The 72,089-nt window shown below is 39.0% G+C and overlaps 1 protein-coding gene across 6 annotated transcripts; it reads right to left on the reverse strand.

Annotated features, from left to right (window-relative positions):
- Window positions 1-46,447: 46,447 nt before the first annotated feature.
- Window positions 46,448-57,922, reverse strand: LOC147611013 (uncharacterized). 6 transcript variants are annotated; one of them, XM_086785661.1, is made up of 9 exons: window positions 57,247-57,922; window positions 56,940-57,139; window positions 56,753-56,851; window positions 56,392-56,550; window positions 56,189-56,254; window positions 55,564-55,629; window positions 55,398-55,463; window positions 55,042-55,306; window positions 46,448-46,871 (listed from the first exon to the last, which is right to left on the reverse strand). In XM_086785661.1, exons 1-9 carry the CDS (start codon window positions 57,653-57,655, stop codon window positions 46,858-46,860), a joined length of 1,344 nt encoding a protein of 447 aa, XP_086641787.1. In that variant the 5' UTR covers window positions 57,656-57,922; the 3' UTR covers window positions 46,448-46,857. The 6 variants fall into 6 exon arrangements, with proteins under 6 accessions (XP_086641787.1, XP_086641785.1, XP_086641784.1 ...); XM_086785659.1 differs by lacking the exon at window positions 46,448-46,871 and adding an exon at window positions 50,372-50,602 and having other exon boundaries at window positions 56,392-56,541; window positions 56,753-56,794; window positions 57,247-57,916; XM_086785658.1 differs by lacking the exon at window positions 46,448-46,871 and adding an exon at window positions 50,373-50,602 and having other exon boundaries at window positions 56,753-56,794; window positions 57,247-57,916.
- Between the last annotated feature and the right edge of the window lie 14,167 nt (window positions 57,923-72,089).

Genomic DNA, 72,089 nt, shown 5'->3' on the forward strand with positions numbered 1-72,089 from the left:
TTTCCATGTGTAAAATCATCTCTCATCAGGGTAATCTACCCATCATTTGACTGAATTTCCAACTAGATTCTTGGTGATTTCAGTTAAGGGAAAACTATGCTAATTCAACGGTAGTCTATTCTTTATGTCAAGAATTGGAATTGGTCACAAGGTTTTTGCTTGATTCAGATAGAGGTTTTATGCAAATAGAATTCTCGGTTTGAGATTGGTTCCACAAAACCCTTTTCCCTTATTAATGAGAATCAATGATCTCTCATCAGGGTAATGTACCCATCATGTGACTGAATTTCCAACTAGATTCTTGGTGATTTCGGTTAAGGGAAAACTTGCTAATTCAACGGTAGTCTATTCTTTATGTCAAGAATTGGAATTGGTCACGAGGTTTTTGCTTGATTCAGATTCGAGAGATGGGCAAGTAGTTTTCTAGCCGCCTGTGCAGTCATGGTCTAACCAAAGTTATTCGGTTTACTTTTAGGAATTACACTTTTCTTATTTAATTATTTGAATTCCAATATGGTGGAAAGTCCTCTTTCATCATATAAATTTATCTATGCAAAAAAGATAAATTTAACTAAAATCTTTCTTTAATTTTTACATAAAATATACATTATATTAGTATTCCAATTTTTTCTCTTGATTCTTTAGAATACATGGATTTCCATTATCATGGGGATTAATCTTTTAACATAAAAATAAATTACTAGAATTTCTCTTTTTTCTAATTTATTAATTAAGCATAAACATAAAAATCAATTTCTCCATGATTTCAATGAGAATCATTCAATTAATCTAGGATGATAATTCCTAGTTATGGTCCTCTTTTCATATTATGAATGAAAATATTTTATGTGTTTATTTTACAGAAATTTTACCATAGCTCCGCTGTGCTATCACTGATAATTCTCAATTTAATTAAAAGAATTAAGTTTAATATTATTGATATGATTAGAATGACCACTAATTGGATCATTATCCAATTATGGATTTATCAGAGTTTAAAGTGGATATTCACTTAGAAGGACCTCAACATGTGCCAAAGAAGGTGGATGCAGACCCTACAGTATAAAACAATCCATTGACAAACAATTACTGGTTACAGATGTCATAACTCAAAATTTCCATTCAATCCTTGTTTCTCACAAAACAGTATCACTCTAGACTCTCCGTTGAGACCAGCGGGTCAACAACGAGATCCAGTTAACAGATTACAATAATTTTCTCGTCATTATTCATATATACATCTTCCACGACATACGCATGGGTGTCCTAGGAACCGCGAGCCCATGCATCGCCTGCTGCTGGTCAGAACCCTCCAGGATCCTCCTTAGGTGTCTTGGCACTTCACTCAGGGACCACTTCGTCGGCCCTCGCCCATCGTACCGGAAGCACACCATTTTACACCATACCCAGGCTGGTCAAGACCTGGGCAGGTTTTTGCCGCGTGAGCCGTCCTTTGAACACTCCTTGCTAGCTGTTGCAACCAAACTTCCCTTAGAAAAACACATATACCAAATGCTCCCTCTAGCATTCTGGTGTAACACAGTCCTTTAAGAAAACAAGGTTTCTATGCAAGTTTTCAGTTTTTCTGAGATCCCTCTGCCCCCTCCGCGCACCGAACTCCCGATAGGCTGATAGACAACGGAAGCAGCCCCCTCATGCACGGGGCAGGGTTTCTCACTCGGGGCCTTGCCCACGAATGTCCGGGCACGAGACTAGGCTGGTGGTCACTCCGAAAACCGAAACCGGGAAAATTTTCCATGCCCGAAAAGCGGGGACAATTCCACCTTTTTGAATTTTTCTTAATGATTTTTTTTTCTAACGAGATCAATTCTAAACTATCCTTCACTTGAATAAACCAGATAGAAGGAAACTATCACTGATATAATTTGATCATCTGAGTAAATTTAACGCTTTTTTTCTAATCAAGATCAGGCACAGCCGTTGATTCGCTCAATTGAGAAGTTTATCAAGGAAATTAACTAACTACTCGAATCCTAACGTAAACCTAAGATTTTTCAGTTTGATTATTAAAACTCCACTGATTCCAGCCTAACCCCATCCGGCCCATGGGTTAGCCCACCACCCTGCCACACTGGAATCGGTAGATCTAAACAAGTACTCACCCACCCATAATTGAAATGCCTTTCTTAACTTTAGCTTTAGAAAACAGGTACGCACACACTCCTCTTTAAAACTTTAATATAGAAATAATCCATTGATAAAACAGATATGATCACAGATTTCATAACTCAAAATTTCCATTCAATCCCTTGTTTCACAAAAACAGTACCACTCTGGGCTCTCCGTTTTGGGATGAGCTGGTCAGTAACGAGATCCAGATTACAATAATCACTTCGTCAACATACATATATATATCTTCCTCGACATACGAATGGGTGTCCTAAGCATCGCGAGCCCGTGCATCGCCTGGTCAGAACCCTCCAGGATCCTCCTTAGGTGTCCTGGTACTTCACTTAGGGACCGCTTCGTCGGCCCTCGCCCATCGTACCGGAAGCACACCATTTTTCACCATACCCAGGCTGGTCAAGACCTGGGCAGGTTTTTGCCGCATAAGCTGTCCCTCGAACACTCCCCGCCAACTATTGCAACCGAACTTCCCTTAGATAAACATATATGCTAAATACTCCCTCGCATAAGATAGTCCTTTAAGAAAACATGGTTTCTATGCAAGTTTACAGTTTTGATTTTGTTTGAATATCATGAATAAATCTTAAATCCGTATCCCGATACTTCTAGATCCAGGTCTAAATTCCAAACAGAATTCCTCAAATTCTGTTAACTTGATCCTCATATCAAAATCAAAAGTCTTAACTTAGTTTCAGATTCGGTGGGGGGGATTTGAGTACATTTTTCTAGAACTAGGCACATCGTCATTGATTGAAATTGACGAAGGAATTAGGTCTTGGTGGTCAATAGTCTGAATCAGAGTTTGGGTTTGGAAAGGTTCTTGCTAAACTATCTTTCTCGAAAGGTACTATTTCAATTTTTGTTTTTCTAAATATCGTTCGACGAATATTTGCTTACAAATTTCTAAAACATGAATTTCTTAGGAGGAATAAAATAATCATTTATCTCGATCTCCGACTTTGATAGTTTAATTGAATTTTCTCATTACCATCTTAGTGAATATGAAACGGTAGCATTTCTTCTCATAGATTATCTACTTATTCATTTTTCTAATTTTTATGGAAATTAAACAGAGGATTAAGGAGAACCCTTATTTAATTATAAAGATTCTATATGCATCTTATTATGCATAAAATCCAATTCTGATGAAAGTCACACTTATCATCATAAAAATCATTTATGTTGAAAATCACTCTTTTCATGAAAGAATTTCATTTATGCATATGTTTATAAAAATCATTTATGATGAAAATCACACTTTTAATATATAAAAAATATCTTTTATGCATAGGTTTATGCATAAAAATCATTTATGATGAAAATCACACTTTTAATATAAAAAATATCTTTTATGCATATGTTTATGCATAAAAATCATTTATGATGAAAATCACACTTTTAATATAAAAAAATATCTTTTATGCATAGGTTTATGTATAAAAATCATTTATGATGAAAATCACACTTTTTAATATAAAAAAAATATCTTTTATGCATACTTTTATGCATAGAATCAATAATGATAAAAGTAACACTTTTATAATAAAAAATTATTCTTTTATGCATACTTATGCATAGAAATCAATAATGATAAAAGTAACACTTTTATAATAAAAAAATATTCTTTTATGCATACTTTTATGCATAGAAATCAATAATGATAAAAGTAACACTTTTATAATAAAAAAATTATTCTTTTATGCATACTATTATGCATAGAAATCAATAATGATAAAAGTAACACTTTTATAATAAAAAAATTCTTTTATGCATACTTTTATGCATAGAAATCAATAATGATAAAAGTAACACTTTTATAATTAAAAAAATATTCTTTTATGCATACTTTTATGCATGGAAATCAATAATGATAAAAGTAACACTTTTATAATAAAAATATATTCTTTTATGCATACTTTTATGCATAGAAATCAATAATAATAAAAGTAACACTTTTATAATAGAAAAATATTCTTTTATGCATACTTTTATGCATAAAAGCCAATATGATGAAAGTAACTCTTTTGTAATAAAAAAATATAGTTTTATGCATTATTTTAAGCATAAAAATCCATAATGAAGAAAGTAACACTTTCATAATAAAAAAAATTATCAATAAGTATCTTTCATAGAGTTTAATTCTATTGAAAATCATTCTTTTATAAAAATTAATCAATATGCATCTTTTTATGCATGAATGAAAATGGCACTTTTAGAATACTCTAACGATGGGGATTACTCTTTTTGATTAATAAAAGATAAAATTTATTTCATAATTTTTGAGAAAATTTTGCCATAACCTCCTTTGTATGGCTGACCATTTTTCAATTTTTAACTTACTAAAATTAATTAGAAGTTTACCAAGAGTATTTAAATCATTCTAATGTAAACAATCAAAGAGAAACATTATGAAAAACTTGATTTTATTCATTAATCATTCATCTAGGATAAGAATGGTTGGATTTACTAAAGAAGAGAGGGGAATGCCTTTTTTCAATGAGGCATTACATCATTTACAATTTAGAGAAGACAAAAATCTTAAAAAACCATAAAATGAATGGAAAAGAGAAGAATCTCCAACTTACTAAGGAAGTTGAGAGCTTTCCTTTGGCTTGATTGTTTGAGGGTTCTACTCTTGTTTGGAAACAAGAGTGGCCACCAATCTTTTGGAAGAGGGAAGGTCAAAAACTAATGAATTATGAGTAAAATTCATTGTTTTTGGCACTTGGGAGAGGCAGGGTAACACTGCAAAACACTATTGAGTTTCAACAAAGGGGAAGGCTTCTATTTATAGGAAAAAGTGAGTTTCTAACCAAGCCAACTGATTCTAGAATTTTTCAGATCAGTTTGGTCAAATTTTGACCATTTTTGGGTCAGTTTTGCTCACTTTTTGGATCTAGTTGAAACAGGAGAGAGGAGAGATAAAAATATCTCATTATTTGGGAGTTTAAAACCCATTCAATCATGTGAAATAGGCACCTCCTTCATGAGGGAAATTCCCCCCTACTGAGGTGTCAAAAATGCATCATTTCACCTAAATATCTCTCTTTTTTAACTATTAACCTTGTCCTTAGTCAACTCTTCATCTTATGTGAGTATTTACTCATTTTTGGGGGATTTTCCTTTTATTCTTCTATTTATCTCCTTCCTACATTTGGATGAATCTTATTGGTCCATAGGAACCTTAATTTAAAATTTTGAAAAAATCTTGACCCTCAGGATAATGCCTCTTGAACAGATTATACTTAATTTCTAATGCACCTTCTGAAAATCTTTTTGAACTTCTGTTTCAGGGGAACTTATTTTAATAAGACGAGATATTTTTCTATCCAAAAATATTTAAAAACTGAATTACCGCTCTCTAGAAGATTTTCTCTCTCTAGGAACAAGATCTTTTATATTTCTGAAGAGGGATTTGATTAGAGGGGAAGATGCTGGACATCTTGAGAGGTTGGGGAAGAATCTTACATTCTCTCCCACTTGAGAAACGCAAAATGCCCTCATCTCGCAAACTGGGGGTAATCCTGCAACAATTCGGCTTCATTCTCCCAGGTGGCATCTTTAAAAGGATAGAACTTCCATTTTACCAATAATTCTTTGAGAATTCTGTTCCTGAGAATCTTTTCTCGAACATCAAGAATTTCTTCAGGTTGGAGTTCCATCTGCCCTTGGGTTGAAGAGGTTAGGATTTCATCATCAAGTACATGATTTGGGCTTGGCACATGATTTCTTTAGAAGGCTTACATGAAATACATTATGAACTTTGAGATGAGGAGGCAGAAGAAGCTCGTAGGCTAAGTCACCTACTTTCTTTATAACCAGATATGGCCCACAATATCTGGGGGATAACTTCTTGTACTTCCCAAGAGATAGAGAATTTCTTTTGGGTCGTACTCTAATGAAGACCATATCTGCTTCTTCAAACTTTCTGTCTGTCCTCTTCTTATTAGCATACTGCTTCTATCGATCCTGGGCAGCTTTAATATCTTTATGAATTGACTGCATCTGCTGCTGCTCCATGTCATCAAGCATCTGTCTAGACATCTCGACCCTAATCAATGGGTCGGACCAAGTTAATGGAGTTAAGCAACCTTGCCCATACAGAGCTTTAAAAGGGCTTATCCCGATACTTTGGTGATAAGAAGCATTGTAGGCAAACTTGACTAGGTGCAGAAAGCTTAGCCACTTCTTGGGTTCCCTGCCACAGCATGACCGAAGTATATCTTCAATTACTTGGTTTACCCTTTCAGTTTGACCATCCGTCTCAGGGTGATAAGCTGTGCTGAGATCCAAGAAAGTTCCCACTACTTCGAAAAATGCAGTCTAGAACCTTGAAGTAAACTTGGGATCTCGATCACTTACTATTCTCCTGGGTAGGCCATGCAATCTGAAGATTTCTTTAAGGAACACTCTGGCCACATCCACTGCAGTGTAGGTTTCTTTTACTGGGATCAGATGGGCAACTTTGGTTAGTCTGTCAACTACCACGAAAATGGAGTTGTAACCTGATTGCACTGAAGGTAATCCAGTAATAAAGTCCATACTGATACATTCCCACTTCATCTGGGGGATGTCCCAATGGGTGTAACTTCCCAGGCATTTTTACTCTTTCAGCTTTGACTTTCTGGCATGTCAGACATTGATGTACATGATTCAGTACATCCTTTTTCAGACCAGGCCAAAAGAAGCTTTTCTTTACAGACATGTAGGTCTTGATGAAACCTGGATGTCCTGCTATAAGGCTGTCATGGGCTTCATTCAGAATTTGGTCCTTGGTTCCCTCATCATTGGGAATGCATAGCCTGCGATTATAATACATAATGCCATCATCTAGGCTGTACCCTTGAACTCTGTTCAACTCCTAAGGAGTTTTGCTTTCCTGCATAAGTAGGGTAGCAATAGGGCCAAAGAATCTATCCTGCATGATCTTCTCACTTGCTTCAATAATCAAAGGATTTGATATTACAGTAATTGCAAGGAGGCTTTTCTGCTGAGGACATCCACTACCACATTTTCTTTGCCTGGGTGATACTTGATTTCAAAATCAAATTCCTAAAGTTTAAAGAGGAGTGTGTGAGTATCTGTATTCTAAAGTAAAAGTTAAGAAAGGCTTTCAATTATGGGTGGGTGAGTACTTGTCTGGTTCTACTATTCCAGTGGTGGTTGGGCGGTGGCTAACCCATGGGCCGGATGATTAGTAGGGTGGAATTGTTGGAATTAGGGTTGCAGGAAAGCACACAAAGCTTGGAGAAGAAGCAGCAAGAATGCACACAACACAAAGTGTATTAGATTGTGTCAATGTACAAAAGATGAGTTAGCCCTAGAGTGATGGGCGTATATACAAGCCGGGGGGAAAAACCCTCCTAAAGAGGGAAAAAGTGCCCCGACAGTCCTAAGTGTGTTCACACACATCACTGCCTATATATATGGCAAGTGTATTAGATTGTGTCAATGTACAAAAGATGAGTTAGCCCTAGAGTGATGGGCGTATATACAAGCCGGGGGAAAAAACCTCCTAAAGAGGGAAAAAGTGCCCCGGCGGTCCTAAGTGTGTTCACACACATCACTGCCTATATATATGGCAACAAATCCCCCTTGGGAGTGATGGTGTGAACGAGAGCTGGCACTCATGTATAGGGGAGTGCCATGCCCGAAGTAGATCAATCCATAAAGGGGAGCAAGCCCAAAGCTTTGCGGAAAGCTTCGAACTTCACGAGGAAGCGCCTTTGTGATTGAAAAGATCGGCGAGGTTGTCCTGTGTTGGCACATAGGCCAAGCTGATCTCTCCTGCTGAGAGTCTCTCCTGCTGAGAGTCTCTCCCTGACATAGTGATAATGCACCTCAATGTGCTTTGTGCGAGCATGAAAAACTGGGTTTCTCGCAACTGCCAATGCGCTCTGACTCTCAGTGAAGATAGAGGTGGCACACTCCTGTCCAACACCCAAGTCAGCCACCATAAGCCGTCTGAGCCACACACACTCAACTATAGCTGTGAAAGCTGCCCTGTACTCAGCTTCACAACTAGAAGTGGCCACAGTAGGTTGCTTCTTGCTCAACCAAGATATGCATGAGCTACCGAGCATGAAACAAAAACCACTTGTGGACACTCTTGTGTCATAGCAACCAGCCCAATCTGAGTCCGAAAAAGCATGTAAATCTGGCGGCAACGATCCCCCCTTGGGATAAAACAACCCAAGATGTATGGTGCCACTCAAGTAGCGAAAGATGCATTTAACTGCCTTCCAATGCTGAGACCCTGGGCTATGCATAAACCTGCTCACCTGTGAGACTGCAAACTGAATGTTCGGCCTTGTAATGCATACATAAATGAGGCAACCAACAGCTGTCTGATAGAATGTGACATCAAAGTGATCTCCAGCATCATGAAGACTCAACTTCAAACCTGTCTCCATTGGAGTAGCAATAGGCTTGCAGTCTTCAAGGCCAAATCTCCGCAACAATGTTTCAATATACTTTGTCTGACACAAAGCAATACCTCCATCACACTGCTTAAATTGTATCCCCAAATAATGATGCAAATGTCCCAAATCTGACATCTCAAAAGAGACATTCAAATCAGCCTTAAAATCAGCAATATGACTCTCATTTGGTCCTGTGAGCAGCATGTCATCGACATAGAGAGCAATGATTAGATGTACACCATCCACACGTTTAACATACAAAGTGCTTTCTGTTGGACTATTCTGAAACCCATGTGCAGTCAAATATGCATGTATCTTTTCATACCAAGCTCGTGGAGCTTGCTTTAAACCATATAAAGCCTTTTTCAACCTACACACTTTGTTTTCCTGCCCTCTTTGAACAAAACCACGAGGCTGCGATACATACACCTCCTCATACAAATCTCCATTTAAGAACGCAGTCTTTATGTCCAGCTGATGTACATTCCAACCATTATGAGTTGCCAATGCACAAATGCTACGAATGGTAGTCATACGACAAGTGGGAGCAAAGGTCTCATCAAAATCAATGCCCTTTTCTTGAGCATAACCCTTTGCAACAAGTCTAGCCTTATAGCGATCAACACTGCCATCTGGCTTTCGTTTCAACTTAAAAACCCACTTACATCCAATGTCCTTTTTACCAATAGGCAAATCAGACCATGTACCATTCTTCATTATAGCATCATATTCACTTTGCATTGCAGCCAACCAATTTTCTGATTTTTGTGCCTCATCAAATGAAAGAGGTTCTTCCTCTTCACACATACTAGACACAGCCAAAGCATAACAATCTGATGCATAAGAGGCATGCTGAAAACCTAAACGAGTACGACTAGATATAGGTGCATCAATTTTACTATCACGCAAGGTTTGCACCAGCCATTTAGGCATACCTCTAGCCTGCTCATTTTCAGCCCTATCCTCAGAAATTACATCCTATAAATCTGCATCAGAAATAGGCTGATCTATGATATCGTTTGAAATCTGCATAGGCTGAATATTTGCCTCATTAGGACTTACATTTGAATTCCCACTTGTAAATAGAGGCAACAATGTATCAAATACATCCCGTGAGCTCACACCTGTCTCTTTGGTACATGATAACAAAGGCTGCACAGCATCTTCCACAAAAACAACATCTCGACTAATCAAGATACGCTTTGACTGTGGATGATACAATCTGTAACCTTTGCTCTCAGCACTATAACCAACAAAAATGTATTTGACAGCCTTATCATCCAATTTCCTGCGTTGTTGCACAGGCACTAAAGCATAGGCCAAGCAACCAAATACACGCAAGTGACCAATAGAAGGCTTCCGGCCATGCCAAGCTTCGTGTGGAGTAATAGACTGCAAGGCCTTAGTGGGACACCTATTGAGTACATATGCAGCACACATGACAGCGTCAAGCCAAAACGCATGCGGCAAAGCTTGGCTCTTGACCATACATCGTGCCATCTCCATAAGTGACCTATTTTTCCTCTCAGCAACACCATTTTGCTGAGGGGTATACGGCACTGTACATTGGTGTTTTATCCTACGACTAGCCAGAAATGCATCAAACTCTTTAGACAAGTACTCCCCCCCTCGATCAGAACGGAGGGTGCCCACAGTACAATTGGATACATTTTCAACCATAAGAAAAAACTATTTGAAGCACAAAAACACTTCGGACTTTGCCTTCAGTGGATATACCCATGCATGCCTTGAGTAATCATCAATGAAAGTCACGAAGTACAAGTGTTTACCAAATGACGGAGTTTGCATAGGCCCACATACATCACTATGTACAAGTTGTAATTTGCGAGTGGCCCGCACAGAACCATCCTTTGGAAACGCAGAACGCTGCATTTTGCCCAAAATACAGCCTTCACAAACATGTTTCAATGGTGCCTCAAGAGGGGGCAATGAAGCAACCATATCAAATTTCTACAAACGCAGCAAACTAGCAAAGTTCAGATGACCAAAACGAGCATGCCATAGTTTTGCATCTGAAACTGCCTTTTCATCAGAAACTGCATTTGCTGAATCTTCCACACACTTGTCATAAGAATTGAGCCTATACAGCCCACGAAACAAGGTGCCAGATGCAATAATCGTATCACCAGAAGTCAAATCATGAACAGTACATCTGTCATCCACAAATTTGACTACAAATCCAAGTCTAGCAAGCGCAGAGACAGACAATAGATTCTTCTTTATCCCTGGCACATACAAAGCATCTGAAAGTGTGAAAGCGCTGCCATTTACAGCAGTAAGCATAATTTTACCAATGCCCTTCACTGGGTAAGAAGCATTATTGGCACATGTGACAGTATTCCCATTAGAGACAGCCTCAAGACAAGTGAACATATCACGATGTGAGGTAATGTGCTTTGTAGCACCACTGTCAAAATACCATACATTAGAGTCAACAGAAACTGCCAAACATACATCATGTACAGATGGGTCATACTGGCAATACACGCTAAACGCCCATTCTGTATCCTGCACAACATTTGCAGAATCTGCATTTGTAGAAGCATCCGCTATTGTGGCTGCATTTGACTCTTTCTTCTTTGCCTCTTTAGCCTTTAGCTTAGGACAATTCTTAATGACATGATCATTTGCCTTACAATAGTTGCACCTGGTCTTTTTCTTGCCTTTATCAAGAGCCTTCTCAGACTTATTGTTGCTACCTGTGGAAGGAGAAGAAGTTGCAGACCTACTAATAGGAGAAGAAACAGTGGAAGGGGCTGCCTTACCACTTCTTCTCTGCTGCTGGGCAGCAATAAATGCTTGATCAACTGCACGCTGCTGCCTGGCCTTGTTTTGCCTGGACTGTGCTTCTTGCAAGAGCTTGTTGACTAAAGTATCATACTTGACAGCATCAGGTCTGTCCTCAGTAAGAAGTCTCCACATGGAAGCAAAAGTCTGATATGTCTCAAGTAAAGCATCAAGAACAGTCTGCACAAGAGAATGATCTGGAATAATCTCACCTGCAGAAATGGAGCCGATGCCTACTCTGATACCAATTGTTGGAATTAGGGTTGCAGGAAAGCACACAAAGCTTGGAGAAGAAGCAGCAAGAATGCACACAACACAAAGTGTATTAGATTGTGTCAATGTACAAAAGATGAGTTAGCCCTAGAGTGATGGGCGTATATACAAGCCGGGGGAAAAAACCTCCTAAAGAGGAAAAAAGTGCCCCGGCGGTCCTAAGTGTGTTCACACACATCACTGCCTATATATATGGTAACAGGAATGAGTAGAGTTTTAATAATATAATTGATTAATAAGATTACGCTTAGAACTCGAATAGTTAAATAATAACCTGAAGACTTCTCAAATGAATAGACCAACGGCTGTGCCTAATTCAATTAGGAAAAAAGCGTTGATTCCTTCAAGATAAGTCTGTTATAGTTTCCCTTCTATCTGGTTTATTCAGATGAAGGTTAGATCAGTCTTGACTTCGTTAGAAAAATTCGTTAAGAAATTCAAAATGGTGGAATCGTCCCCACTTTTCGGGCATGGAAAATTTTCTCGATTTTGGTTTTCGGAATGACCACCAGCTTATTCTCGTGCCCGGACATTCGAGGGCGAGGCCCCGAGTGAGAAACCCTGCCCCGCGCAAGAGGAAGCTACTTCCGTTGCTACCATCCGGGAATCTGGCGCACGGAGGGGGCAGTGGGATCCCACAGTTGGTATCAGAGCGTTGTTGTAAATTTACGTAACAGCAGCAGAAATTGCTTAAAAATTTTAAAGTAAATCTGGGAAATAATGTTTCCATTGTTAATATTATGTTGAAGGAACTTCAACATAATATTATGTTGAAGGAACTTCAAAAATTGAAAACTCATAAATTGAATTGGAATTTATAGATGGATACCTCGAATCTATCAGGCATTCCTGAACTCTCCTAGAGTCAAGACATGATAGCCTTTGCATTTGAGCACCTCATCAACTCTGCTAATCAACTCTGCTATACGACCCGAGTGAGCAGAGTGAGACTCGCGTGTCATTTTGAGAGTCTTTACTTTCCTGATCCTCTTGAGCGACATTGGTATATGTAAAGAATTTTTTTATTATAAAAGTGTTACTTTCATAAAAAATGGATTTTTATGCATAAATAGATGCATATAGAATTTTTATATCAAAATAAGAGTTCTCTTTAATCCTTGTTTAAATCCCATGAATATGGGTAGATGAATTAAGTAAATACTCTGTGAAAGAAAATTATACCGTTTCATATTCTCTAGGATGGTAATGAGAAAATTTAGAAAAACTATCGAAGTCAAAATTTTAGATAAATGACTAATTTATTCCTCATAGGAATTCGTGTTTAGTTTTGAATTCAATAAAGTAGTAATTGAAATATTACCTTCGAGAAAGATAGTTCAGGGAGAACCTTCCATACTCAAACCCTGAATCAGACTGTGACCAAGACGTAACTCCTTCGTCAGTTTCAAGAATAGAAGATGTGACCAGTTCAGTAATCTACACTCAAATCACCCACCGAATCTGAAACTAAGTTGAGACCTTTGATTTTGATCTGAGGATCAAGAATTCAGAATTCGAGGAATTCTACTTGGGAATCCAGACCTGTGATCTAGAAGTCTTGGGATACGGAATTAAGATATACTCATTGTATTCAAAAGAAAATCAAAACTGAAAACTTGCATAGAAACCCTGTTTTCTTAAAGGACTGTCTTACGCCAAAATGCTCGAGGGAGCATTTGGTATATGTGTTTTTCTAAGGGAAGTTCGGTTGCAACAGCTAGCGGGGAGTGTTCAAAGGATGGCTCACGCGGCAAAAACCTGCCCAGGTCTTGACCAGCCTGGGTATGGTGTAAAATGGTGTGCTTCCAGTACGATGGGCGAGGGCCGACGAAGCTGTCCCTGAGTGAAGTGCCAGGACACCTAAGGAGGATCCTGGAGGGTTCTGACCAGGCAATGCACGGCTCGCGGTGCTTAGGACACCCATGCGTATGTCGTGGAAGATGTATATATGAATGATGATGACGAGAAAATTATTGTAATCTGTTACTGGATCTCGTTGTTGCTGACCCACTGGTCTCAACGGAGAGTCTAGAGTGATACTATTTTGTGAGAAACAAGGATTGAATGGAAATTTTGAGTTATGACATCTGTAACCAGTAATTGTTTGTCAATGGATTGTTTTATAAATTAAAGTTAAAAGAGGAATGTGTGAGTATCGGTATTCTAAAGCAAAAGTTAAGAAAGGCTTTCAATTATGGGTGGGTGAGTACTTGTCTAGTTCTACTATTCTAGTGGTTGGGCGGTGGTTGCTAACCCATGGGCCAGATGGGGTTAGGCTAGAATCAGTAGAGTTTTAATAATAAAATTGATTAATAAGATTATGCTTAGAACTCGAATAGTTAAATAATAACCTGAAGACTTCTCAAATGAATAGATCAACGGCTGTGCCTAATTCAATTAGGAAAAAAGCATTGAAGATAAGTTTGTTATAGTTTCCCTTCTATATCTGGTTTATTCAGATGAAGGTTAGATCAGTCTTGACTTCGTTAGAAAAATTTGTTAAGAAATTCAAAATGGTGGAATCGTCCCTGCTTTTCGGGCATGGAAAATTTTTCCGATTCGGTTTTCGGAATGACCACCAGCTTAGTCTCGTGCCCGGACATTCGAGGGCGAGGCCCGGAGTGAGAAGCCCTGCCCCGCGCAAGAGGAAGCTACTTCCGTTGCTACCATCCGGGAATCCGGTGCGCGGAGGGGGCAGTGGGATCCCATAGGACGTCTCGCGTAGCAAGGTCGGCCGAGGTCTTGGCCAGCCTCGGTTCAATTAAAATGGTGAGCTTCTAGTACGGTGGATACGGAACCAAGGAAGCGGCCTATGATTGAAGCGCTAGGTGACCTGCGAGACGAAGGATCCTAGAGGGTGCTGACCATACGGTGCTCGGGCTCTGGGTCGCCAAAGATACCCACATGTGCGTCGGGGAAGATATTGGAACAAGGAGTAAGAGTTATTTTCTGAAACCGGGCATGGATCTTGTTGATTGACCTTGCTGGTCCTGAACAGATGAGTCCACGGCTCTCTTATATGGATCTGTTGGTTGATCTTATTGATCTTCAACGAAGATTCCATCTTGATTTTTATAAGTGAATATATTATCGGATACTATGAGCTAGGAACTATTGAAAAGGCCCCTGAGGGTGAGCGTTCTGGTTGCCAATGATGCCATAGGTACACCGATTAAGGAATGATTAGAAATTATGATTCAACCGAAGATTTTGAGGATTATGATCAGTGACACAATGGTTTCATTAAATGATTGTATTTAAAGATAGCTAATTTTGTGAAAAAGGCAATTTCATATTGGGTGTGTAAGTGGTGTGACTAGTTTTAAGTTTGCATGAATATCCAGCTAGGGGGCCTGGGAACTCTTTTCCCTGGTACCCGGGACAAAACCTAACCAAATTCTTAATTGGATCCCATCACTACAATGGTTGGGCAGTTGGCTAACCCATAGGACTGCAGATTGGACTGATGGATCCGTAAAATGAGACTCAATTCTGTTATAGTACGATAGATAAAGTAAATCCCGGATAGTAATAGTTCCATGGAAAAAGAATCAACGGCTCTGCCTCTCGACGGGGAAAAAAAAAGTTGGTTTCTAAGATCCAAGTGCAAGTTTCTTCCTTGATCTAACCAAGTGACTCACAGGTTCGGTCGGATCAGTTTGGTCAGTAAAATGACCCTAACTACGTTAGAGTACAAATATCCTGGAGAAATTGCTCGTGCTTTCCGATAGGAGGAAGTTTTTTCGGGTTCGATTTTTGAAGAACCAAGGGATTGGTCTCTTGTCCGGATATCCGTGGACAAGGCCCCGAGAGAGGGATCCTGCCTGTGCAAGAAGTGCTACTTCCGCTGCTACCACCCCCAAATCCGGGGCAGGGATCTTTCACCCTAGCTACTGTCCACACACTATGACTAGCTGGACATGGTCATTTATGTCTCACACATGTTACTACCTAACATGCCAGCACATAGTGCAACTGGCACAAGCTGACATTAAGCTTGAATCTCAACATCCCCCTCTCAAGCTCATGATGTACTGCCATAGATGAAGATGTAGATGAGCTTAGGCTATCAAAACTCAAAAACAATGTCCCTTCTCACACAATGCATAAAGCCATAATCCATAAGCTACAACACACTACATGTATTGTGTCCACACACAGCTAACCCTAGTTATACTGTCCACACACTATGACCAGCTGGATGCGGTCATTTATGTCTCACATGTAAGATTCCTCCCCAGCCTCTCAAGATGTCCAGCATCTTCCCCTGTAAATCAAATCCCTCTTCAGAAATACAAAAGATCTTGTTTCTACCAGTTTTGGCCTAGAGAGAGAAAATCTTCTAGAGAGTGATAATTCAATTTTTAAATATTTTTGGATAGAAAAATATCTCATCTTATTAAAATAAGTTCCCCTGAAACAGAAGTTCAAAAAGATTTTCAGAAGGTGCATTAAAAATTAAGTATAATCTGTTCAAGAGGCATTATCCTGGGGGTCAAGAATTTTTTCGAAATTTTAAATTAAGGTTCCTATGGACCAATAAGATTCATCCAAATGTAGGGAGGAGATAAATAGAAGAATAAAAGAAAAATCTCCCAAAAATGAGTAAATACTCACAAAAGATGAAGAGCTGACTAAGGACAAGGTTAATAGTTAAAAAAGAGAGATATTTAGGTGAAATGATGCATTTTTGATACCTCAATATGGGGGAATTCCCCTCATAAAGGAGGCGCCTATTTCACATGCTTGAATGAGTTTTAAACTCCCAAATAATGAGATATTTTTATCTCTCCTCTCTCCTGTTTCAACTAGATCCAAAAAGTGGACTAAACTGACCCAAAATGGTCAAAATTTGACCAAACTGATCTAAAAAATTCTAGAATCAGTTGGCTTGGTTAGAAGCTCACTTTTTCCTATAAATAGAAGCCTTCCTCTTTGTTGAAACTGAATAGTGTTTTGCAATGTTACCCTGCTTCTCCCAAGTGCCAAAAACTGTGAATTTTACTCATAATTCATTAGTTTTTGACCTTCCCTCTTCTAAAAGATTGGTGGCCACTCTTGTTTCAAACAAGAGTAGAACCCTCAAACCATCAAGCCAAAGGAAAGCTCTCAAATTATCTATGTAAGTTGGAGATTCTTCTCTTTTCTATTTCTTTTATGGTTTTTTATGATTTTTGCCTTCTCTAAAATGAAATGATGTTATGCCTCATTGAAAAAAGGCATTCCCCTCTCTTCTTTAGTAAATCCAACCATTCTTTATCCTAGATGATTGATTATTGGATAAAATTAAGTTTTTCATAATGTTTCTCTTAAATAAGTAGAAAATTTTACACTAGAATGATTTAAATACTCTTGGTAAACTTCTAATTAATTTTAGTGAGTTAAAAATTGAAAAATGGTCAGCCATACAAAGGAGGTTATGGCAAAATTTTTTGAAAATTTGTGAAATAAATTTTATCTTTTATTAATCAAAAAGAGTAATCCCCATCGTTAGAGTATTCTAAAAGTGTCATTTTCATTCATACATAGAAAGACGCATATTGATTAATTTTTATAGAAGAATGATTTTCAATAGAATTAAATTCTATGAAAGATACTTATTGAATATTTTTTTATTATAAAAGTGTTACTTTTATCATTATTGATTTCTATGCATAAAAGTATGCATAAAAATATATTTTTTTATTACAAAAGAGTTACTTTCATCATATTGATTTTTATGCATAAAAGAATATTTTTTATTATAAAAGTGTTACTTTTATCATTATTGATTTCTATGCATAAAAGTATATTTTTTAATTACAAAAGAGTTACTTTCATCATATTGATTTTTATGCATAAAAGAATTTTTTTTATTATAAAAGTGTTACTTTTATCATTATTTATTTCTATGCATAAAAGAATATTTTTTTATTATAAAAGTGTTACTTTTATCATTATTGATTTCTATGCATAAAAGAAAAGTGTTACTTTTATCATTATTGATTTCTATGCATAAAAGTATGCATAAAAGAATATATTTTTTATTATAAAAGTGTTACTTTTATTGTTATTGATTTCTATGCATAAAAGAATAATTTTTTTATTATAAAAGTGTTACTTTTATCATTATTGATTTCTATGCATAAAAGTATATTTTTTATTATTTTATAGAAGAGTTACTTTCATCATATTGATTTTTATGCATAAAAGTATATTTTTTTATTATAAAAGTGTTACTTTTATCATTATTGATTTCTATGCATAAAAGAATATTTTTTATTATAAAAGTGTTACTTTTATCATTATTAATTTCTATGCATAAATGGGTGCATAAAGATATTTTTTCTATATTAAAAGTGTGATTTTTATCATAAATGATTTTTATGCATAAACATATGCATAAAAAAAATTCTTTATATTAAAAGTGTGATTTTCATCATAAATGATTTTTATGCATAAATGGGTGCATAAAATATATTTTTTTAATATCAAAAGTGTGATTTTCATCATAAATGATTTTTATGCATAAAAGATATTTTTTTATATTAAAAGTGTGATTTTCATCATAAATGATTTTTATGCATAAAAGATATTTTTTTAATATTAAAAGAGTGATTTTCATCATAAATGATTTTTATGATGATAAAAGTGTCACTTTCATCAGAATTAGATTTTATGCATAAATAGATGTATATAGAATGATTATATTTAAATAAGGGTTCTCATAATCCTCTGTTTAATTTCTGGAAAATTTGAAAAAATGAATAAGTAGATAATCTGTGAGAAGAAATGCTACCGTTTCATATTCACTAAGATGGTAATGAGAAAATTCAATTAAACTATCGAAGTTTGAGATCGAGATTATACTCCGGATTGATGAGTTGGCCACCAATTTTAATGCTTCTTTTGGCATGATTAATGTCCATTAGATGCATTGATTTTATGATCAACTATGGTCTTTATGAATTCGAGGAGCTTCTATGCTTTTATCCATGGTTTTATCCATGGTTTTATAAGGATCTTTTGATCTTTTGAATAATTACATGTGCTTTGAAGGTAGCATTTGCCTTCGTTTTTTACACGTAATTTTGGATTATGTTTCTTGTACTCTACATATTCCAACTCGGATACCTAGTTGCTTATATATCTAGGTGAGTTATTTTTCTACCCTAACTTTATTGTGTTTTGGGTAGTTATCATTAGAAAGGCGCCAATAATTCAATTTCTTTTCTAATGATGTACTCAGAAAAGGAGTTATTCCTTGATGTAGTCTCAAGTATTTATTCATAAGAAATTCATGTTTTAGAAATTTGTAAGCAAATATTTGTCGAACGAAATTTAGAAAAAGAGAAATTGAAATAGTACCTTTCGAGAAAGATAGTTTAGCAAGAACCTTTCCAGACCCAAACTCTGATTCAGACTATTGACCAAGACTTAATTCTTTCGTCAATGACGATGTGCTCAGTTCAAGAAAAATGCACTCAAAACACCCACCGAATCCGAAACTAAGTTAAGACCTTTGATTTTGATCTGAGAATCAAGTTAACAGAATTTGAGGAATTCTATCTGGAATTCAGACCTGGACCTAGAAGTACTGGGATACAGATTTAAGATTATTCATGGTTTTCAAACAAAATCAAAACTGAAAACTTTCATAGAAACCATGTTTTCTTAAAGGATTGTCTTACGCCAGAATGGAAGGAACATTTGGCATATATGTTTATCTAAGGGAAGCTCGGTTTGCAACAGCTGGCGGGGAGTGTTCGAGGGACAGCTCATGCAACAAAAACCTGCCCAGGTCTTGACCAGCCTGGGTATGGTGAAAAATAGTGTTCTTCCGGTACGATGGGCGAGAGCTGACGAAGCGGTCCCTTGAGTGAAGTACCACGACACCTAAGGAGGATCCTGGATGGTTCTGACCAGGCGATGCATGGGCTCCCGTTACTTAGGACACCCATTCGTATGTCGAGGAAAATATATATATGTATGATGATGAGTAATCTGTTACTGGATCTCATTGTTGACCGGCTGGTCTCAATGGAGAGTCTAGAGTGATACTGTGTTGTGAGAAACAAGGATTGAATGGAAATTTTGAGTTGTGACATCTGTACCCAGTAATTGTTTGTCAATAGATTATTTTATAAATTAAACTTTTAAAGAGGAGTGTGTAAGGTTCCCCCTCTTCCAAAATAGAGGAAACGCTTAAGATAGTCCACTAAGTCTTATCTTGGAGAAAATTTCCTATTTATCGACACCTTAACCATGTAGAGATTCAAGGATACGATTCATAGGTAAGACCTAGTCCTATCCCACAGGGGAAGCGTGATCTTCTAAAAGTCAAATCACCCATAGGGTAATTTATCATAAATTGGGCAACTACTAGACTTGATTTCTAGAGGCAATGCTTTTTTCCTCATCCATGCAAGGCACAGCCGCCCGCGCTGACCTAGTCTTCTAGAATAGAGTTACCCAAGAACTTAATTATATAGAGTAGGGCTTTTACTTAATCTGTTGGAAAGCTACCCAACTAATCGGGTCCACCCGTCCGTAGGATGGTGCCGTCGGGGTACTCCATCCTCCCACTTTCCACCCTACTCACGCGTCAATTTGTTTTCTAATTAATCCTACCACACTGTTTTTGACATAAATAAACATGTTCCTTAATTAAGACCCTTTTCACAAGGTTTGTTAAAACATCCTTTTTTCACAATACAATAATGCCAAAGACAAGATTTATAAAAACAAAGTTTAAACATGGATCAATTTCATACAAGCCAAACCGGCTCTCTTATTCTTTTCCTTTATACCGCCAATGATCTAGAATTCGGCCTTCCAGCCTCTACATGCTAGGCAAAACCCTACGGGACCATACACCTCATCATCGTCTGCTGGCGAGGACTCAAGCCGACCTGTCGCCCTCTCACGCTCCATCGCTCGATCCTCCCGCCCCTCAGAGGGATGTCTGCGCACTAGGGTGGGCTAATTCACCGCACTAGCCTGGGCCCTCAGAACTAGGCAGCATCACAATCCCTCGCCTCAATCGGCGAACCTCATTCTCCCAATGGTATGAGAGATACCATGGGCCAACTTCGGGCCTTACTAACATCTCCGTCGTCCGGCTATATAAGCACAAGAACAGGGCAGCGTCAAGGCAGGGAGAAGTTGTACATGTATCTTAATTTAATCAAGATAACAATCCATTTACTCAACTAAACCATAGGACTAGAATCCATGTTATCTTCTTAAGAAAACAATCCTTTTCAAAAAGATTTTTGTATTTCAACTTCAAATTGCAATAAAACATTCTTTATTAAGGCATATGCTATTGTTTAAAAGAATACAAACTTTAAATAGTAAATCAATCAAATAGATCACTAATTAACAATTAATAGAGAAGCCGGGGCCATACCTCAACCCCTAAGAATGATATATAATTGAAAAATAAAATATGTATATACCTTATAGAAATTTATCGTTTATATTTGCCTTTGCTCGTTTAACAAGAGCTTTAGAACTTGACATATGAGAATAGAGTCTTCTAATATCTTCTCTTACGATTGAGATCATCCAATCATCCCCAAGCTTTGTCTCGTCTTACTTGTACTGTGACTCTTCTCTCTTTCTAAGGTCTATGGCAAAATAGCCTTCTCTTACAGGGCTTCGGCATACTATTCTTTCTCTAAAAGAAAAGCTATGGATTTTTGGTCTCTTCCCTCGAAAGATCATAGCAATCTTAGCTTCTTTTCTAAGATATCAGATAAGAATGAAGAGATATATACATCTCAAGCTCTAGGATTACCTTAACGCTACTTGCTGCCTTCTTACAATTTTCCCTGTGTAGAGACCACCCTGACAGAAACAGCAAATTGTTTCGGCCATAACTCTCTGATAAAAACTCAAAATATGGTCGTATAACCAGTCAAAAGAACGAGAAGGCATCTAGTCTACAAGCCTACGCAAGTAGAATAGGCAAAAACGTCTGTTTATAGCCACAAACGCGCCATCTTTAGAAACGCGTTGTTTTTTCATATTTTTAGTATGCATGGACTCTAAATATGTAAAAGTACTCTAAATATGACCTCTTATCACCTAAATTCGAATTTCTATTTTGGGAGATACTTATCTCTTAATAGAACTATTCTTGTCTTCTTAATTCTTTTAGGATTTTTGGAGCTAATATTTTTATACACTTTCCTAATGTTTCTAGCCTTATTGTCTCACTCTTCTCTAAGTGCACTCTCTTTCCTTCTTGAAATCTATATTAAAAGAGACACATACATACGTGGCTTGGGAGGGACCTTACAATCTCCCTCACTTAAAAGATTCGAGATGTCTTCATCTCGCGAGCTGGGGTAGTATCTAAGTAAATCCTCCTATCTCTTTCAAAGTGGTGTCCCCACTAGGTAGAAATCTTCTTTTATCTAAACATTGTTCTGAGTCCCTTATTTCATGTGTTTGGCTTGTTTTGTTGTGCCTCCAAAAGGTCTATTATTCTAAAGTTAATTTGCCTTATTATCCTAAGTTCATGCATCCATATACCTCTCAAATGCTATGGACCTTCGAATTCCCTATTCTATAACCCCATGTAATATGGTACTTAACAAATTGTCATGGAAAAATGTAAGGGAATTAATCCTTTATGCAATCTAACCTATGATAGCAATTTCATAATCTTAGTATCGTCTTGTAGAATAGCTCTATTCATCATGCACATTACTTCACATGACTCTTGCACCAATCCTCTTCTATTTACTCATAGAAATACTTGTTGAATTCGATTATCTTTAACCCTGCTATCCCTATTTCTTGATCTAATTTTTGCTCTAGCTCATGATTCCTTGTAGCCAGGGGTGGGCTTGACGTTCCTCTTGAATTAGGAGACCTCTTCTTGAATTAGGAGACCTCTTCTTGAATAACATGGAGAGACTCATGTCCTTCTCGACACTTTCTATAAAAAAAACTTTATCATAGTCTCTGGCTATAATTATGGCTTCTGAAATAGAGAATGGTTTTGCATTCTTGACAAGGTTATTCAATGGTAGATTATGCTTCCAAATGAATCGATGGAGAAGAGTTACCTCATCCATCTCTAGAGCAAATTGGAGAAGTTTAACAAAAGTTTGGTGGTATTCTTTTAGGGTCTTCCTTTCTTGGGTTAGCTCTCCAAAAATTCATTCATTTTATCCTCTCAAAATCCTGGAGGACAAAACCTTTCTCGAAGGTGTATTTTCATGGCATCCCATAACTGATTCTGGTCCCCGTGGTGGTTAGATTGACAACAGTGCTTCCAACTAATTTGGCATTTCTTATGATTTTTAGACGAGCAAGGGTGAACTTGCTTCTTTCATTGTATCCATGAAAAGTTCAAAACTATCAAATGCTTATCATAGCGCCACATCTAAAGAGGCACTCTAGATTAATATATCTGAGATCTTCATTTTTTGAGAATTACACATCTAGTGCCTTGGGATTGGCACATCCAAAGATTATTAGGATTAACACGTATGAGATGATTAGTTTTCTGAAAATTACACATCTAGTATCTTGGGATTAACACATCTAATAGCATGATCCTCTGGGAATTACACATCTGAAGTTAGACCCATGTTTATGTGAGATGGGTTCAAGATCTTGGATGATCGTCCTAGTGTAAAGCATCCAATGGATGGCATTCACGCGTCAACTATTCAAACCTTAATGGAGTTATAATCTTAATAATTTAGAATACGCAAATTAATGAGATATATCCTGAAAATTTCTCTAAACAAAGTTTCGGTTTATCCTTCTAGTCATTCAGTTCACTAATTTCTTAATTCGATCACCTTATGTTTTTCCTCAAAAGGTTTTCTCCCCAATATTATTTCTCAAATTTATTGTACAAATATCTTGCGTGTGCACCCCCAAGATACAAGCACAATTTCATAGGATGATTGTCTCAACATGTGAGGATATTCAAATCACTTCTATGGCCAGTAGAGATGATTGATTCGTCCTCATATGATAAACAATCACTTGTTTTAATCCCTTTGATAGGAAAAACAAATCCTAGGAACTAAGATCGGCTCTGATACCACTTGTAAGGTTCCCCCTCTTCCAAAATAGGGGAAACGCTTACTAAGTCTTATCTTGGAGAAAATTTCCTATTTATCGACACCTTAACCATGTAGAGATTCAAGGATACGATTCATAGGTAAGACCTAGTCCTATCCCACAGGGGAAGCGTGATCTTCTAAAAGTCAAATCATCCATAGGATAATTTATCATAAATTGGGCAACTACTAGACTTGATTTCTAGAGGCAACGCTTTTTTCCTCATCCATGCAAGGCACAGTCACCCGCTAACCTAGTCTTCTAGACTAGAGTTGCCCAAGAACCTAATTATCTAGCGTAGGGCTTTTACTTAATCTGTTGGAAAGCTACCTGTTATATGTACATTATGTGTGCTATGTTATATACACATTATGTGTGCATATACTAGGAGGCTAACCCACATTAGGCTTGTGAGCATGGGAGCATGGGAACAAGCTCTAGTGGAGCATGGGTTAGGACTAACCTTAAGGTTTAAGGTTAGGGTCAGGCATCCAAGGGTCACACATGAGGAATGGAAAGTCAAGAGTCACTTGAGGGTCCTCCTATATAATAGGGGCATGGGGCACACTCAAGGGGGCTTGGAGCTTGAGGGCTTGGAGGCTTATGCTATGGTCTCTTGTGTAGAGGTCCATATCTACTCACCTACCATTTCACACTATAGCTACATGCTATTGGATTGGTTATACCTCTTGATGGTATGGGACATCAAGGTAGAGGAATTTTTTGAGCATTTTTATGATTAAAAATGTATTTTTATACATTTTTGCGGGTTTTTTCCGCGGGAATGCGATCAAATTTCTGTCAATTTCTACTGAAAATTCAGTAGGGGATAGCGTGTTGATGCATAAATTGCTCTCCCGTGTGCGTGGAGTCCTCTCCGCCTCTCAAATCTGATATTTCCTTCATTTTTTGTGAAATTTCTCTTAAAAATGAATTTTTTTAAACATTAATCATAATTAATGCTAATTATGATTAAAGGTTTAATTTAAAATCTTAATTAAGATTAAGTTAATCTCCCTGTGGTTAACAGAGGAGAGATTGGAGGAGGAAGATGGATTTGGAGAGGAAAGGGAGGAGAGAGGGGAGAAGAGAGAGTCCCTCTCTCTTCTCACTCTCATTCACGCAGGCGACGGGAGGGGGGGGCTGCGCTGGCCGGGCGGAAAAAATCATCCCCCCCCTAAAAAAATCAAATAGGCTAAGCCAATAAAGCTTATTTTGTTTATTTTTTTTCATTTTTTTAAAAAAATAAGTTTTTTATTTAAAAAAAAGCTTTTGAATATATTTCAGAAAAAAGCTTGAAAATAAGCCTGGAAAATACTGAAAAATAGGGGATTTGAGAAAAAAAATTCTCTGAAAATTCTCTGAAATTTTCTTCTTAAAATTTCTTGGCTTTCAATTTCCAGAAAACCTTTGGCTTTCCGTTTTCCCGAAACCTTTTGGCTTTCCGAATTCCGGAAAAACTTTTAACCTTCCGTATTCCGGAAACTTTTGACCTTTCACATTCCGAATTTTTTTTTTTTTGTCTTTTCATTTTCCCAAAACTTTTGGCTTTCCGTATTCCGGGAAAACCGTTGGAATTCCGAAATTTTTTGACCGTTCGTATTCTAAATGCGTTCAGGGTTGATTAAAAATTTCAAAAAATTCCTGAAAATTAGTGAAAAATTAGACAAAGGTTATTTTAAATTTCGGAAAAATGTGGGGTTGGTGTTTGGCATGTGGTGTGTCCATTCGGGCACCCATGACCATTCAAATTCCTTTAAAAATATATTTTTTGAACCAGAAAATTAGAAAAATCCATTAAAATTAAAAATTTTCATTGGATTTGAGAATTGTCGGGCGAAATTGGAAATTTTGTGAACGATGGGATTCTCAGGGAAAATTAGGAAATTTCTAGAAATTATTTTTAGAAATCCTAAAAATTGGTATTTTTCAAATATCAATGGTATTTTGGCAAATTTAATTGCTAAAAATTTTCTGGAAAAATATAGGTTTGGAATGCCATGAGATAGGTTTGGTGGAATTCAAAATTATTATATTTTGAGGCCCTATAAATTTGGGAAAATTAGAAAAAAATCATGATAATTCTTTTTCTCGAGAATTTAATATTTTCGAGGGTTATTTAATGTTGAAGTACGTTTTCTCGTGCTGACATTAGATAGATGCGAGTTATTCGCATATTATTAATACGATTATACCTCGTATTAATGGATATTTATGTTTGGATTAATTCTAAACGATCTATTCATGATTTTTTACCATTGTTTAGCCATTCTTTTTGGACATGTTCTTTAATTTCTTTTGATGGCTATAATTTTCGTTCAAAGTGTGTTTCACCTTTGACACTTTTTCATGATAATTTATTTTGCACTTATTTAAGTGTGGCTTGTGCTTAATTTCTTAAGCCTCTATCATGGGTTAGTTGATCGGTTTATTTTGGTGGATTTCTATTGGATGTTTTCCAAGTTTTATAAGGACTCATCAGGTTCTGCCTAGATCACTTGTGTCTAGGGGTTTTTTATTGAGTGCTACACACATGTGTTTCACTTTCTTACTTTGGAGTTTTATTTGAACAACACAATGTTCATATGCTCCAAATTGATGAGTTGGCCACCAATTTAAATGCTTCTTTTGGCATGATTTATGTCCATTAGATGGTATGCATTGATTTTTATGATCAACTATGGTGTTTATGGATTGGAGGGGCTTCTATGCTTTTATCCATGGTTTTATAAGGATCTTTTGATCTTTTGGATAATATCATGTGCTTTGAAGGTAGCATTTGCCTTCATTTTTTGCACATAATTTTGGAGTATATTTCTTATACTCTTGTATATATTCCAACTCGGATACCTAGTTGCTTATATATCTAGGTGAGTTATTTTTCTATCCTAACTTTATTGTGTTTTGGGTAGTTATCATTAGAAAGGCGCCAATAATACAATTTCTTTTCTAATGATGTACTCAGAAGGAGTTATTCCTTGATGTAGTCTCAAGTATATAGAGACAGGTTTAGTATGTGAAAGTCTGGATAAGGCCATTTTATTCCTTTTATACAGGATATATTTTCCTGGACGGCATACTAGGGAGTTTCAAATTGTTAAGGTATGTATGGGTGGTATCATGGTGGAATGGGACGCTAGGGATCCCTCACATATATTATCTTATGGGATAATTTGGGCTCAAGATTGTTGCTTTGCTTACATCACTTAGCATGTTGACCTCAACATTCAAAGACAATCTTATTTTCTAAATTCACTAGAAGTTATACTGTGGGCATTCTTTAGATAAACTTCTTTTATCTATAGCCTACATGTTTTGATGAGGAAAATCTCGTCGACATTTTCACTTGTTGAAATCTCTTTCTTTAGAGTTCAAACAAGTTTATCTTGTTGTGTTCGGATAAGGAAATTTGGATTCTTCCTTTGTTGGCATTTCTTTCTCTAGTTCCGTACTTTAGGTGATTTACACAATCAACCTGATAGCTTTACGGATGGATATATGTGACTCATCGAGACGTTGATGACTCTCTATGTTGATATGGGTAACTCGAGACGTCAATTATTCCATATGCAGATGTGGGTATGTCGGGGCGTCGATGAATCCCTGGTTTCTGTTGTTATAATGCCATGCTTTCCTACTTTATTCCGAAAGGTTTATAACGAAAAAGTTACTTTGAATGTGAATTGTTCTGATCATCCGCAGTAGTCTGATGGGCAAACAGAGTGTATGAATCAGATTGTAGAGGATATGCTTCATGCATATGTCTCTAGAAAATCATCATATTGGAAAAAATATCTTCCAATGATGGAATTTGCCTATAAACAGTTCTAAATTTATGGCTATTATTTTAGTCCGTGCATACTTATGTATGGGTATCAACTCAGGGCACCTTTGATGTAAGTCTTAAGAACATCGAGCTTGATGCATCGAGGGATTTCTTGCGAGATATGTAGGAAATTCTGACTGAAGCTCGGGATTCTATCAGGAGTGCTCATGATAGGGCACGGTTTTATGCTGATAGGGGACGCTCATCTCGGTCTTTTGAACCAAGAGCGTTGGTTTATTTTAATGTTCCTAAAGATTCTCAGACTTTGTCAATGGAAAAATGCTCGAATTTATCTTCTAGATATTGTGGTCCATTTCGAGTTATACATCGGATTGGAAGGACCACATGAACCTGATATGGTACATGAATTCAGGGAAAGGAAACTTTGTAGTTGACTTATCCTTGAGGTTAAAATTAGGTGGAAAGATAGGAAAATTGAGGATTTGACTTGGGAATCGGTTGAGATTGTTCAGCGCAGTTCTCCTTCTTTTCATTGCAAGAGTGCAATGTTTTGAGAGAGGGGAAGTATGTTATATGTACATTATGTGTGCTATGTTATATACACATTATGTGTGCATATACTAGGAGGCTAACCCACATTAGGCTTGTGAGCATGGGAGCATGGGAACAAGCTCTAGTGGAGCATGGGTTAGGACTAACCTTAAGGTTTAAGGTTAGGGTCAGGCATCCAAGGGTCACACATGAGGAATGGAAAGTCAAGATTCACTTGAGGGTCCTCCTATATAATAGGGGCATGGGGCACACTCAAGGGGGCTTGGAGCTTGAGGGCTTGGAGGCTTATGCTATGGTCTCTTGTGTAGAGGTCCATATCTACTCACCTACCATTTCACACTATAGCTACATGCTATTGGATTGGTTATACCTCTTGATGGTATGGGACATCAAGGTAGAGGTATGATGTATTTCATTCATTATTCATGTGTGCATCCCTTGGGCTTGGGGGTGGTTGGGTGGTTGAGTTTATGCCTGATTTATGCATGATTATGCATAACAATTATTTAGAGAGATCTTAGGGTTTTAACACTACCCGACTAATCGGGTCCACCCGTCCGTAGGATGGTGCCGTCGGGGCACTCCATCCTCCCACTTTCCACCCTACTCACGCGTCAATTTATTTTCTAATTAATCCTACAACACTGTTTGACATAAATAAACATGTTTCTTAATTAAGGTCCTTTTCACAAGTTTGTTAAAACAACCTTTTTTCACAATACAATAATGCCAAAGACAAGATTTATAAAAACAAAGTTTAAACATGGATCAATTTCATACAAGCCAAACCGGCTCTCTTATTCTTTTCCTTTATACCGTCGATGATCTAGAATTCGGCCTTCCAACCTCTATATGCTGGGCAAAACCCTACGGGACCATACACCTCATCGTTGGCCGCTGGCGGACTCAAGCCGGCTTGTCGCCCTCTCAGGCTCCATCGCTCGATCCTCCCGCCCCTCAGAGGGATGTCTGCGCACTAGGGTGGGCTAATTCACCGCACTAGCCTGGGCCCTCAGAACTAGGCAGCATCACAATCACTCGTCTCAATCGGCGAACCTCATTCTCCCAATGGTATGAGGGATACCATGGGCCAACAACTCCGGGCCTTACTAACATCTCTGCCGTCCGGCTATACAAGCATAAGAACGGGGCAGTGTCAAGGCAGAGAGAAGTTGTACCTGTATCTTAATTTAACCAAGATAACAATCCATTTACTCAACTAAACCATAGGACTAGAATCCATGTTATCTTCTTAAGAAAACAATCCTTTTCAAAAAGATTTTTATATTTCAACTTGAGATTGCAATAAAACATTCTTTATTAAGGCATATGCTATTGTTTAAAAGAATACAAACTTTAAATAGTAAATCAATCAAATAGATCACTAATTAAAAATTAATAGAGAAGCCGGGGCCATACCTCAACCCCTAAGAATGATATATAATTGAAAAATAAAATATGTATATACCTTATAGAAATTTATCGTTTATATTTGCCTTTGCTCGTTTAACAAGAGCTTTAGAACTTGACATATGAGAATAGAGTCTTCTAATATCTTCTCTTACGATTGAGATCATCCAATCATCCCCAAGCTTTGTCTCGTCTTACTTGTACTGTGACTCTTCTCTCTTTCTAAGGTCTATGGCAAAATAGCCTTCTCTTACAGGGCTTCGGCATACTATTCTTTCTCTAAAAGAAAAGCTATGGATTTTTGGTCTCTTCCCCCGAAAGATCATAGCAATCTAAGATTCTTTTCTAAGATATTAGATAAGAATGAAGGGATATATACATCTCAAGCTCTAGGATTACCTTAACGCTACTTGCTGCCTTCTTATAATTTTCCCTGTGTAGAGACCCTGACAGAAACAGCAAATTGTTTCGGCCATAACTCTCTGATAAAAACTCAAAATATGGTCGTATAACCAGTCAAAAGAACGAGAAGGCATCTAGTCTACAAGCCCACGCAAGTAGAATAGGCAAAAACATCTGTTTATAGCCACAAACACGCCATCTTTAGAAACGCGTTGTTTTTTCATATTTTTAGTATGCATGGACTCTAAATATGTAAAAGTACTCTAAATATGACCTCTTATCACCTAAATTCAAATTTCTATTTTGGGAGATACTTATCTCTTAATAGAACTATTCTTGTCTTCTTAATTCTTTTAGGATTTTTGGAGCTAATATTTTTATTCTAACACTTTCCTAATGTTTCTAGCCTTATTGTCTCACTCTTCTCTAAGTGCACTTTCTTTCCTTCTTGAAATCTATATTAAAAGAGACACATACATACGTGGCTTGGGAGGGACCTTACAGAGTGTGTGCGTATCTGTTTTCTAAAGCTAAAGTTAAGAAAGGCATTTCAATTATGGGTGGGTGAGTACTTGTTTGGATCTACCGATTCCAGTGGAGGGTGGTGGCTAACCCATTGGCCGAGGCTGGAATCAGTGGAGTTTTAATAATCAAACTGAAAAATCTTAGGATTACGCTAGGATTCGAGTAGCTAGTTAAGTCCCTGATAAATTTCTCAATTGAGTGGATCAACGGCTGTGCCTGATCTTGATTAGGAAAAAAGCATTGAAATTACTCAGATGATCAAATTCTATCAGTGATAGTTTCCTTCTATCTGGTTTATTCAGGTGAAGGATAGTTTAGATTTTGATCTCGTTAGAAAACTCGTTAAGAAAAATTCAAAAAGGTGGAATCGTCCCCGCTTTCCGGGCATGGGAAATTTTCCCGGTTTCGGTTTTCAGAGTGACCACCAGCCTAGTCTCGTACCCGAACATTCGTGGGCGAGGCCCCGAGTGAGAAACCCTGCCTCGCGCATGAGGGGGCTGCTTCCGCCTGCTGCTGCTGCTGTCAGCTATACCGGGAGTCTGGTGCGCGAAGGGGGCAGAGGGATCTTGATAAAAAACAGAAGCAGGAGGGAGCACACACAAGAGAAGCAAACCCTAATCCATATCCATCAATCATAAAGAAGGAGAGAAGCCATAGTCATCATCTCTCTCACACACACAAAGGAGAACACAACATAGTGTTATGTCCACACTACAAAGTAAACCTAATGTAATGTCCACACCACACATGACCAGCTGGACGCGATCATAAACACACCACACGATATCTATCTACCATACTGTCACTCTGTCAGCACCCATGTGCTATCCTCCAGCTGTATACGAGCTTGACATTTCAACACTCCCCCTCAAGCTCGACATGTCCATCTCTAGGACTCCCAATCTAGTACGGAAATACTCGAACTTATCCTTACCAAGTGCTTTGGTAAAGATATCTGCAACCTGCTCATCTATCTGTACATATGTCAAATCAACGTGCCCATCTAGCACTTTCTCTCTGATGAAGTGATAGTGGACCTCAATATGTTTGGTCCTGGCATGATAAACTGGGTTGCTAGCAAGCTGAATACTACTCATGTTGTCACAATGAATGACAACTCTCGTATCACTCTATAACTTGACATCATCTAGCAACTTCTTCAACCACATAGCCTCACATGCAGCTATGGCTGCTCCACGATACTCGGCCTCTGTGGTAGATAAAGCAACTGTAGGTTGCTTTTTACTGCTCCAACTCACAGCTCCACTACCAAGGCTGAAAACATAGCCACTGGTAGACCTCCTGTCATATACACTACCGGCCCAATCTGCATCTGTATATCCATAGACATGCATGTCTTTTCCTGCCTCATAGAAAAGACCATAATGCACGGTAGTTTTTACGTATCATCTCAGAATACGTCTCACAGCATCCAAGTGAGGTTTACGAGGACTCTGCATAAACTGACTCACCAAACCAACCGCATAACTGAGATCTGGCCTCGTAATGGTCATGTAGATAAGGCTACCAACCATTTTCCTGTACATGGTGATATCATCAAGCTCATCACCCAAATCAGCCCTAAGCTTCATGTTTTGCTCTAATGGTGTCAACATTGGTTTGCATGCTGTCATACCATACTTTGCCAGCATGTCAAGTGCATATTGCCTTTGCACCAACCATATACCCTTGCTTGTTCTAATCACCTCAATGCCAAGAAAGAACCTTAAATCACCAAGGTCTTTCATATCAAACTCTTTGCATAAAGAGGCCTTAACCTCATCAATGCCTTTCCCACAATCACCTGTGATAATCAAATCATCAACATAAATGACTATCATCACGATACCATCATTTGTCTTCTTCACATAAAGTGAAGAGTCTGCATTTCCAACCACAAATCCAATACTGACAAGATATCTGCTGATCTTGTCACTCCAAGCACGAGGTGCTTGCTTCAAACCATAGATTGCTTTCTTTAACCTGCAAACAAAGGTAGGATATTTTGGATGTACATATCCTTCTGGCTGTTCCATGTACACCTCTTCTTGTAGTTCACCATTCAAGAAAGCATTTTTTACATCCATTTGATGTAAAGCCCAACCTTTTTGTGCTGCTAGTGCAATGATAGACCTCACTGTAGCCATCTTAGCCACTGGGCTGAAAGTTTCATCATAATCAAGACCATAAGTTTGTGCATATCCTTTAGCGACCAGCCTTGCCTTATGTCTCTCTAGGCTGCCATCTGACTTGCACTTTACCTTATACACCCATTTGCAACCAATTGCATTCTTTCCTTGAGGTAACTCAGCCAATTCCCATGTATCATTTTTGTCCAAAGCATCCATCTCTTCATCCATGGCTTTCTCCCATACATGCTCTCCAATAGCCTCTGTATAGCATGTAGGTTCCACATGCTTTACCATAGATGTCATGTATGCATAGTGCATAGCAAAATCTCGATATGTCAATCTTTCAACTGGATATCTAACTCTCTGGGATCTCCACAATGCATGCAGGTCACTCTGTACACCTGTAACTCTAGCATGTGGTGGCACATATCTGTCCTGCCTAGCACCAAGTGTGCGTAAAACAGGTATGCCGAGATCCTCATCCAAACTCTCAGAACTAGATGACTCATAACCTGTGATTCCAATTCCTTCAACTTTCTTCTTGCCTTTATCCACCACTCCCAGTGCTCACACTCTCATGCCTCAAACGTCCTGACCATGGACGTACACTGCTACTCTCAGCTTCTGCTGGCCCAGACATAGTAGTAGAACTAGAACATGCTTGTGGCAAGTTCACAGGCACATCTGCCTCAAGTGAGTCAATGACTCCCTCATCTTTTGCTTTGTACCAACTAGCAAGCTCATCAAACACCACATCTCGTGAGATGACTACTTGTCTAGTTTAAGGGTTATAACATTTGTAGGCCTTTCGATCCTGTGCATACCCAACAAATACACATTTCTCTGCCTTAGGATCCAACTTCCGTCTTCTTTCATCAGGCACATGAACATAAGCTACGCATCCAAAGACTTTGAGATGTCCAATGTCTAGCCTGTAACCTGTAAGCCGCATCTCTGGCGTGCTTCCATGAATGGCTGCTGTAGGTGTTTTGTTCAGGATATACACTGCAGTAGCACATGCTTCTGCCCAATATTAATCTGGCATGCTCTTTTCATTGAGCATTGCCCTTGCCACTTTACATATGACTCGATTCTTTCTCTCAGCCACACCATTCTGCTGAGGTGTATACCTGCATGTCAATTGTCTTCTTATCCCATGCTTCTGCAAGAAATGCTCAAAAGCTTTTGAGGTGTATTCACCACCTCCATCTGTTCTCAAACATTTAATCCAACAGCCATATTGCTTTTCTACAAGAGCCTTGAAATCCATGAATTTTTCCAACACTTCACTCTTCTCTCTCAGAAAGTATATCCATGTCATCCTGCTGAAATCATCTATAAATGTCAGACTGCCTTTGATAGATGGGTTTTGTGCAGGGCCCCATACATCACTGTGTACTATCTCAAGTGGCCTGTTACTCATATTTCCTTCTCTAGGAAACCTCAACCTTGCCTACTTTCCAAACTGACAGGCTTCACAAACATGCATATGTCCATCATATTTGAATCTAGGCAATCCATTGACAATGCCTCTTGTTTGCATGTTCTTTAATCTCTGTATATTGACATGTCCAATCCTCTTGTGCATGTCCTGCACAATCCCATTGCTCTTTGAAAATATGGCTGAGCTCAATTCTGGTATGCCTGCATCCAATTTGAACAACCTTCCTTCCTTCTTGCCCTTGGCAATCAATCTACAGCCATGCTTAAAGTCTTCCACAAAACAGCCATTCTCATTGAATCTTACTTGTAGTCCCTACTCAACCATTTGGCCTATTTTACTGATGCCAAATTCTTTGTAATGGATGGTACATATAGTACCTCTGACATATTTTTCACATTTCCATCATGCATCCTCAAAGGCACACTGCCAACATGTGTTATAAGATGCTGAGTATCATCTCCTGTGACCACATAACCATTTGTATCCAATGGTTGCATCTTCTCAAACCACTCACCATGACATGTCATGTGGTTTGAGGCACCTGAATCCATATACCATGACTCATCTCCAGCATTCTGAGAATCCATTGTCCCCATAATGTGCTTCATTGCAAAAAGATGATTTGAACTCCCATCATTGTTACTAGTAGATGCATAATTTCCATGTTGTGGTCTTCCATTCCTCACATCATTCTGCTTTTTGTAACAATCTTTTGCCATATGTCCAAGTTTGCCACAATAGTGACATTCAATCCCATTCAAATTTTGTTGAGGACCTTGCCATCGTCCTCTACCACGAGCACCTGTTCCAACACTCCCCCTATGGGATTGAAATCCACGACCTCCACGTGATCCAAATGATGTTTGTGAATTCTGAAAATTCTGATTTGATTGGGGTTGACTAAACCTGTCATTCCAACCACGTCCTCCACGGCCTCGAGGGGTAAATCTCCCCCTGCCTCGAAAGCCTCTAGATGAGTAAAAAGCCTGATTCCTTGCATGCTCATCATTGCTTGACGAGGATGCACCACCTGTAAGACTCATACCACCAAGTCCAAGCTTCAATTCTTCCACAATGAGCAATGACACAAGCTCATTAAAGTCTGGCATTCCTCCCAACCTTACTGAGATGGAAGTGTCAAAAGATTTGTATTCTTTGCCTAAACCACGCAATGTGAGAGCAACCAAATCATCATCATCCATTGGGGCATGGATTGATGACAAGGAATCTGCATAACCCTTGATTTCCTGAACATACTCATGTATACTCCTATTCCTTCGTGTTACACTGTGAATCTGTTGCTTTAGTTGTATCTTCCTTGCACCAGTATCTGTCTCATACATTCGGCACAATATACCCCATGCTTCTTTCGGTGTATCTGCATCTTGGATGTGAATAAGCAAGGCATCTGTTACACATATTGAAAAATAATGCAACACTTTCGAAGACCGCTCTACCCATTGCTTGTGAGCCAGCAACTGAGCATTATTTGGTTGAGGAGGTAGGAATGGCTCCGGGTCTTCATCCGACACGAGACTCCATAAACCTTTGCCTTTCAAAAAACTCTTCATTCGAAACTTCCACACTTGAAAGTTAGTTCTGTCAAGCTTCTCTCCAACAATCTGTATCGGACCATCTCCCATTGTTGCAAAAATATAGTAGATGTACCCCTTTGACAAATTGTATGCAGGACCTGTAAAGCTTCAAATCTCTCCAAATCACATCAAATGCTTGCAAATTGTGTGCATTAACATCCCACAATGATGCATCAACAATGTACACTCGATCAAAGTTGAAACCAAATGATACTTCTTCACAAAAAATTTTCTGGTTTTTTTCTCGCCAGTAATTCGCCAGTAACCAGTCAAAGATTATGCTCTAAATCCTTAAAATCTTGTCCAAATGCAATGATTCAACTTGCATTGGCTTCCCAACACATTGCTCCAACATATCCTAGAAGGGTTTGATCAAATTCTTCAAGGTGAATGAGAACCACCAATTTTTGTAGCTCCCTGGTTTGCCTTTTTCTGCATCTGTCAGGTACCACCTCTCACTAAAAGTGCTCTATCTCCTTCAAATCTTATCCAAATTCAAAACTTTTTGAATCAAAAGTTTAGAACTCATAGGACTCTACTTGTACCAAAGGAATTAGGCTAATTTGATATAGACAAGGATTAATGCCTTGATTAATAATGCTCTGTTTCTGGACAGACTTTCTGCAAACCTGCACACCTCTGATAAATGACTTCAATGAGCTCCAAATACATCAAATGAGCTGCAACCAAGCTTCACAATGCCTTAGCAATGTCTTTGCTAAACTCCCCAAGCTTTGAATGGCATCAAATGGAGTAGTATTGAGTGAATTACATGAATTTTATTGAAAACTGTCAGGACTTCAGCTCCAGAATGCGCCGCCTACTCCAGAGGGCTGTAGAAGAAGGGCAAATCACAATTGAGTTGATAATATTCTTAGCAATGACCTAAACCAACTTGTGCTTGAAGGGTTTGGCTCAATTCTTCCTCTAGCTTCTGCAATCGATCCTCCAACCACGGGGGGTATGTTCACTGTTTTTGTGAAAAACCAGAAACTTTTGCATAAGTTCACTTCCACTTGATTTTGCTCAAATCTGTATGCATCAATCTGCTTCAAGATTCTGTATGTTGCTTGTGCCCACTTTGCTAATACATGTGCTAGTTCAAATACATGTGCCTTTGTGTATACATTTGCCAAGAGTATATTCACGTCAAGCTTTCCATGAAAGCTTAGAGAAAAACCAAAAATTTTCTGCTTGCTTTATGCACTTCAATCTTCACTGAACTTGCTCTTTGGCACCTGCAATCCGCTCAAGGGTGTTTTGCTACTCTTACCAGTTAGGCCAAGCTTCAGATCTGTAACCGAGGTGAGCTCCACAGCTTTCTTTTGCTCCACAGCTTCAATGGAAATCTTCACAGCTTCTTCTTCTTCTTCCCTCTTCTCTCACTCACTCTCTCAACACAACTAATGAGCTCTAGGCTCTGATACCATGATAAAAAACAGAAGCAGGAGGGAGCACACACAAGAGAAGCAAACCCTAATCCATATCCATCAATCATAAAGAAGGAGAGAAGCCATAGTCATCATCTCTCACACACACAAAGGAGAACACAACATAGTGTTATGTCCACACTACAAAGTAAACCTAATGTAATGTCCACACCACACATGACCAGCTGGACGCGGTCATAAACACACCACACGATATCTATCTACCATACTGTCACTCTGTCAGCACCCATGTGCTATCCTCCAGCTGTATACGAGCTTGACATTTCAACAGATCTCACATCACACATGTTACTACCTAACATGCCATCACATAGTGCAACTGGCACAAGCTGACATCGAGCTTGAATCTCAACAGAGATAATGGGTCATGGGCTAGGGTGATGTCCACCAATGCATTACTCCTTCTAGCCAACAAGTATCTCTTCTACTGGCAAGGCTTCCTCCCTAGTCTTGAGGTGCTCTACCCACCTCTCCTTATTGCGAGTGCATCTAGGAGGGGTTATAGGCACCTCTGATGACTCCTCTTAAGAGACCTTCTTTCTAGGTTGTCTAGAAAACTCTGGTTCCCCTAGACCCATGACCTCTATTGCTTCCTATTGAGACACGGTGCCATGGGAGGAGGCCAGAGTAAGCAAGGATTCTGTCCAATCTTGTACTACTACTTCTTCTGAGAGCTTTTCTTCTTGGGATACCTCTGGGGTGTGGGTCCAACTCCACTATGTCAACCATATTTCACTGGAGCCCCTCTATGGAATTTAGCCAATTCCATAGAGGTTCCACCTCTCCTTCTAAGCCAAATAGATACTAGGCCTTATCCAATGGTAATCCTTGCCATTCATCTATCATGAACTCCAACCAAGGGTTGGCTAGCTCATGCTCTTCCTCTGTAATGGTTCCTCTCTCCCGAATGGGAATCATCTCATGTAGGGCAGTTCCCCTTCCACTCTCATTGGGGCCTTTTTCCAAGGGCAAGGTCATCATCCCTTTTGGTTAGGGATATGCAAGTTGTCTAGGCCCCAATCATGGATCGCCTGAGCTGCCCTAGACCAAGGCCATCCAATGAGCAAGTTGTAGGCCCTTCTAGCTAGTGGGAGGTCTAACACCACAAAATTCATTTCAAATACTAATCCCTCAAAAGTGATCGAAACTTGCCTGAGTAGTCCTCCCAAGGGCATCACTTCCCTCTGGTCTGCCACTTTGATTGTAAAGGGAGATGGCTTGGTAATTTGGAGACCCAAGACTTTCCTAGTAGCTTTAGGCATGATGTTAACACCATAACCACCATTCACAATGGCCCCTGTAATTTGAGTTCCTCCCATGGATATTGTCACCCTCGAGCTTTGGTGATCCGCCACTCCTAGGGCCGTGAGGCATAACTTTTCTTGCTTCATGGCCCATCACCCACTACTACTAGATGTGGCTTCACCCTGAGTTGCCTTTGAATCCACCTAGTGTTGGACTAAGCCTAGCAGTTTCTCTCCTATTTCTTGGCTCAAACCACATAATTGAGGAAGGGTGATTTCCACCTTTGTCCTTGCCCACCAACATTGCCTCCAAATGTAAATTACTTTTGGGTTGGGTAGACCCCTCACTCGCCTTTGATGAAGGTATGGTGGTTGGGGGAATGACCAAGGTAGGGGCCGCTTCCTTCTCCATGGGTGGTGTTTGAGTGAATTTCTCCACGGCCTCCTTATAAGCTTGTTCCACAATGGATGGGTGGAATGCAGGGAGGAGTTGGTTGCTTTCGGGCTCCTTGGGAGGACTGGGTGACTACCGCCACTATTGTAGTGTCATCCTTGGGAGATGGCACCACTGCTTCCACCATGTTAACCATTGGGGTTTTAGGACAATCCCAGGTGTAGTGGTCTCAGCTCTCCAGACAATGTAGGCATGGGGGTGAGCCCTCTGGTACAGTCTCTGGTACAGTGTATTGGTCGGGCCCCATACATGTTGTTAGTGGCCAAAAGTACTAGAGGAGCTTCCACATAGACCACCGAGGGTGTATTTTGATAGGCTTGGGGTGTTTGTGGGACTAGCACGGGTGGGAGGTATGGTTGATAGGTTGGGAGATTTCCTACTTGATATGGGATTTGCATAGGTTGGGGGTTGTATGTTAGTGTTGCTCTGGGAAGGGGGGTATTGGTGTATGCTACCGTGGTGGCTGCCTGGGGTATTTGAGGATTGGTACATAAGTAGCCATGGGGGAGGGAAGTGTATGTGGGGGAGCTAAGTAGGTGGGTCCAGTGGTGATATGGTTAATATAAGCTTGGGATTAAGTGGGGTAGATATTCCTACCAATTGATGGTTCAATAAGGGTGTTGGGTATGGTTGGTGGTTAGGGACCTGGGTAGAAGTTGAAGCACTACTGGTTGGGGATGGCTCCCACCCTGGTGGAGCTACCATAGGGTTAGAAGAGGAAGATGCTAAGGGAAGAGTAAGGGAACGAGGAAGAACTCTACGACAACTAGTTCAAAGAGGAGAGAAAAGGCGTGAGTTACCTCCAGAAGCTCTAGTCTTTGGGGGGCATACACAACACTCCTCTCACCACCACGATCAAAAATCACCAAAAAAAGAAAAGGAAATTTTTTTGAGACCATCCTTGACCTCTAGGAGAGTCCCACCATGATTGCCAAATTTTGTCTTAGCTTGTTGACTCCACCGTTCCTTGCTAGGGAACTCGTGGATTACCTACACAATCACTATGGTTGGGGAAAGGGGAGTGTGGATCCTCTCAGGGAAGTATACCTCCCAAGGCTTGGTCGTCCTCACTGGCTAGACATGCAAGGCCTATGCTCCACAAATCTACCATGCTCTCTGACCACCTCCTAGCACTGAAATATCCCCATAGGCCACACACTCACACCACACACACATAGAGATAGACAAAACACCACCAGAGAGTAACACTGTATACCAAAAATGTAGAAAAGAATGATACACTACGGAGAGAGGGCTCCCCTTATCTCCTCCTTGGGTGTCCTCCTCAAAGTCCAACCCTTCATCATGTTGTGTAGAGGGAAGATCTTCTATTGGGAAAAGGTAGATGTTGCTCAAAGAGGATCTCACCCTGATTTGGGAAAGGGAAAGGGGTTTTGCCTCCATGAGTATACTTGGCCAAAGAGGTGGCCATGCACATCCCTTAGGAAAGGTGGATAGTACTTGATGAATATCTCTCTGTTGAGACAGAGGGGTGTATACTCATGAGTACCTTTGAAGTTGGCCATGCACATCATAATTGCATCTGGTAGTTGAAGTACCCGATGGGTCGGAGATGTCGGAGGGCACCAGCAGTGACCAGTCGGATTGTGGTCACGAGTTTGACTTATGATGGTTATGTGTGGCACATCACTATGCGTATATGGCAAAAGTTGTGTAGGTTATAGAACCCACATGTTTTGATGAGGCTATTGGAAATGTGTGTTGAGAGAAAGCTATGGATGAGGAGATGAATGCATTGTATGGAAATGAGACTTGGGATTGAAGCAAGCTCCACGAGCATGGCATGACAAGATTGTTGAGTATCTTGTCACTATTGGTTTTCATATGGCAGATGTAGATCACTCTTTGTATGTGTGCAAGAGTGATAAGGGTATTGTGATCATCACCATATATGTAGATGATCTTATTGTTGGGGGTGACAACTTGGAAGAGATTGAGCATGTGAAAAGTCTTCTCAAAAGGAAGTTTAAGATGAAGGATTTGGGAGATCTGTGCTATTTTTTTGGGACTTGAGATCATTCGCACACCTGAGTGCATTTGGCTGTCATATAGAGACAATATGAATTGGACATGAAGTCCAAGTATGGGATGGCTGATTGTAAGCCAATCTCAGTGCCATTAGATCAAAAAGGCAAGCTTAGTGTGCAGATGCAGGTTATGTGTTGGAGGATCCCACTATGTACAGGAAGATTGTGGGGAGTTTGATCTACACTATTGGCTGAGAGAGCCAGTTTATGCAGGTTCTGCGCAAACCACATCTTGACAATGTGCGACGCACACTTCAATACTTAAGGGCCATTGTTGATTATGCATTGTTTTATGCAGCAGGTGTACCATTGAAGCTATATGGGTACACAAATGCAGATTGGGCAAGTAGCATCTCAGACAAGAGATCTACCAGTGGATTTATGTTTTCATTGGGGAGTGTTATTGTGACATGGAGGAGCAACAAGAAGCAGCCCACAGCTGCCTTGTCGAGTATAGAGGCAGAGTATAGAGAAGCTGCGATGGCATCATGTGAGGTAGCTTGGTTATGCAAGCTACTTGTTGTGCTGATTTGGGGTTGCATATGGAGAGAAAGATTGTCGTATATTGTGACAATCTTAGTAGTATACAGTTGGCTAGGAACCTAGTTTTTCATGCACAGACAAAACACATTGAGGTGCATCATCACTTCATTAGAGAGTCTTGGCAAGCGACATAGACTTGGCCTATGTCAACACACAAGATCAGGTCGCTAACATCTTCACGAAGGCCTTGGGAGCTGAGAAACTCCACAGATTTCGAGATATGCTTAGAGTTCATGAGCTGGAGTTGAGCTTGAGGGGAAGTGTTGAGATGTTAAGCTCAACATGAGCTGACACCATCACGAGGCGCTTGCATGACTGTTCGCCATTTATATCACTAGCGAGTTTGGTAGCTAGCACCGACATATCTTTGCCAGAGATTCAACAGCTAGACTACACTGACTTGTCCACATCTACCCACTTCTCTTAACATGTTCACATTATGGACCGCTTGTATATACTCTATGATGTGTGTTAGTCACTTTATCTTTGTTGTAAACCACTTTTGTTGTGAGAAGAAGAAGACGAATTTTTAGCCTCTCACCTTGTGTGTTCCCTTCTAGGGTTTGTGTGAGTGTGTGCGCGCTTGCAAGAGCTCAAGCTCTCTTCTCCCCTGAATCTTTTCATGCTAGAGTGTACTCGATTAGCTTATTTATCTACATGAAATGCCAATTTATTCCAGCAACTCTTGCAAGTCTTTAACAATAAACAAAACAATGAATGGTCAAAGATTTGGACACATGATCATGAGGAATTCTTTGTCATGATACCTATTAGCAGCACCATAGTTTTTTCTCATAACATCCTCTTTTGACAAATCATGGTGCATCTAAATATCATTCGGGAATATAGCATAAAAGGTGGTCCAGTAGTATCTTATGAGGAATTTCTTACTCGTTTCTACTACCTTAAATCTAAGTTACCACTCAATAAAGTGTTTGTATCTGATCACATTCGTATTATTAGAGGATTGTAAAATTTACTATTGAATTTGCTATTGTTAACATTTTTATCAATTTTAAATTTCATTTTTGTAGCAAACAACTCATCAATTTAAAGTAAGTCTCTCCTACCTTGATATCAAATCAGTTTACATTTTATTTTATGATGTCACGTAGCGGTGTAAGATTAAGGTACATTAAAATTTTAGTTTATTCTATTTAAGACTCTTATGCATATAAAAGCATGTACCCTTAAATCAAGGACAGTCCTTTTGTTTTGAATACTATATTGATTACTTCTCAAAAGCATGTACCCTTAAATCAAGGACAGTCCTTTTGTTTTGAATACTATTTAAGACTCTTATGCATATAAAAGCATGTACCCTTAAATCAAGGACAATCCTTTTGTTTTGAATACTATATTGATTACTTCTCAAAAAAAATTTGGTGTACTAAGGTAACTTGGCATGAAAGTTTTGATTGAGAGTAGCATTTTGTCAAGTTATCATATTACACAATACACGTTTGTTGAGCTCGTGGATGCTAACCCGATTGTCACCGTGGCCAATGTACTTAGAGCGTTGTTTCTTTTGGGATGTGGCCTTTAGCTTGGCCTGCAACCGTGTGATGACATTTAATGGGACGACACTGGATATCTTCCTATGATGAACGCTCAACACATTGAGGAATGGCATGCCTTCGACTGTGGAATGAGAAACTGACTACAAAGGGAAATATAGTAATGGTCAATTCCACCGCCCATGACATTGTGGTTACATTGGTAGATGCTTCTTTTGAGGGCAGTTCGCCACTCTATGGGGTTCATAGGGCAGAGGAAACACAGAAGAGGTGGTTTCCCCTGCTGGTGCACCTATAGTGTGCATAAGTGGTTTAGGGTCCATGTGAGGCACCGGCAAAGGGAGGGAATGTGTCAGGGGCACCTCGGGAATGGCGGAGCGCATGGGCTCCACAGGTTTAGCAATGGACCTGGTTGGGATCTTTCCAAAAGCAATGGGGTTTACGTGGAGAGGCAACGGTTGGGATGGAAAGATGGTACTGGTGGAGAGGGGCGTGGTGGCGCATTAATGTAAGTAGTTGGTTTGGGGCGGTGCCACCAGCGAGGCTTAGGGCCCAGGAGGAGAGAAAGGTAATGTTACAAATGGCAGCTGTGGGGTGGCATTGGCGTGGTGGCCAATTGCGTGGAATAGCTTTCTCGCATGTTGTCATGGAGAAAGATCGCCCATTTGTAGGCTTGATCAAAGGTGGAGGATTCCTTGACCAACATGGGGTCGTGAAGCCTTGGATTGTGCAAGCCCAAGAGGAAACGGCTGCTTACACTCAATTTTTCCCTCTCTTTGTAGTAACGCGAATCAAGATACTTAATGTGTGTGATGTAGTCGCGTAATGTTTCCTCTAGTTTTTGTTCCAATTGGAACAGTCGGATGACGAGGCTCCATTTGGGCCCGTAGGGTGCAAATCCGAGAATGAAGGCCTCCCTCACTGCTTTGAAAGCGCTTTTGTGCCGAGGGTCCAAGGATTGGAACCATTGCACAGCCTTGCCTTCAAGGCCGATTCCAAGTAGATGGACTTTGGTTGCATCCTCGAAAATTTCAAATGCCTAACACAGATTTGGTTAAAAACCTTGGTGTGGAATACGGGGTCTCCAACTCCGTGGAATTTTGGCATAAGTTTGAAAAATTTTGCCCACATAGGTTTTGTATGTGATGTTAATGGGTGCAAGTGTTGTGACACTCCCCTTCCTAAAGCTTGTGCTAAGCTTGGAATGTCAAATTGTGGCGTAAGGGGAGGTGTTGCAAGGATGGAGATGGGAATAGATCCGTGGTGGATAGAGAAGAGGGTATGTGAATGTGCTCGGGGCATCTATCCACGCTGGGGTGCATGTAGGGAGGGGCCCCACTAGATGAGGGCTCTTCAAAGATCGTTTCGCCCTCCTCGCCAAGCATGTGTGGCATGGCGATCACATGTGAATGAGAAATTGAGGCCGGGGTGCCACCAAATGGAATGGAGGCATGCAACCATGACGGAAAGGTGTCCATGGTGTGCGAGGAAGCTTAAAGAAGCTTCAACGGTGCACATGCAGGCCCGAAATAGGAGTTTTAGCTCACTTTTGTTTTGCACGTGAACGTTCATAAGGCTAAAAATGGTCTTGTGAGGTGTTTTATGCATGTAAAAATGACCCTACACTGAGTCAGGGAGGTAGACCAAAAGCGTCTCTAAAGATTTGATTAATTTTTTAATTAAAAAATTTAAACTTTTTTTGGGTTTAGTAAACAGTCTTACACTCATAAGCGAACTGTGGCTTTTTTTTGAAAAAAGAAGGTTTTTTTTTACAGTCGTACGCTTACGAACATACGTCCATGGCTTTAGGTTGGAATGGCCGTGGGGCAAGTATGGAACAACCATGGTAATTTTTATTTTTAATTTTTTAGTACGGCCGTACGCTTTACGAACGTGTGTCCATGGCTTTAGGTTGGAACGGCCGTGGCTTCTTTTTTTTAGTTTTTTAGGTACGGTTGTATGCTTATGAACGTACGTCTGTAGCTTTAGGTTGGAATGGTCATTTGTGGAGTGGCCATGGTATTTTTTTTAACAATTTTTAAAAAAATAATTTTTGGTACAACCATACGCTTACGAACGTACGTCCATGGCTTTAGGTTGGAACAGCCATGACAAGTGTCAAACGACCAGCAATTTTATTATTATTTTTTTGGTACGGCCGTATGCTTACGAACATATGTTCGTGGCTTTAGGTTGGAATGGCCATGGCAAGTGTGGAACAACCATGGGTAAATTTTAATTTAAAATTTTGGATTTGAATTTGAATTTCAAATTGGAGGGAAGTGAGTGGGAGACAACTAAGGCCCTCTCTTTAATGCTATTAGGTGGGAAAGGGCTAAAGTTAGAGACTACTCTAAATTAGTGGATTTCGACTAATTTAGAGGTCCTCTAGCTTAACTAGAGATTAATTCTCTTAATTTCATTGTTAATCACTTCTTAACCCTCTTCTTTGTCCTCAAATTACTCCTAATTAGTAAGGAGTTTAAGCATGGAGATTTGATAGTAGGTGGATTAGCAATGTGTATGCTAATCCAAAGATGTGATTATCTCAAAATAATTTCACTAATTAGGTCACTAATTAATCCACTCAAAAGAGAAAAAATTAGATAAAAGAGACCAAATTAATGCTGATTTTTGCTAATTAAGACCTAATTGGAGTGAACTAAGCATAGATTTGAGTCAAGGCAAGTGTTTAGAACACTAATGCTACTCCAATTAGTCAAGGCTCAATTTTTTAGTTTTTTACATCAAGGCCCAATTTTTTAGTTTTTTGCTCTCTTTGAGTTCACTAATCACACTAACCAATAGATTAGTGATAATTAGTAAAAATTAAGAGATAGTTTATGGTTTTTATGATTTTTTGTTTGATTAGTGTTCTATCTAGTAATGCTAACCTACCTATGCTAAGAAATTAAGCAAAAAAAGTAAGATTAATCTAAAGATAAATAAAAATAGTCTAGGTTTAAGGAAAAATCATCTTGATTAGGCTCTCTAATCACTCAAATCACAAGTTTTTTTTACTAAAATAAGTAATAATCCTACTCTAAATACAAAGCTATACATGAATCTTAACAAAAACATCAAAACAACCAAACAAAACATCAAAATACAACCAAAAATTTAAAAAACTGCATGCCAAAGAACCTACTTGGCACCGGGCTATGGGGGCTCTGTCGGATTCGAATCAAAGATAGCGTAAACAAGTAGCAGATGGCGCTCCTCTCAACAGCAACGCCAGAAATGTTAAGAAAACCCCACCCTAACTGTGTCGTGGGAAGTTGCCTATCCACCGAGCTTGAGCATGGCTCAAGAACTCCACCGTAGCCACTCGTCCTCCCGTACTCATTGTCACACACTGAGGCAGTTACTCTAATCCAATGGGTGATGCAAGCTCTCTCGCAAAGATCGTGTGGGATCTTCGCGGAAGAGGATCGCGTTGGTTAGCCTAATCATCACGAGAGAGAGAGAGAGAGAGAGAGAGAGAGAGAGAGAGAGAGAGAGAGAGAGAGAGAGAGAGAGAGAGAGAGAGAGAGAGGGAACAAGTGATTAACACTAATCACTCCCAAACCCTAACCTTAAGCACACCACACATGCTAGATTAGAGTTGCAAGAGAGAGGGAGAGAGAGAATAGTCCACTTCTATTGCACAAATGGGAGAATGAGTTACAAACAAGAGAAATTAGCTTTTATAGTTCCAAGCCTTTTCCCACTAGGCCACGTAGGAGTAAGTAACCCAGAGCGCCCAAAACATAGTTACAAGGCTTTTCTCTATGGTTTGGCCAACTGACCAAGATCCTCTTGTCTGTCCTTTGAAGCTCAATACTTGGGAGCGTCTTTAGGACATTTCCTTCATCAAATGACGAGATTTACAATATAGCACAGGTGCCCATTACATAAGTGTGCAGACATAGTTGTCATAGAAATGTGTTAACCAATATGTGGTTAGCATCTTCTTGTATTAGCTTCCCCTTAATCCCCTGCCTTTTCTAAGACAGAACCTTCATAAAGAAGCAGCTCATGTTGCCACCATCTAGGCATAAAGAACTTTCCCATCACCCCATCATCAGCAGCAGCAGTAAGAAGCATTCCAATGTGACAACAAACAACTGAGTGAGAATGCGACAAGAATGAACTAACACACCCACATAGAGAAGTTGCATTTGTAGCTCTAAGGCAAGACCCAATGACACATGCATCGACAAGGCAAAGGTAAGCTCTTAATATTATTCTTCTTAAGGTTGAAGCCACTTGATTGTGATGTAAAATTCTTCTTTTAAACTAATTATGTAATTAGTAATGTTTTATGTCAAACTCATAACAACTCAAATAAAACTTATAGTCCAAGCACAAGCACAAAATAATAACAAGATACATAAATTCAAATAGTTTAGGAAACAAAAGTGCAAAAAAGAGCTCATTGTCCAATCAACAACATAATCAAAAATTCAATGCATATAAACCTAAAGAGAAACATTTAGCATTACCAATCAAAAGAGCTCAACTAGAGTACATAGTCAAATCAATTATATAAAAAAATAATTTCATTTCAAATTGGTTGTATATATCAATGTCAAGGAACCAAATAGTGCGAATATAGTACATGGCCCAATGATTTAAACTATAACATTATCAAATTAAGGATATATATAGTCCAGCTCTAAGGACATAATATTTATAATCCAAATAACTCTATTAAGATAATCACTCATAGTATATATATGTGTATATGTATATGTATCTGTATATATCTATGTGTGTGTGTGTGTGTGTGTGTGTGTGTGTGTGTGTGTGTATCTGTATATATATGTACATGTACATGTACATGTACATTATGTATATGTATATGTACATGTACATTATGTATATGTACATGTACATGTACATGTACATTATGTATATGTATATGTATATGTATATGTATGTATGTATGTATGTATGTATGTGTGTGTGTGTGGGGGGGGGGATAATTAGCACTTATTACGATTGGGTGCTTAATTTTGTCCTTAACAATACGACATTACTGGTGGATTTTTGAAACAATTTCATGTGATTAAGATTTTTGACATGGATACCATTATTAAAAGATAATAAGTTGTGACCTTGTACATTAAGTTAATAAGTCAATAAGATATTAGATTTAAATAAGATTTTTAATATGGACATCATTATTTAAAGTTAATAAGTTGATCTTCTACATTAAGCTAATAAGTTTAGATGTTAATTTTAAATAAGGATTTTGATATGCACACCATTATTTAAAGTTAACAAGTTAATAAGTTGACCTTCCACATTAAGTTAATAAGTTGACAAGATGTTAATTTTAAATAAGATTTTTGATATGGATGCCATTATTTAAAGTTGATAAGTTAATAAGTTGATCTTCTACATTAAGTAATATTAAATAATATTTTTGATATGGACACCATTATTTAACGTTAATAAGTTAATACGTTAACTTCAATAGGTGTTCCATTAGGTCTGGTACCTCATGTACTTGCATGGAACACGTCTATTTTGGTATAGTCTCATGAACAGAGATTGTCCATATCAATGTTGCATTGCATAGCATCTTTATGTGCTTAGCTGCAATTGAATTTACATGCTATTTTCATGCTTGCCTAACCAATATGTAGTTCTAAGTAAGGGGACGCCCACCCGTGAACCGCACGTGTGAAATTGTTTACTGACATGGTTATGTGACATGTGACATGTAAGGATTGGTCAAAACCTAGCCTTAGGAACTAGCACTAATTTATAAGTGAGTGTATACACACTTATTAAGTTTTTGATATGGACACACCATTATTTAAAGTTGATAAGTTAATAAGTTGACTAAGTTAATAGTTTATAAGTTGATAAGATGTTAATTTTAAATAAAAAATTTAATATACACACCATTATTTAAATTAATAAGTTGATAAGTTGACCTTCTACGTTCATTAACATTTATGGTTACACTAATGCCATCATTAATGTTATTTTGTGCATGTAAACCTTGCTCACTATCAAAGAAATCATCATCCATATGTATGTGGCCTCCTTCATGTATGGCTTGCATTTGGTGAGGGTTTCTTTAGCTTTAAGAGTTCCCTTAAGGCCTCTCCTCAACCCTTCATTGAAGTAGAAAATAAAAAATATGTATGTAGTTCTATCATCAAATTGACTAATGGTGTTATTGGTTTAGGCAACGTAGTCATGGATATAGCTCTTTTACTTCAATGTTTGTTGTTAATTAAGTTGGACATTTCTCATCACATTGGCTTGAAGAGCAACAAGGTGTAAGGCCAATCAACCATCCTTGAGCAACACCCATCATATGGTTCAAGTTTTTGAATATGAGGCTTTCATCCAACTACCCAATCTAGATCAATATCAAACTAGCTAATATTAGAGGCATTCACTAATGTAATATATATGTTGATATAAACCTACCTAAATTTTATAGCATTTCATCCACATGTATTAGTTGGGTTGAGGACATGATCATTATTTATTCAAAAACACCAAGGACAAGAATATATGAGGGAAACATAAGAAAAAAGAAGAAGGAAAAGAAAGGAGGAAAAGAAGAAAAGAGCCACCACACGAACAAGTGCAAGAATGGGCCCCATCAAGATTGAGCCCTTGATCTCTAATAGTAAAGTTGCCATACTAACCACTTGGCCCACTTGGATTTGTTGAAGAGTAGGAAAGATTAAAAAACATGTGTAGGAATCCAACCTAATGTCCCCTTAAACATGTCAATGGGACCCAAAGTTTAAAAAAATTGACATCTAATTATGGGCTCACATATAAACAATTCAAGGTATTTGCATACTTCAATCTTGTTCAAGGACTTCTAATTGTTTTTTTACTGCCTCTAGCTTCGCATTGTGCTTAGTGACCTTTGACATCATTCTTAAAAAGCACCTATTGTGCCTTAACAAGGCAACCTTCACCTTTCAAGCATCATCAACACCCTCCTCTTCCTTAGGTAGTTTTGATTGACTTCAACCTTGCTTGAGACGAAAAGGATTCTACCCTTAGAGGTTATGGAGTTGTTTCAAGTAAAAGATAAGAAATGGATTTCCAAAATGTAGAGAAAACTATGGAGAATTGGAAGGAGAGAATTGGAGAATGACCAAGGATTGGAAATAGACTATCCTATTGGTTGAAATTATTTAACCTTCAAGCACGCTCTTTGTAAGATCTAGCAATGGTCCTTGCACTTGGTGGAATGGCAAGGGTCTACTGGGATATTCCCTTCTGATGTATAATGTGTGGTGGTCACCTTGGGCCTTGTAGGACCTAAAAGCTAGCAAGAGACTTAATAACAAAGGGATATATCTCATTGGTTAAAGACAAAGGAACTAGGTGATTATATACAAGAAAAGAAGCTAGTAATTCAAAAGGAGAGAAACTGTCAAAAAGAAATTAAAAATGACAAAACAAACTCCCTTCTCCAAATTTGTGCTACCATGATTTGGTAAGTACAAGATCTTCATTACAATGTTGGAAAGTTCTCTACTTCTTGGGGGCAATGCCAATGGCATGGAAATTTTTTCTTTGAAGCACTATCATTCATGTTGATGCTCTCTCTCCCCTTCCCAAGACAAGTTTAATCGCAATAGGAGTATCCTAGATATCATCTCCACCTTTCTTGAGGCCATTTCAACAACCGAGGCTGCAAGATTGAATTTTGTAGTGCTTTGTTGAACTTTGAGGTGGTCTATAACAAAGTAGGTTGGGCCATCCTGCTGCTTGTAAGCAAACATTTGCACATGCACATTCAACACCTACAATGACAATGATTTGACCATCTCTCTTACAAATGGGAAATCAATTGATCCTTGTTTAAGTTTCTACAACCAAAGTAAGTTACTTGGATGATGTCCTCTTTTCACTTTTTAAAACTACCACAGATGTGAAGTCAGCATTGGATGCTTTCTTTTGCTTCCTTGCATTACACTTCATACTAATTAAAGAGAAGATGGATAAGTCATAGTGTCTACGGGACACGTACCGCAACAAACCGTCAAAACGATCAAAGCGAAACGATGCCGAAACAAATTTTTTGGCCGACAAACGTTTCGCTGCTGCCATACAAAACGAAACGTTCGTTTCATGCCGTACAGTACGATAGGGTAGCGAAACGGACCTTTAAAAAAAAACTACACCATTTTTGACCCTTTTTTTCTCCCATTTGGGCATGGCCTAGGATCCCTTTCACCTTAGTGCTTGTATAAGAGCTCTCAAGGTCTCTCCCTCTCTCTTATTCATGCTCTCAACTTTCAAGTCTCTCTCAAGGTCTCTCCCTCTCTCTTATTCATGCTCTCAACTTTCAAGTCTCTCTCAAGGTCTCTCCCTCTCTCTTATTCATGCTCTCAACTTTCAAGTCTCTCTCAAGCTCTCTCCCTCTCTCATCATTCATGCTCTCAACTTTCAAGTCTCTCTCAATCTCTCTCTCTCTCTCTCTCTCTCTCTCTCTCTCAAGCGCTCTCTTTCTCTCTAGACTTTGGCAATGAGGTCCAGAGGAAAGGACAAGCATGAGGCTTTTGCCTTATATACCACCACCGATGAGAAACCTACCAGTAATTCAAGGTCATGGAAATGGATGTGCAACTTTTGTGGGAAGAGTTACACAAGTAGCGTCACAAGGCTCCTTGCACATGTGTCTAAGATTGGTGGGGAAGTGGCACCGTGCAAGGACATTCCCCAAGAAATTGTGGATAGTATAGTGAAGAAGTACTCGCTCATCCGCAACCAAGGCAAAGGTGAACGTGGGGGAGCTTCCATGTCCAGTACCTCCGCATCTGTGACTCCTTCGCCCATCCGGCTCCCGGCTCCACCTCAGGCGGTTCCAACTTCCAATCAAAGAGGCCAAGGGAGGGGAGCTCTCCAGTAATGAGGCAAACTGCCCCATCGATGCAAACATTAACAACCTCACCTATGTGAAGGCGAAGATGAAAGCCGCGAATAAGGAGATTACACGCACGGTAATCGATTGCAATCTCTCCTTCCATGTGCTCAAGGTTCCACAATGGCACAGAATGGTGAAGGTCATTGCAGAGGTGGGACCATCCCATGGTGAATGGCATGGTATCACCTACCATGAGATGCGCACCAATATGCTTGATGAGACGAGAGGCAAAGGATCAACGACAAAGCTCACACTCGGAGAGGATAGACCAACCAAACTTTTTCAGGAAGGGTTACATCAACGGCGAAGTATGGTTGCTCTATCATCTCCGATTGATGGAGTGATCAGAAGAAGAGAGGTATCATGAATATCCTTGTTTCATGCGCTCTCAACACACTTCTTACATGTCGTGGATACTGGAAAGGCGGGGCAACAAACATCGGGAGACTTGTCTATCGTCACATCCGGCAAGCCATCATAGAGGTATGTACTATGTCACATGTCACATGTGCATTGCGATTTAAGTTTTAACTCTCAAGTCTCAACTCTCTAGTATCTATGTAACATGTTCAAGCTTCTAACTTCTAAGAATGTCATTACATTTGCCATTGTGTTACTTGTAAGTCGGACATGAAAATGTTATTCAAGTCATCACAGACAATGCGTCCAATTGCTGCAAAATGGGACACTTGGTATAAGCGGAGCTCCCATCCAATGTATGGACTCCTTGTGTCTTCCATTGTCTAGACCTACTCATGGAGGATGTGGGGAACCTAGAGTGGGTGAAGAGGGTGGTCGCACAAGGCCTATCCATTGTGAATTTCTTCACAAAGAAGGTAAGGTGCTCGCTATGTTTCGCGAGGAGCAAAGCGACTTGGAGCTTAAGAAGCCCTGTTTCACACGGTTTGCCTACATGTGGCTTCTCTTGGAGCGGTTATACAACGTGCAACCGAAGCTCCAAATGATCGTGGTCTCCCCGGATATCGTCGCATGGCTAAGAGAGGAGTTGGTGACTAGTGTAGACGAGGCCCGAGCCGTTCAACAGCTATGCATAAGAGAGTCCTTTTGACGCAAGGTGCGTGCCATTGTCGTTACGGTGACTCCCTTATATAGGGTTTTGCGCATGGCCAACATGGAGGGCTCCACATTGGGACTACTCACCCACTTCATGCGAGAGGCTGTAACAGAGATTCATTCAACCACCATGTTTGATGAGGAGAACCCCGACATTCCTATGAAGGGGATTAGGTAAACCCATGTCCCATATTTTCAAATCTCGTTTTCACATCTCTTTCTCATTCCTTAAAGGCTTAATCTTAAAGTGAAATTTTTACATTCTAGGGATTCCACCGAGTCTCCATCCACTCCACGACGCGATTCGATCATCGTGGCACTTGTGGAGAGGAGGTGGCAATGGATGCATAGACCTATCCATGGTCTTGTGGCCTTGTTGCATCCCACCTACAAAATACCAAGGCTCTTTGCCGATGAGGAGCTACTTTCTAATCGAGATGCCTACTTGCCAAGGATACTTCCCGTCCACGAGCAAAGAGACTTCCTCCAAAAGCTCATTCGATATAATGATCAAAGAGGAGCCTCTTTCACGAACCCACTTTACTCTAGTAGAGAGTCAATGATCCAACCACTTTTTGGTGGAAGTCATTTAGTTATCAAATGGCTCACGTACAAAAAGTGGCTTTGAGAGTTTTGTCACAAGTGACTATTGAATAAGACTTTTAACTTTAAAGTATAACTTTATAATATATATACTCTAGAGTCGTAACTACTAACTAGTTTTTACATTCTAATTTCTAACTCTCTTATTTTTCATAAGATTGCTTTTCGAGAACATGTGAGAAGAACTGGAGTTTCGACTCACTCATACACACAAAGATACGAAATCATCTCAACACCATGCAATTAGAGCAGCTTGTATATTGTCGTGCTAACATGCACATGGTGGAGAAGATGCATGACATGGAGATCTCCAAACAAGTAGAGATCTCTAGAGTTCAAAGTTCAACTCATTAATTATAATTTATAAATGCATGACTAAAGTCTAAAAATTTATAAATGTTTGAACTTTGCTTTCAAGTGAATGTCACAAGTTCAAGTTGAAAGTGGACACTCTTAAGAGTGTCCACAAGGAGCGAGATCCAAATGAGGAGACCGTATATGCCGATCTCTACAAAGAGCTAGAGGAGATTGACCGTCGAGTTTCTCGTACTCGTAGAGGTCGCACAGCTAGAGGTGGCACACGAGTAGGCGGCCGCACATACACTATTCAACGACCTACTTCGACCCCGGTGGCTACATATATGAGACATGGCTCCGACTCGACTTCAAGGAGCACTTTAACACCCGTTGTTGTTGAAGAAGAGGATGCTCCTATTACAAGCATCAGAGAGCCCAAGTATGATGACGAGGATAATGTCCTTAGCAAGAGCAGTTTTGGGTTGGCCTCTGATGATGATGGGAGCACCTCTAGCGAGGACATTCCTTCCCCTAATGATTTCTTTGAGGAGAAGGACTAGAGTCTAAACTTTAGACATTTTTGTACTCAGTGTTGTGACTAGTCACAACACACTTTTTTGTATTTCCTATTGTAAGCCGTGGGCCACGACTCTTATTTATGGCATGTTCAATGTTCATTGTTCATGACTCCAGTTTTTATACTAGTGTTTTAACTTTTTTCTAGTTTATGACAAATTACCACTTCTCTAGACTTTGCATCTCTAAATGTGTACAAATATCTTTTTTTCAAGTGTTTTTTAAAGTGGATAGTACCTCAATCGAACTTATTTTTCAAAATTTAAAAATCCCATTCCGGTACCCTTTTTTTGCACCTGACAACTATGGGATAAGTCATTAAGCATTCTAATGAAGTTTGCATACCTATAGACAAACTATCTTGTAAGGATTAAAAGTTACACTAACATGTCAAGCCCCATTTATCAGGGGGCAATTTCAGCCCCTTTCTTATACATGAGGTTTCTTTTTTGTATTCCGGAAAGGGGAAAGAAGGGGAGGGGAAGGGAAGGGAAGGGAAGGGAAGGGAGGGAGGCAGGGAGAGAAAGAGAGAGAGAGAGAAAAGGGGGGGGGGGGGGGGGGGGGGGGGGGGAAGGGGGAATCAGGTGCCAAGGATCAATCCAGTGCCTACTTGTCAGCAGGTTGGGTCAAAAACAATGGGGATAACAAAGTAAAATATATGGTTCTTGAAAGCTAAGGATCTATCCTGATTCTTTCCATGCTTTTGATTGCCAACAACAAGACAACGTGCATGCATATTCACTTAAGTTTACGTGAGGCATTTACTTGATATGGTTATTACTGATGACGAGTTTGATTGATTTGGTAAGCGAGTTTGATTAGCTAATGACAGGCTTGCATCAGTGCTTGGGTTGGCTTTTGCCAAGGAGATGGGTATCAAGCACAAGCCTTTCATTTGAAGAAACTGCATGGCTGCTCCCACATTGCCAGTGATTAGCCTTGCAACATGTTCTTCAACACCTAGCATGGTCTCTTGGGAAGGGCCTGCACCTTCACCTTGTACTGCTGTTGGCATATGCATGCTTTTCCCCTGGAAAACACCAAAAAGCTAGATCAATGCAAAAACCTTCTATAAGTTTCATAAATTTTCTTCTTGTTATTCTAGCATGAAAAACAATTACCTCTGAAAGGTCTGCACCAAGAGGCACAACCAAACCAGCACTGCCTAGCCTGCTCATACTCAGAACCTGTTTTGAAAAAGGGGCCTTGTAAGGAATGCCCAACACCTTGGCATAAGCAAAAGCAAAAGCAAATGGTTCTTTTTTTCTTTTTTTGGGGTTGTCTTACCTTTACTTGCAATAGAAGGAATTTCACATACTGGATAACCTCATCCAACATAACTGCCTTATCTGTCTACAAAACCAAACAAAGGCAAAGGCATGCCTCAAGAAAGAAATACACATTCAGAGCAAACGAGCTATAATATCAAATTATGCCCATGCTATCTTCAAATTGGCTGACTGCAACCTTTAAGGCTGGGCTTTGAAACTTTAGGGCTTGGCTACTAAGGAAATACCTTACTAGTCACCAAACTAACCACAAGGGTGATTGGTGCTGCCAATATGTGCCGTCTAAAACAAATACCGTTATCAAGGCCTGCTACTACTACATGGAAGCAGCCTCTCTAAATCTGCTTCCACATTGTGAATCAAGTAATCTAAATAACACTTACTCTGTCTGTGAAGGATTATAGATGCTTGGCTTGTTTCCATTACAAAAGCAATGAAGCCTCACCTAAAGGAACTCCAACTTTGACGGCTATAAGGCTAAGGCAGAGAGAGTACCTGGCGAAGCCAGGAGGCTTCTAAACGTTCAAGACAGAAGCCGAAAAATATCCATGGCATTGGTTGGCATCAGAGGTGCGAGGGCAACTGAAATGAGCAGAACATAGCTGAGACTGGATGTACTATACCTTACTTGTATTTGGCACCAGCTCTTGTAATAATTTCATCCTCTCTGCAATTCTTTCACGACGGAGCTGTGCCAAATCCATAGATAGCACAAAGTAAAATATCAAAAGCACGAGCTATCATGACTATTCAAAACTTTTCATCCTTGTAAATAATCCTGAACAAGATACACACGCACAGTGCCCTTTTACATTCAAATACGTACCCTTTCAGCAATACTGTGTGGGTCTGTAGCTTGGCCACGGCGAGCTCTTACGCGAGGTCTCGGTGCCCCCACACCTGCTCCACATCTATCCTGAGACTGATTAAGGCTACTATGGGTTGCAAAAGATGGCACTAAAACCCCGTGTGACACCTGCATTTTCTGTAAAAGGTCAAGCATTAAACAGAGCCATCCATATTAACCTTGTAACCCAAACATCACAACCATGCACTTCATACTTTAGTTCTCTTAATCCCAAGTGTGTTGAATGTTAAATTACTGCATTTAATGCTGAAAAATATACAGAAGTTGATATTAGGCAATAATTCCTAATTGTCACCAAACATCCCTTTTTGATACAAACCTGTGAATGAGAGTGCCAGATTGCATCTTGAACTTGGTTTGCCTGTGCAGCCACCCCATCAAGAGTGTCAAGCATGCCTTTGTGAAGTTCGGAGCTTGCCTATGAGAATAAAAGCCATCCACTTGCTTATTATTGCAGTGCCAGGGAGTAGACTGAAGATAATTTGCTTTGACCATGGTATTCTCACCTGGAAGTACAAATTTTGATGCTTTTCTTGCCCTATGCGAGGGGAAAGCGAAAGTACTTCCTGGAAGTAAGGTGAATGCCCTGCTGGTGTAACCAAGGGAGGCGATAAAGTATCACATGAGATCTGTTGAGGACTTGACGTTTTGCTTCCATTACTCCCCACCAATGGACACTCATTCAATTCTGCCACCCCAGACGAGCCTGCAAGAACAGCCACAAGCATGTGTTAGCATTGCATCATGCCACCCACCAGCGAAGCAGCAAAACGTGATGTGTTTCTCACCACTTACTCCTTACATTACTCATACCTTCTAGTATCCTTCTCAGAGCATTCTTGGCTGCTTCCTGCACTCCATGAGAGGGCGGCCGCACATGATCGTCCATCTGTAAGTGAGTCGCATAAGAGGCATTTGCGTTGCAGCTGGCCAAAGCCTTTTGAAGCCTTTTCTGTTGAAACCATTTAGCAGCAAGGAGCAGATGATTAGAAGAGAGTTGAACCGATGGGTTACTATGTGGCTGGCCCATGGCATCTTGCATGTCATGATCTTGGATGCCATTTTGCCATCTTGGAGAACTCCTTGGCATACCAGAAGACATCATAGGCACGGGATAGATTGCATGAGAAGCCGGGTTGCCACCGCCGTCGCCAGCTTCGATGCTGTTTGTGGCATTTGTGACAACGTTCCTAGCATTGAGGTTCCATGAACCACTTTCCATGCTGTTTTTTTTCAGAGCCAGAATGACAATAGAAATACTGTCATCAAATGATGCATGAAAGCATTTGCCACGGCCCCATGCCGCATCTCTAAAAGCACTAAGATCACTTACATCAAATCATGCATGTGAGGATAGCTAGGGTTTTGGAATTCACCAAGATTTTATGTGTTACTAGGGTTTCGGAAATCATTGAATTTTTATGTGTTGATCAATTTGGATCAAATCCTAAAAGTGAGGATAAAACCCTACCTGTATTAGGGTACCATGATTTCTGTAGAAGCCCATTTAAAGGCTTCACGGAACTTCGTAAGAATACGCCGTGCTGATGATGATGATGAGGCCATCCTTTACGTTAGCATGATCGAAAGACTGGTCACTCCAACTTGGATTGCCACCATCACAGTGATTGATATGGGCGGTAAGTGGTGGCATCTTTTGATTTTAAACGGTGGTCCCTTGTTGTGAATAAACAATACTCTCTCTCTCTCTCTCTCTCTCTCTCTCTCTAGGCATTTTAGCCTTGGCCCCTTGTTGTGAATAAACAATACTGTCTCTCTCTCTTTCTCTCTCTCTCTCTCTCTCTCTCTCTCAGCATTTTAGCCTTGGCCCCTTGTGATTAAAAAATGTGCATCTCCGCGATGGGCGTGCAGCTCATTTGTTGGTAGAGCCAACGGGCTCCAAGATGAGGACCCGGGTTCGATGCCTGGGGGCTACACGACGGATGGCAACACACACGCACACAAATGCACCCTCCCAAAACCCAAAAAATGTGTCTTCCTTTATCTCATCTCTTTGTCATTTTGGCCTTCCACATATGTTAATCTCTCTCTCTGTCTCTCTCTCTCTCTCTCTCTCTCTCTCTCTCACACACACACACAAGCAAGTACTTGTAAATTAATATAAGAATCTAAATGTTATTACATAGAGCTCATCTTGGTACAAATCTTGCTCCTTACTCTCTCTCTCTCTCTCTCTCTCTCTCTCTCTCACACACACACACACACAAGCAAGTACTCCTTGTAAATTAATATAAGAATCTAAGTGTTATTACATAGAGCTCATCTTGGTACAATTCTTGCTCCTTACTCTCTCTCTCTCTCTCTCTCTCTCTCTCTCTCTCTCTCTCTCTCTCTCTCTCTCTCTCTCTCTCTCTCTCTCTCTCTCTCTCTCATACACACACACACACAACAACGACGACGAGACGACGATGACGACAACACTATATAGTATTCTTAAAATAAGAACGTCTCAAGCATATTCTATGTCAATGACATTCTTTTTTGTTGTTGAAAAAGAAACTACCTTAAATTAAATGTTTTATTTTGTCGTTGAGGTGTTATTCTATTGGCTCCTATTGTTGTAAATATCAAAAAGGAACAAAGAAATACAAGATTAAAAAACTTTGTAGGAATGTTTATATTATTTAGGTAAACAACTTGAAGAAATGAAAGACACTCGCTTGAGAGAGAGAGAGAGAGAGAGATTCAAATGACCTCGTGAGGCATTTGTGGCTTTGCTTTTTTTTCTCTTCTTACTTGTGTGTCACTATCTTTGCATTCCCTTCTTTTCAATGGGATCTCACCTCAATCCCTTTTGTACACATGTTTTACAAATAAAAAGTGTTTGCATAACAAAGATGCTTGTATGGGCAAGTTGGAGTGGCTCACCTTAGTACCCATGTTGGATCAAACAAGTCCTCAAATTGCCTTAATCATGTTTTTTTGGACTTGCCAAATTGAAACACTATTCTAAAAGGTTGTATCATTACCACTCGCTAAAAATGTTATCCTTTCCTTTCAACCCTTTTTTCTAATGGTCTTAATTTTACGCAATTAAAAAAATATGTGGCTTTCTTGATAGAAATGTTCTTTTGATCAATCCCCTTATATCAGTACCTTGTAAGATTAAGATATAAAGTATTTTTTGCCTTCATAAGATGTGGAGTATGGATGGTTATTTTTAGTAAGTTTTAAGTTTCACTTTAACCAATTAATAACCTTATAAGGCCAAGATTAAAGTACTCTTACCTTTGTACTAATGTGGTACCACATTGACCCTACCTTTTTTTTTTCTTGGTACATTACAACATTTTTAACCATCATCATGTACGACTTTGTTTCTCTGATAATGTTGCCCGATCATTATCACCATATAAGAGTGGTTCTCTTGGCAACTCGCACCTTTTTTAAAAGGACCAAAACAACCCAAGAGTTCACATTCTACACGTGTCCAAGAGCCTAACCTTTAAAATCTCAAGGTCAACAAAGACAAATCACTATTTCAGTGATAATCAATATATGGAGAACCTTGGAATCACATTGTTGAGGAGATTGACTAGAGAGAGTTAACTTTATAGATCATGTGTGGTTGGGAACTCTCTCTCTCTCTCTCTCTCTCTCTCTCTCTCTCTCTCTCTCACACACACACACACACATACATATTTTTCACATGGATTTAACATATCGCATCTTTGATTTCAAAATAGAGGTTTTTGAAGTGATCAATATGTTTACTCAAAAAAGAAATTTATTAATTACATGATGATAAGAAGAATCTTGAATTATTTGGTGCACTCTAAAATAATTTCCATTAACATTTTAAAAATATTCCAAGCAAAACTTTTTGTTAAGTTTTCATGTGCACATTGCTTTTATTGAAGTTAAAAATTGTGAAGAAAGCACATTATTAGATGTTCATCATCATTACATAAAACCATTAGTAACTTAATATAAATGATTATGTGCTTTAGGTAAAAATAGACTTCATTTTAAAAAAAGAGTAACTTAATATAAATGATTGTGTGCTTTAGGTGAAAATAGACTTCATTTATAAAAAAAAGAAGTGGAAAGATTGTCCCACAAAATTCATAAAAATTGTAACTTTTTCAAAAGTGATATCATAAGTCATTCATAATGTACCATAATGTAATCATAGAATGTGTTTTGAATTTTCATCACTTAATAAAGGGTCAAACAAGGTTTTCTAAATTACAAATAAGAAATTTAAAATGGAAATCCATTTAGGTGACATCTTTAACAATGGTCAACCCTCTCCTAATACTGAATCAAATGATCTTTTTTTTAAAATTTATTTTCATTATTACTAATTTTAAATGTGTAAGTACATAAGGGTTAAAGCATGGCTAGGTGGTACCACTTTTTTGTTTTCAAGTTAAAAAAAGATGGCTGATTTTAGGGTTCCTATTGTGGTTTCAAATTCTAAATAATATTCTTTAAAGTACTTTTATGGACAAGAATCATAAAAGGTACTACTCGTATTTTCTAAATTTACCTAAAACTCTCCAAAACAAAATAAAAAGTAGTATTAAAAGCAGTGTCAAAAAGACACTTCATTTTGTACAAATTATCCATGCTTTCACCCATAGATGAGCAGCTAAATTAAACTTAATAATAATCCAAAACAACTAAAGTAAACTTAATGAGAAGGTGTTTTTTTTCCAATTTTATGTCACCAAAATGTTGGGTGTGCTTGTGAAAAGGGAAGGAAAAACAAATGGGTTCCTCTTCTTGCAATACATGTACAATAAGCACTTATCATTTTTCTAAAAAACATGAGAGTTAAGTCTCCACAATACTGCCTTTATTTTAATAGTTATCGTGCTCTAACTTTGACCTTAATTGTGTTTTTCAATGAGGAGGGTGATTATTGTGATGGAACCATTTAATTTATACAAATTACCATAACTTTAAATAAGAATAGATGTTCATGCATCTTGGAACTTTGTGTATTTCCACATGTTAGGGGTTTTATGTTGTATCTTTGTTACTCAATGAGTCATTAATGACACTTTTGATTAATAAAATCAATATTGAAAACCTTGAAAGGAGTGGAACTTCTTGAAACTAGAGACACAAAAGGATGATATAAAGAATCAATTAATGGGCATGTCATTGTTGGTGCTACCTTTTTAACGATGTCCTTCTTGGTGTGAACTATATTTTGAACTTAGAGGCATTATATGTGAGAATTATATACATTAGGAATATGGTAATAGCATGTTGTTTCAACCATGTATCATTTAAAATAAGTTTATAAAAAAGGTGGAAGGACGCTTATTTGCATGTGTGTATTTATTGTATTTTATTGATAGTTCAAGAAAAGAACATCTATATGCAAAAAAAAAATGTTCCCTCCTTTAAACTTTCTTTAAGCATGGAGAGTTCTTTACTTGTGCAAGAATTTTTCCAAGAAAAGGACTTATAAAACACAAATTAGTGATGCCACAACCATTGAAAAATGCATTTTAAAAAAACCAAATGCATTTTAAAAAAACCAATCATAGGTACCATTTGATCTAAGCAAGTTAAGAGATTGAACATAACATTGTATCTATGACATTTAGGAGAGGTTAACCAAACCTAACTTTAAACATATGCTTTTTTTAAATAGGCTTGGTGTTTGCTTTTAGGAAGGTTGGGTTTCTTTGCGATGTGAAAATTTAAAATTAAAACATTAAGCATGAGTCCTTAGATGCTACCCCCATCAACATCATTCATATAGCCTCAACATCACCTATGGGCATTTCTACCTCTTCAACTCAACCCCTTGATTAAAGCCTTAAGGGACTTCAAGTGCATACTTTCTCTCCTTAATGTCATCTATCCTCCATGCTTCAACTTCTTACTTTTGCACTTGTCCCCTTCATCCATAATCTAGGTGTAGAGAAGGGGATAATTTTATGTTACATGGTAAACAATTTGCAAGGTGAGGAAAATTTTGAAGATATAGGGTGGAGAACCTTTTGCTATGTAGATTATATTTTGGAGATTTCTAGTGGGCACTCTTGAGGAGAAACACCCTACAGTTTCTCATCTTTTGCATTATAATAATAAATATGTAAAATATATATTGTGGTCTTGAATATTTGATGGATCTTTACTATAGAGGCCTCGTGCAAAGTCCTTTACCCAATTTTCATGGAGATGGATGTCATCTTTTAGCAGTACACTAGACAAGTCACAAAACAACTTTATAATGTAAAAGGAAGGCTAATAATGCCTAATAGAGTTGGGTTGTTTTTTCATGCAATGAGAATGCAGGTAAGTTGTACTCCAAACACCTCTCTCTCTCTCTCTCTCTCTCTCTCTCTCTCTCTCTCTCTCTCTCTCTCTCTCTCTCTCTCTCTCTCTCTCTCTCTCAATATTTCTATAGCAAAATCCTTTCAAAGATACTCTCACATGATTAATGATAAATTTGACTATTAAAAAGTCATTACAATGTTTCCATTAAGTATAAATATTAGTGGAACTACATTTTGTTTTCATGTAAGCCATGGGATACATATACATAAATAGAATATTTTTGCCAAATATGATATATATGATGAACTTGCAAGTCCTATTGTGTAGGTTCTATGGGGACATATCAATGTGCACATAAAAAGAGTACATCTAGAAGACTATCTATACTACTCCCTCTCAGCATCCTCATAGCCTCTGTCATCATCTATATCTTCATCATCCCCATCCCCGTCTCCATCTCTATCGTTTAAGTCAACCCTTACATGAGTCCCCAGTGCACAATTAAATATCAGCATCCTCATACTACTCCCTCTCAGCATCCTCATAGCCTCTATCATCATCTATATCTTCATAATCCCCATCCCCATCTCCATCTCTATCGTTTGAGTCAACCCTTACATGAGTCCCCAGTGCACAATTAAATATCAGTAGAATATGGCACCACATTCTAAGTAATGTAAATAATATAGTACATGCATTGATGATCCTATGATATATTTTTATAGCATCACTTTGCAACTTGCAAGCCAATAGCTTAGAAATTACTAAAATGCATTGAGTGGATTTGAGTGGTGGTTAAAGTTCTAGTCATAGTGTTTGTTGGCTTATTTTTTTAAAATTTTAACCTTTTCCATTTTGCCTTCATTAACTCTTAGTTTAATGGGGCATATGAAGAGGAAGTGCCCCCCGCCCCTCTTCCTTCTCTCTCCTATGTATACCTGCATTCTTTTTTGTGCGTGTGCGCACGTGCGCACGCGTGTGTGTGTGTGCACGCGCACGTGCATGTGTGCGTGTGCATGCGTGCATGTGCATGTGCATGTGTATATGTGTGTGTGTGTGCACGTGCATGTGTGCAAGCATGTGTGTATACATGCATGCATGCATGCATGCGTGTGTGTATTGTCTATACATGTGTAGTCAAAAAATGAAAAATGCATGTGTGTGCGTGCATGTGCATGTGTATATGTGTGTGTGTGCACGTGCATGTGTGCAAGCATGTGTGTATACATGCATGCATGCATGCGTGTGTGTATTGTCTATACATGTGTAGTCAAAAAATGAAAAAGGAGCAGCTCTCTCTCTCTCTCTCTCTCTCTCTCTCTCTCTCTCTCTCTCTCTCTCTCTCTCTCTCTCTCTCTCTCTCTCTCTCTCATTTATTAACTTTTATGAACTGTCTCTAATTGATTTCTCTAAAGTGTATATGAGATGTCATGTAAAATTGGGTTATGGCTCAAAGAATCACAAGTTTCTACTACGTATCTAGTTGGTAAGGCAGCTGATTAATCAACTTGTTGGCTGAGTGATACAACACATTCCCTTTTTATCTTGTATACTACACCCAAGATATCATCAATTGTGTTCCATGCGTATACTTCACCATTGTGTGTGTGTGGGTGTGTGTGTGTGTGTGTGGTTGTATATGTGTCCATATGTGTGTGAAAATATGTACACGTGCATACATTTGTGTGTATGTGTGTGTGTAGGTGTGTGTGTGCATGTGTATGCATGCGTGTGTGTTTGTGTGCATGTATGTGTGTGTGCATGTGCATGTATGTGTGCATGTGCACATTCACGTGTGTGTGCATGTGTGTGTGTGTGTGTGTATACATGTGCACGCATGTGTGTGCATGCATGTGCACTTATGAATAAATTACTTGTTTAATCAAGTAAAGTAGGTTTTTTGGAGGTTTTACACATTTTAGTGGTTCTATTAATCTAATTTCATTCAAAGAGGACTTAGACTTAAAGGAAAGGGAGCCCTTCACCACACTTTGCCCACATAAGCTATAAAATAAAATCAGACAACATTGACAAGTTCTTAGTTGTATTCATTTAAATAGGGAAAGCTTATTCAAGACAACCAAATAAGATAGGATGATTGATTAGAAGAGAAAAGAAGCCTAAAGGTCAATTGTGATAACTACAAGAAAACATCTTGATAAAAGTAGGAAAAGGATCCAATACTATAACTACAAAAGATACTATGTAGGTGCATGTGAACTACATTTTAAGTAAATATTATCGATTGTGTTGTGGACAATTTTGACACACGCATAAGAAGTTATTATTAATACTAATCCCTACTATTCTAATGTATGTGTAAAGCATTCATAATCTATTTCCCAAGGGATAAATCATGGATCTTACATGGCATCACGAGTCTAGGCTTTAACCTAAACACATACTCCACATTAATAAGAAACTAAAGAAGTTCCTAGGGAAAGTGCAGCTCTTTAAAAAACACATTTCATAACATGAATAATAAAGGAACTAATGACGTTCCTAAGGAAAGTGGAGCTCTTCAAAAAGCACATTTCATAACATGACTAGTTAAACATGAATAATAAATGAACTAAAGAAGTTCCTAGGGAAAATGCACCTCCTCAAAGAGCACAATTCATAACGTGACTATTTTTCAAAAAGTACATTTCATAACATGACTAACTAAACATGAATATCTTTGAGATTGTACATATCATAAGGAGTTTCTATGAACTAAGCTGATGGCTAAACTTGCTATAATGCCTAGTGAACAAATCTCCTAAAGGACATGCCTAAGATATCCTAAGAGAGGACGCCTAGGGCTAAATCTCTAACTGAGAGGCTATTAACCACTCCATTGGTTAACATGGTTTTGCCCATTTGACCTATCGTGTAAGAAGGAACTTTGCACAAATGAGCATTTAAATTTTGTAAGATGGCACTAGAACATATAAAGTGGCCTTACCCTATGCTTAATGTCAAATAGGGAAAGTCTATGGACTTACTGTATATAGCTGCTTAAGAATAGTAATAAAGACCAGACTATTTTTAAGTTTGGATAGGCTAGTGTAAGAATTAGTCACTTGTATTATAAGTCATTTTTGATAATAAGCAACACAAACTGATTCCCTTGCAAAATAGTTTTCTTATGATCTCTCTTTCCTGCCTCTTTTTGCTTTCCTGTATGCTTTTGAATTCATGCTTGTGGATGCATGCTTTATCTTCCGTGACTATCGCAATAGTGGTACTTTAGCATAACTTGTATGTCACCAGATATGACCAAAATACATGTACATACACACAAGATCAGTGATACATGTGCAAACATTGTCTGCACTCCTAAAATGCACTATTGCACTACAATAACCACCGTCTGGAAGATCAATAATACATATGTAAACACTATGTGCACTCCTACAATACATGGCTGAAAGCAAGGGATGGTGGTACAAAATTGGTTGTCCTTGACAATACCAAAGACAGTACTTTGACAAATCTTTGCAATGCAATTTATCCAAGTCACAAAAGAGATTAGTTATCATATTGTATATCACTAGATACATCTTTAAAAGAAGAACATCAAAATACAATGTCCGACAAGTTTTGATAAAAACTACAAAAAATTTACCAGTCCCCACTTTTTCAGTGGTACCAATAAGGTGGAAAAAAAATTGGTCCTTTTTTTGTACCACCAATACCTACTTTTACCCACATTGTTGCACTATAAAATAACCAGATTTCGAGCAGAGACAGTTCTCAACCAGAACTTCCTGAAATTGTCAAAAACACCTTGTATAGTGACCGAACACACACCAAAATGTGCTCGAAATGCGATTCTGGCCGCAAAACCATAGTACAAAGTACTGTGCACCTCCAAGCCTACATGCCATAACTCTAGTACTCCAAAAAGTGGCTGCTGCCACCACACACAGCTTGTCAACCACCTGTGATATATCAACCATAATCTCACCAACCATGCCAGTGGTATAAGTGCAGAAGCTATCACCCAGGCAGGTCATCAATGTCCGCAGCACTAGTTGAGTTTGATATCTCAACAAAAACAAGGCCCAAAATGTGCTTGAATTGCATTGAAACATGCAAAATTTTAGTTAACTACACATAATATGGTCGTCTTCCTTCACCCAGGAGGATGCCTTAATCTGAGAGCTTTAGTTTGTGTGAGAGATAAGGAGGCAAGAACAAGGCAAGCAAGGAAGCGGTATATGGGTAAGGGTTGAGTCTGCACACTCCAGTGTAGTGCTTGCCGTGTAGGAGGGACTAGAGGGCACCACTCAGCTTCTTTCTCAAAAAGGGAGAGCTGTTGTCCGAGGGTGCTACCACACTCTCTCTCTCACTTCCTCAATGTGGGGGGTGAGGATCCACCGAGAGTAGCTATGTACAGAAGTCTGTGGTGGCAATAGCCCCCACACTTGAGAGGGGAATTTAACTCAATGGTGCCATATGAAGACTCCTCAACATGTGGACCCTGTCTTCGTGGTGGTGAGGCTTGCAATCTCAAAGAAATCCCACATGACCCTGTTGCCTACCTAGGTCTATAAGGATGCATGAGCATGGTACTTGAACTCCACCCTCCTCTCCTCTATCGAGCATATCTACATGGAGGTTGCCTCTATCTATGACTTGAGCCACGAGCTATATGGGGTCTAGTTTTATAATATTTAGAGGGAGATGAGGCTCCTATGCAAGTTCCTTTCTTGCTCTCAAAAACTAATGAGTCTATCTTGGGCTACTTGCAATCAAACCTCTCTAAGCCCCACATCTAGGTGCGCCAGAGAGCTGATCCCTATTTGAAGGTGAGAGTGCCCTATATCTCATCTATTTGCATGCTAATCTCATTGTCTTAAACCAAACTCTAGGGGATGCAGGCACTCTGATGTTACTCAAGACGCTAGGGGTCCTTAAGATGAAGAAGGACATGGGCATAGTTAGATATGTGCTCCTCCTGTAATGATACATATCATACCTACCCTACTATGTGCCCACTCATCCACATAAAATCTATCAATGCATGAGAGATTCAATTCGTGCATCCTCTAATCTAACCTAGAAAAATGGAGGCTCCCCTAGGGTGCACCTAATATAGCAAACATCAACTCCTCCTAGGCAGAGTGCTTAGCCCCTGAGATGATGTCCAGTCTCTAACTCTCCTCCATGACTATCTGCAAGGTCCTCTAGCATGTTGATGTCCACTCCCATGCATCAAAAATTTGCATGATGAGAGGTAGTGTGACACGAAGTTGGGGTTTGGACTTCGGTCACTTCTTCGAATCAAAACACACTTGCATGAAACCTCACAGCCTCCTCATCTCCCTTTCTCTCCCTAGGTTAAGATAAAGATATACACATCAAAGGTGAGATCATAATTCATGGAAGGAAAGATGAAAGGCTCTAGAGAAGCAAGAATTTCTGCCAGTCTTGCAGCTCCAAACAAGAGGGTGATTCTTTGTTAGAAGAAAATCTTCCGACTCAGGATTATGTGAACGGAAACATACGGGGAATGTTGGTAAGGTTCATCCGTTCGAATTGGACGATTTGGACGGAACATATTAAAGCAAAAGAATATAGCAATCACTTACAAGAGGATAAGACACATGGGGTTTGCCTTTTGATAAGAGATTAGGAGGAATTAATCATGATTAAGAAGAAATAATGGCCAAAAGTCTATAAAAACAGAGATACACAGAGAATTGCAATTTTAAATCCATATAGACTTTGCAAAAGAGGATTACATAGGTGCGTAGAGCTTGAAGAGAGCTTCGTGTCTACATGAAAACTTTCAAAAACGGGCAACCGAGCGAGAAGTTATGAGCATTTTACTACAAGACTAAAAAACTGCCAAAATTCGCCTAAAAGTTAGCAACTTTGGGAGAAATTCTGATCATCAAAATGAAGTAAAGGATTAAGAAATTAGTTATATGAGTAGAAAGAGAATATAAAGAGCTTCCTAGCCATATGATCCATTTTAGAAACCAACACTTGAGTGATGATGAGTAATTACCGATTGAAATTTGGGTGTTGGACCACAAAAACTGCACTTCCCTCTCTTTACATGAAACCTCATGCCTCTCATCTCCTTCATGATTCAAGCTAGAGGGTAAGGGTTAACATTGCTCAGTGGACAATCGTAAAGATTTACCTATGGTCCCCAAAGTCTTTCCACATGCTCATTACCGCTAAAACCATTGGTACCTCCAAAGGAGGGTGGCAATAAGGCAAGGGCTACCTTGAGAAGTCATAGGCCCGCCAAGATAATAACTCCTTATCCCACTTATCATGAATCATCAAAGAGGTCCAAAATTGGGATGAGCATGAGGAGCTAATGCTAAATGAGACATTCACATGTAAAGAGAGTGTTTGAAATAAGGGTTTGAAAGATAAGAGAATGGCAATGACACAAAATGCTCAATTGAGAAGGCTTTATTCATTGATTTGAAAGGGAGAGAAGGGCTCCTTTTATAGGTGGAGAATCACCCTCTCTTCCATTGTTACAAATTACAACATAAAAATCTTCAACCCTTCAGTGACATAAGGGTAGATGTCACCATCAATTGTCCTCTTAGGCTAAGTCTTCTATTGATTATAAAATGGAAGACTGACTTTGAAAGTGTGATGAGATAATAGCCAAGTCTAAGTGGCATGTAGGTGGAGATCCCACTTACACATGGCAGAATTCTCCTCTTCCATGTAGGAATTCTAGAAGAATCTTTCCCAATTATGCACCTACATACACTCCTCCACATGCCTTCCACACTCCCCAACTTGTAGCCTTATGGTGAATACCATATTAATAATACAATAAAAATCCATGTGAGCATGAAGGCCCACTTTTATTTTTCACATCACTAGCCTATCTACCATACCAAAGTATTTATCAAGCATACTTGTGGCATTTACAATGTGTGCACCCTAAATCAAGTAAAACCATTATATTTAAAGATAGAATGCTGTTATCAGGGTAGCCGCCAAGCCGCCGCATCACCACGTCGTTATTCCATTGTGGGCGCCGCAATCTTCTTGGACAAGCTTCCACCTTATTACCATTGAGAAACCATCAAAATATGCACAAAATTGAAAATGAAAGATATCAATTTTTCATGTCACATCTTTCCCCCCAGTAGATCCTCCATGCTTGTCTTGGGGGTCTGCTGGCCATGGTGCTCGAGGGTAGAATATCTTTAGCCGATACTCATTGGCACGTCCGAGAACCTCCTGGCCACTTACATCCTCTAGAAGATAGGTGTTATTTTTGAACTTTTGCTTTATCCTGAAGGGGCCTTCCCAGCGTCGAAGAAGCTTCTTATCTAGCCGTTTCTCCACACGGCCATCATACCTCATGACTAAGCTTCCTTGCTTGAGTTCTAGCTTCTTCTTCTTCCTCTCATGAGAGTGTCATGCCTTGCCTTGCGCCGTTGTTGTGTAGCCTCCAAATTTTGAAGTGCCTGAAGGTGCCTCTCATCCAAGATCTCCAGTTGTGCTAAGCGTTGGGCATGTGTTTCTTCTTCATTATTCAAGCGTGCAAAAGATGTGCGAAGGCTTGTGATTTCCAATTCTATTGGCAAAATAGCCTCCATTCCATAAACTAACTGAAAAGGTGTGAAACCAAGAGAGATTTTGTGAGTTGTCCTATAGGCCCATAGGACCTCTGGCAAATGCATATCCCACTTTCTCTTCATAGTATGCACTAGCTTAGACAAAGATCCACAAAGCAGTCCATTTGTTTTTTCTACTAAATCATTACATTGGGGATAATAGGGAGTTGACATAGCATGCTTTATTTTTAATTTCTGCACCAAAGCTTCAATCAAGTCATTCCTGAAAGACCTCCCTCCATCCGTAAGGATTTCTAATGGACACCCAAATCGGGCACATATGTATTCCCTGAGAAAGGATGCCATAGCCACTGCTTTATTATTGACCATTGCCTTTGCTTCTGTCCACCTTGTTGCATAATCTGTGGCCACCAATATGTAATACTTCCCATGTGAGGAATGAGGAAGTGGGCCCACAAAATCTAATCCCCACCTTTCAAATGGACCATATGCTGGGATAGGGTTTAAGGGTCCGGGAACCAATTGCTTATGCCCATATGCCTGGCATACTTCACAGCTTCTGCACCACTCATAGAAATCTTTGCTGAGTCGAGGCCAATAATACCCTATGTTAAGGATCCTTCGAGTTGTGCTGGCTGAGGCAAAGTGACCTGAACATTCATGACATAATTCCATAATCCTTTTAGATTCTTCCAGGCTCACTACCCTCCTAAGAATCTTATCCTTACCTTGCTTGTAAAGAATATCCCCTAGAATTGTGTAAGGATGAGCTTTCCTTGTAAGCCTTTGCTTCTGTTGAGGATTCAATCTAGGAGGGAAGTATCCTGTATCTAAATAGTGTTGAACATCTTGGAGCTCAGGCCAACCTGTATCCATTAATGCAAGAATAGCTACTTTGAAAGAAGCCAAAGTTTTAATAGCCAATTTATCAGCCTTTTGATTATCCTTCCCATTAACATGCACAAATTTATAAAACTCAAAAGCTTCTTTTAACTCCATTGCCCTTTTATACAATTCTTGGAGATTAGGACTCCTTGCCTTATATTCTCCTTTCATTTGTCGGATGATCAATTGTGAATCCCCTTTAATCTCTACCTCTTTAATTTCATCTTTTATGCAATCTTCTAATCCCCAAATTAATGCATTGTACTCAGCCACATTATTTGATATAGCCTTTAGAAATTCCCTATCCTTGGCCCATACCTCTTTTCCTTCTGGATCAAATAAAACTATCCCCCCCAGCCCCACATTGCCTGGAAGGGCTAAAGGCTCCATCAAAATGCATAGTGAAAGCAGTTGGTGGTGTCTCCAAATCTTCATATACTTCTTCCTTTGTTCCTGTTCCTTCTTCCTCTTTCTTCCTTGTAAGCAAATCTGCAAGAGAGGCCCTAGTGGTGTTTCTGTAATAAAAGTGAAAGAGAATTCTTGAAGCTCGCAAATCCACTTTGCAAACTTCCCTCCTGCAGGATTAGGTTTGCGGACCAAGAATTGTAAAGAAGGTTGAGGTGAGAAAGAAAAAAGGGCAAGGTAACAAGTATGACCTGAACTTCTTTACTGCAAAAACAAGAGACAAACCACCTTTCTCCATTTCACCATACCTCTCCTCGGCATCAGTCAGTTGTCGGCTTGCATAATACACTGGCTGCATACGCCCTTGCTCTCCCTTTTGCAAGAGTATAGCACCCACTGAATGTGATGAGACACTTGGGTTCACATAAAAGTCCTCCCCCCACCTAGGAGACTGCACAATTGGACTTTGACTCATGCATTCCTTGAGCAAACAAAAAGATTGAATTTGATCGGCCCCCCGTTGGAAAGAAACATTCTTCTTTGTTAACA

The sequence above is a fragment of the Cibotium barometz genome, chromosome 48 (genome assembly GCF_041138505.1).
Source record: "Cibotium barometz isolate CiBa-2024 chromosome 48, ASM4113850v1, whole genome shotgun sequence".
Taxonomy (NCBI): domain Eukaryota; kingdom Viridiplantae; phylum Streptophyta; class Polypodiopsida; order Cyatheales; family Cibotiaceae; genus Cibotium; species Cibotium barometz.

Coding starts and splice junctions, on each gene's coding strand:
- LOC147611013 (XM_086785655.1), bottom strand. CDS start 57,655: ATGGAAAGTGGTTCATGGAACCTCAATGCTAGGAACGTTGTCACAAAT. Junction 57,140..57,246: donor TCTGAGAAGGATACTAGAAG/GTATGAGTAATG, acceptor CTGTTCTTGCAG/GCTCGTCTGGGGTGGCAGAA. Junction 55,307..55,397: donor TTGGTGCAGACCTTTCAGAG/GTAATTGTTTTT, acceptor GGTGTTTTCCAG/GGGAAAAGCATGCATATGCC.